The sequence below is a fragment of the Zea mays genome, chromosome 7 (assembly GCF_902167145.1).
Source record: "Zea mays cultivar B73 chromosome 7, Zm-B73-REFERENCE-NAM-5.0, whole genome shotgun sequence".
Lineage (NCBI taxonomy): Eukaryota > Viridiplantae > Streptophyta > Magnoliopsida > Poales > Poaceae > Zea > Zea mays.
The window spans coordinates 148983575-149054385 of record NC_050102.1 but is presented as its reverse complement, the minus strand read 5'-3'; the positions used below and the strand labels follow the sequence as shown (position 1 = coordinate 149054385).

The 70811-nt window shown below is 51.5% G+C and overlaps 2 protein-coding genes across 3 annotated transcripts; one reads left to right on the top strand and one right to left on the bottom strand.

Annotated features, from left to right (window-relative positions):
- The first annotated feature begins 36385 nt into the window (after positions 1-36385).
- Positions 36386-37104, top strand: LOC100856920 (uncharacterized). Its single transcript, NM_001254807.2, has one exon. The coding sequence runs from the start codon at positions 36497-36499 to the stop codon at positions 36863-36865; it is 369 nt and encodes a 122-aa protein (NP_001241736.1). The 5' UTR covers positions 36386-36496; the 3' UTR covers positions 36866-37104.
- Positions 37105-37126: 22 nt separating this feature from the next.
- LOC100304357 (uncharacterized) lies at positions 37127-41066 on the bottom strand. 2 transcript variants are annotated; one of them, XM_020540610.3, is made up of 11 exons: positions 40500-41066; positions 40306-40400; positions 40101-40198; positions 39815-39970; positions 39599-39710; positions 38918-39461; positions 38728-38825; positions 38414-38653; positions 38199-38313; positions 37889-38093; positions 37127-37815 (listed from the first exon to the last, which is right to left on the bottom strand). In XM_020540610.3, the coding sequence occupies exons 1-11, from the start codon at positions 40572-40574 to the stop codon at positions 37574-37576; spliced, it is 1980 nt and encodes a 659-aa protein (XP_020396199.1). In that variant the 5' UTR covers positions 40575-41066; the 3' UTR covers positions 37127-37573. The 2 variants fall into 2 exon arrangements, with proteins under 2 accessions (XP_020396199.1, NP_001159267.1); NM_001165795.1 differs by having other exon boundaries at positions 37142-37819; positions 40500-40792.
- Positions 41067-70811: the final 29745 nt, after the last annotated feature.

Here is a 70811-nt window from a genome sequence, read left to right as displayed (position 1 = left end):
ATTCTATTTCCAATGTTTTTCTTGTAGATTCTTTAGATTATAATTTGCTTTCCGTTTCACAATTATGTCAAATGGGCTACAACTGTCTATTCACTGATGTAGGTGTCACTGTCTTTAGAAGAAGTGATGATTCAATAGCATTTAAGGGAGTGTTAGAGGGTCAGCTATACTTGGTAGATTTTGATAGAGCTGAACTCGACACTTGCTTAATTGCTAAGACTAACATGGGTTGGCTCTGGCACCGCCGACTAGCCCATGTTGGAATGAAGAATCTTCATAAGCTTCTAAAGGGAGAACACATTTTAGGATTAACAAATGTTTATTTTGCGAAAGACAGGATTTGTAGCGCATGCCAGGCAGGGAAGCAAGTTGGAGCCTATCATCCACACAAGAACATCATGACGACCGACAGGCCGCTTGAGCTACTCCACATGGATCTATTCGGCCCAATTGCTTACATAAGCATCGGCGTGAGTAAGTATTGTCTTGTAATAGTGGATGATTATTCTCGCTTCACTTGGGTATTCTTTTTACAGGAAAAATCTCAAACCCAAGAGACCTTAAAAGGATTCTTGAAACGGGCTCAAAATGAGTTCGGCTTAAGGATCAAGAAAATAAGAAGCGACAACGGGACGGAGTTCAAGAACTCTCAAATCGAAGGCTTTCTTGAGGAGGAGGGAATCAAGCATGAGTTCTCTTCTCCCTACACCCCACAACAAAATGGTGTAGTGGAGAGGAAGAATCGAACTCTACTAGACATGGCAAGAACCATGCTTGATGAGTACAAGACTTCGGATCGGTTTTGGGCCGAGGCGGTCAACACCGCTTGCTACGCCATCAACCGGTTATATCTACACCGAATCCTCAAGAAGACATCATACGAACTCCTAACCGGTAAAAAGCCCAACATTTCATATTTTAGAGTCTTTGGTAGCAAATGCTTTATTCTTATTAAAAGAGGTAGAAAATCTAAATTTGCTCCTAAGACTGTAGAAGGCTTTTTACTTGGTTATGACTCAAACACAAGGGCATATAGGGTCTTTAACAAGTCCACTAGACTAGTTGAAGTCTCATGTGACGTTGTGTTTGATGAGACTAACGGCTCTCAGGTAGAGCAAGTTGATCTTGATGAGATAGGTGAAGAAGAGACTCCATGCATCGCGCTAAGGAACATGTCCATTGGGGATGTGTGTCCTAAGGAATCCGAAGAGCCTCCAAATGCACAAGATCAACCATCCTCCTCCATGCAAGCATCTCCACCAACTCAAAATGAGGATGAGGCTCAAGTTGATGAAGAAGGAGATCAATCAAATGAGCCACCTCAAGATGACGGCATTGATCAAGGGGGAGATGCAATTGAGGAAGACAAGGAGGATGAGGAACAAAGACCGCCACACCCAAGAGTCCACCAAGCAATCCAACGAGATCACCCCGTCGACACCATCCTCGGCGACATCCATAAGGGGGTAACTACTAGATCTCGTGTTGCACATTTTTGTGAACATTACTCGTTTGTTTCCTCTATTGAGCCTCATAGGGTAGAGGAAGCACTCCAAGATTCGGATTGGGTGGTGGCAATGCAAGAGGAGCTCAACAACTTCACTAGGAATGAGGTATGGCATTTAGTTCCACGTCCTAACCAAAATGTTGTAGGAACCAAATGGGTTTTTCGCAACAAGCAAGATGAGCATGGTGTGGTGACAAGGAACAAAGCCCGACTTGTGGCCAAGGGATACTCCCAAGTCGAAGGTTTGGATTTCGGTGAAACCTATGCACCCGTAGCTAGGCTTGAGTCAATTCGCATTTTATTGGCCTATGCTACTTACCATGGCTTTAAGCTTTTTCAAATGGACGTGAAAAGTGCCTTCCTCAATGGACCAATCAAGGAAGAGGTCTATGTTGAGCAACCTCCCGGCTTTGAAGACAGTAAGTATCCTAACCATGTCTATAAGCTCTCTAAGGCGCTTTATGGGCTCAAGCAAGCCCCAAGAGCATGGTATGAATGCCTTAGAGATTTTCTCATTGCAAATGGATTCAAAGTCGGAAAGGCCGATCCTACACTCTTTACTAAAACTCTTGAAAATGACTTGTTTGTATGCCAAATTTATGTTGATGATATTATATTTGGGTCTACTAACGAGTCTACATGTGAAGAGTTTAGTAGGATCATGACACAGAAATTCGAGATGTCTATGATGGGGGAGTTGAAGTATTTTCTAGGATTCCAAGTCAAGCAACTCCAAGAGGGCACCTTCATCAGCCAAACGAAGTATACTCAAGACAATCTAACCAAGTTTGGGATGAAGGATGCCAAACCCATCAAAACACCCATGGGAACCAATGGGCATCTCGACCTCGACACGGGAGGTAAGTCCGTGGATCAAAAGGTATACCGGTCGATGATAGGTTCCTTACTCTATTTATGTGCATCTCGACCGGATATCATGCTTTCCGTATGCATGTGTGCAAGATTCCAAGCCGACCCTAAGGAAGCTCATCTTACGGCCGTGAAACGAATCTTGAGATATTTGGCTTATACTCCTAAGTTTGGGCTTTGGTACCCTCGGGGATCCACATTTGATTTGATTGGTTATTCGGATGCCGATTGGGCGGGGTGCAAAATTAATAGGAAGAGCACATCGGGGACTTGCCAGTTCTTGGGAAGATCCTTGGTGTCTTGGGCTTCAAAGAAGCAAAATTCGGTCGCTCTTTCCACCGCCGAAGCCGAGTACATTGCCGCAGGCCATTGTTGCGCGCAATTGCTTTGGATGAGGCAAACCCTGCGGGACTACGGTTACAAATTAACCAAAGTCCCTTTGCTATGTGATAATGAGAGTGCAATCAAGATGGCCGACAATCCCGTCGAGCATAGCCGCACTAAGCACATAGCCATTCGGTATCACTTTCTTAGGGATCACCAACAAAAGGGAGATATCGAGATTTCTTATATTAACACTAAAGATCAATTAGCTGATATCTTTACCAAGCCTCTTGATGAACAAACTTTTACCAAACTTAGGCATGGGCTCAATATTCTTGATTCACGCAATTTCTTTTGCTAGACTGCACACATAGCTCATTTATATACCTTTGATCACATCTCTTTTATATGCTATGACTAATGTGTTTTCAAGTCTATCTCAAACCAAGTCATAGGTATATTGAAAGGGAATTGGAGTCTTCGGCGAAGACAAAGGCTTCCACTCCGTAACTCATCCTTCGCCGTCGCTCCAAGAGACTCTCCATTCTTGAAAAAAAAAGCATGAGCATCAAAGAAAAGGACTTTGTCTTTGGGAGAGAAAGTAAAAGCCCAAGGCAAAAGGACCGGACTTCGTCTTTGGTATAATCTTAACTCATTTATTTATGACCAAAGGGGAAGATAGCACTTCGATGGCTCTAATGATTCCGTTTTTGGCGATTCATGCCAAAGGGGGAGAGAGAAAGAGCCCAAAGCAAAAGGACCGCACCACCACCAATTTCAAAAACTTCGTGTTTCCAAGAAAATTATCAATTGGCTTTCCTATTTATGTTCAAAAAGGGGAGAAAGTAGTATTTCAAAAATGATATATCAAAACCCTCTTGAACACTAAGAGGAGGATCTCATTTAGGGGGAGTTTTTGTTTAGTCAAAGGAAAAGCATTTGAAACAGAGGGAGATCTCAAATCTTGAAATGCTTTGCTAAAATCTTATTCATTTGCCTTTGACTATTTGCAAAAGAACTTTGAAAAGGATTTACAAAATAGTTTGCAAAAACAAAACGTGTGGTGCAAGCGTGGTCCAAAATGTTAAATAAGAAAGAAACATTCCTTGCATATCTTGTAAGTAGTTAGATTGGCTCAATTCCAAGCAACCTTTACACTTACATTATGCAAACTAGTTCAATTATGCACTTCTCTATTTGCTTTGGTTTGTGTTGGCATCAATCACCAAAAAGGGGGAGATTGAAAGGGAATTAGGCTTACACCTATTCCCTAATTAATTTTGGTGGTTGAATTGCCCAACACAAATAATTGGACTAACTAGTTTGCCCAAGTGTATAGATTACACAGGTGTACAAGGTTCACACTCAGCCAATAAAAAGACCAAGTTTTGGATTCAACAAAGGAGCAAAAAGGGCCAACCGAAGGCACCTCTGGTCGGGCGCACCGGACTGTCCGGTGTGCCACCGGACAGTGTCCGGTGCACCACCGGACATGTCCGGTGCACCAGAGGACTTCAACGCAAACTCCCCACCTTCGGGAATTTCCAGAGGCGACTCCGCTATAATTCACCGGACTGTCTGGTGTACACCGGACAGTGTCCGGTGCGCCATGGAGAAGCGGCCTCAGGAACTCGCCAGCTTCGGAAAACTCCAACGGCTAGTCCGCTAAAATTCACCGGACTGTCTGGTGTGCACCGGACTGTCCGGTGCGACTCCGGAGCAACGGCTATCTCCACGCCAACGGCTCTCTGCCGCGCATTTAATGCGCGCTCTGCGCGCGCAGAAGTCAGGCGCACCCATACTGGCACACCGGACAAGGAACAGTGCATGTCCGGTGTGCACCGGACACCCAGGCGGGCCCACAAGTCAGGAGCTCCAACGGTCAGAATTCAACGGCAGTGATGACGTGGCAGGGGGCACCGGACTGTCCGGTGTGCACCGGACTGTCCGGTGCGCCATCGAGCAGACAGCCTCCCAACGGCCACTTTTGGTGGTTGGGGCTATAAATACCCCAACCACCCCACCATTCATTACATCCAAGTTTTCCACTTCCCAACTACTACAAGAGCTCTAGCATTCAATTCTAGACACTCCAAAGAGATCAAATCTTCTCCAATTCCACTCAAGCCTTTAGTGACTAGCGAGAGAGATTTGCCGTGTTCTTTTGAGCTCTTGCGCTTGGATCGCTTTCTTTCTTTCTCACTTGTTCTTGTGATCAAAACTCAATTGTAACCAAGGCAAGAGGCACCAATTGTGTGGTGGCCCTTGCGGGGAAGTTTTGTTCCCGTTTGATTGAGAAGAAGAAAAGCTCACTCGGTCCGAGGGACCGTTTGAGAGAGGGAAGGGTTGAAAGAGACCCGGCCTTTGTGGCCTCCTCAACGGGGAGTAGGTTTGCGAGAACCGAACCTCGGTAAAACAAATCCGCGTGTCACACTCTTTTTGCTTGCGATTTGTTTTGCCCCCTCTCTCGCGGACTCGTTTATATTTCTAACGCTAACCCGGCTTGTAGTTGTGTTTATATTTGTAAATTTCAGTTTCGCCCTATTCACCCCCCCTCTAGGCGACTATCACATATGCATGGCTGACGCATGCATGCTCGCGTACAGTGGGCCGACCGCGACCTGGTTGGCGTCCTGGCTGGGGCTTCCCCCACTAACGGAAGCCGAGGGCTTCCATTACCTCTTCCCTATATATATATATATAATGAATATATTAATTATTGTATGAAACAACTAAATAGGTAAAATAATTTTTTTAGAACATGGGGAATACAAATTAGGTAACCATTCCATTGGAAGGGTTCTTAACGCGCCCTCAATAATTATTTTCTTTTAATTACGCTAATCAGGATTCAAACTCTGTGACATCGGGCTCTAATATTATATTAAGGCCCTATTTGTTTTAGTTTTTTTTCATCTTCTAACCACCAATAGGAAACCATCACTTTCTACATTCTAAACCCTATAAACTCTTTTATTTTTGTCCATATGTAATTTACACGATACTTAAATTCTTTTCCTAGCTAGATTCTCAGAAAAGCTCGCCAGAAAGTTAAACCAAACCGGCCCTAAGTTGGATGCACCAATTCACTTAAAAGCTTGAACTCTTAGGAAGATGCGGCGACACCTACTTCCTCTGCCAGTCCATGTGCAAATCGTTTAAATTTAATCAAGTATATATAAAATAGAGAAAAAAATCATGACTGATTCTCGAATTTAATGTACTGTTTTCGATCTATTATGTATCCAGATAGATGTTAACCCACTATACACGTTGACTATTCTATGCATTCGACAAATTGGAACCCATTTGTCATATGCGCGCTTCTCTCCCTTCTGTTTCTTCTCCTTCGTCCTTCTCCCTCTCTGTTTCGCTCTCTTCGTCGCGGAAGACTGGCTCCGGGTGGGACCACGAGGCCGACAGCCGCCGTCCTCGGCCACGGCTCCCCAAGCCACACTTCTCATCTACGTACGTCCAACCGACAACCGTGGCGGGTGGGCCAAAATCCCGCTGCTGCGGCCTGCGGCGCCTCATGCTTGCGCACCCCAGGAGGTGGAGTGGCTGGAGGCCGCCAGCTTCTTGCTCCGCAGCTGCCAATAGTCGCTGGATGTGCTCGACGCCTTGGCCGTCATGGCGCCTAGGCGACGACGCTTGCGGGGCGGCCGGCGGTCGAGGCCGATGACTAGTCCACGCTCGTCCACGTGCTCATCACCGAGACGGAACGGTGGATGGACAGGATGTACTTCGAGAACCAGTACTGCCTCAGTGCCTCCGCGGCGTGTGGACGGGGCTCGTCGGCAAGAACGAGGACGCCATGGAGAAGCACCACACAGGGTCCAGGGACGACCGGTGATGAGCAGGTGGATTCGCAGACAGAGATGACCGTGGACCTAACCCGGGGGGACAGTCAAATGCATAGTCGCCATGTCACGTCTCACGTCGGCAAGTAGCTATAGTGGAATAGTGGTTTAATATCTGTTTGGACTCTATGAGAGTATGAGGCAAAGAAATATCGGCATGCAGAGTATATTAAGACCTGTTTAGACTCATATGAGACCAAGTGTAGGATCTAAACATATCATTTCAACAGTACATGGACCTGAATGACATTTTACGCCAAGTTCAAGAACCAACCATGTTTTTCTCTCTATAAATATTAAAGCACTCATATTTATATACACAATTCCGCTATGTAAAAAAAATATAAATATGAAACCGTGTCCGGCATGTCACTCGTATGGTTAACCAAAATATTGTTTGCACTGGGCGCAGGGTGAAGTTTGAATATGGTATAAGGATGGGTAAGCTATTAGAGATAGCCTTAGACCTGTGTTCAGCAGTTTACTCATATAGTCACCCAAAATATTGTTTTCCACTGCACACTATATTGTTTGTAGAGTGAAGTTTAAACATGGGTATGGAGATGGATAAGATGCTGGAGATAGCCTGAGTCGAGCACCGATTAAAGTGACTGATGACCAAGTTTTTTTGTGGACACTATTCACATTTATACATGTACATTTATGATGTGTCTAATGGATTGGTCCAAAGCACGAAATTGGAGATACAATCCAAACTTAGCATAGCCCAGATAAATCGCGAATCTGGACCGGCACGGCAGAATGTGTGGGCCATGTCTAGGCCTCAACTCAGGCACACGGGCCACCCTGACACATCCAATCCAACTACGGTCCGTGAAGCCCACTAAAACGCATGTAATATATATATATATATATATATATATATATATATATACCCTTTGCCAGTTTGTTGTGAACCCTAATTTCTAACCGCCTGTTGCATGAGTGCCTGTTGCATGAGTGTGGCTACTGATGTAACACCTCGTCCACTACCAGACCGACAATACTTACTCTTGGCAGCTCTCTAGGATCATATATTGTTCGCACAAACCAACACGAGTCTTTTGTGTGCACTTTGTCCTCACTCATGTGCACCCGAGAAAACTTCCCGGTTGGTCACCCATCACAAATTGCTCCAAGCCAAGCACACTTAACTTGGATGTTCTTTTGTGATAGGCTTCCGAAAAACAAATATATTGTTCGCACAAACCAACACGAGTATTTTGTGTGCACTTTGTCCTCACTCATGCGCACCTGAGAAAACTTGCCGGTTGGTCACCCATCACAAATTGCTCCAAACCAAGCACACTTAACTTGGATGTTGTTTTGTGATAGTCTTCCGAAAAAGAAAATGCACCTTTTTATATGAGTACACTATTAATTCTATTAAGCCTTAGACAAAATATCATCATCCACCGGGGTCAGGATATCACAACTGAACTGAACTATGTGAAGAGTGAACTGAATATTAAACATTTCTTAGCTAGACCATGTGTCCATGCTTTAGTGGGTTGTGTTTTAGTGTGCCCGGGCTATGCCATGCTGGACCGGTCCAAATGTATATTCACATTTATAGCTCTAAATCAATTTAATATTAAATAAATTCAATAATTTTATCTAAGGGTATGCATTTGATATGATAAACATTAACATTTGTATTATAATTGGTTAAAACTATAAGATAATAAAACATGATTTCGTGGTAAAATCTCTTTTTTATTATTAGATTTAGTGAATATATAATGAGAATATATCATGTACAATTAGTCAGGTTAGTGTAACTATGCAATCAAACGATCACCGTAGATCTCATCCTCAACCGGTATATACATGGAACCCATTTGGCGGCGGCCGGCGTGCGACAGCTACTAGTCTCTCTCTTAGGGTGTGTTTGGTTGCGGGACAGCCGGGATAGGGACGTCCCCTGGTGTCCTCTCTCATCCCTCCAATTTTGAGGGATAAATGGGGACAATACAGGATAGTCTTGTTCCAACCCTTGACTCTGAACCAAACAATCTTATTTGAGGGATCGTCCCATCCCGTCCCGTCCTGTCATTGCAACCAAACACACCCTTATATACACACACGTTGTGTTAAACTGGATGTGCATTGGTGCTTCTGTTGGACGGGACCAGGACTCCAGGAGTAGCGAAAGAGTTGTTATTGTTAATTCTATGTGTTAAAATTAGATTTTCCCCTATCAGATTCTATTCCTTCGAAACATACGAATAAAGCGGGTTTTATTTTGGGTTTGAGTGAAACCAACTGGAATCCAGATCTGACGAATTAGGCCTAAAGCTTCTTCTTAGAGGGTGTTTAGGGCTGCTCTGGTTCCAGTTCCATCATGGAGCTGTGTTTTATAATACAAATTTAAATCATTTAAAAAAATTCTAAATCTTAATAATAAATAAAATGATTTATCTAAATGATTTAAAGATTGACAACTTTAGCTTTATGATTTTCTGGATTACCTAATAACCTATATCACTAACTATGTCAAATTTTCTGGAGCTGGTGCCGCGCAATGAAGAATTGTGCTAGAATCCTATTGAACAACTCTAGTAGTTCTCTAAGAGACTTCCTAACCCAATAATTTAGATAGTTAATATAAAAACTCCTCTTCAACAGGTCTATGAATGAACTTCCTAAATTTACCAATTTTTCGTCTAACCTTATTTCCTCTCTAAATTTGGCAACCATTTATCAACTCCCTAAACAAAAATATTGACTACATTATATAGTTAATGGAGGTGATTGTTGACATTTGTGACATTTTTTTTGATGTGGATAGATACAAAAACAAAACCACAACATATATTTAGAGAAGTATTGGAGAACTTATATTTTTTTTTACTCTAAAGTTATTTAGCAACTTTATTATCTGTGATTTAGAGAGCTAAAATTTACATAACTATTGGAGTAGGGTATGAGCGTTCCCATGGCTGTTACTGGCTACCCATCTCGTAACTAATCAAAGCAATAGCTGGGACAAGCAAAAAAAATCCCGGACAGACAGCAGGTGCAGCGCTGGAAGTTGAAAATATATGAGACCGAGATCGTCGAATTCGCACGTCTACAATTATTGGCTCTGATTGCCACACCGCCATGTCACACACATGACACTGACAGAACAGAACAATTCGACGCCGATCCATCAGCACAGCCGCGCGCGGCTCCACCACGCGCGACGTACAGAATGCTGGAAGCTCCCTTAGCGCGCACGCAAGAGAGAGCCCAAATGATCAGGGAGATGATGAACTTGGATCATGACCCCGAACGGGCGGGCGGGCCCATGCGCGCGCCTGTCTATCCTGCTTGGGGCGCTGCAGGCAAGGCGTTGGACACGTCCCCCTCCATTACACCAGCACGCAGCTAGCATCGGCGAACACTGCATGCTGCAGTGACTCTGATGCAGTGTTGCTAGTTGCTACTCCGTACGAGCGGGGACTGGGACCAATGATCTTTACGCAGATGCATGCAGCGACACGGCGACACCCCATTGTGTGTGTGTGTGTGTGTGTGAGAGAGAGAGAGAGAGAGAGAGAGAGAGAGAGAGAGATGAGCTAGGGGCATCCGCTTTCCGACTACGCTTTCCTCTGCGACTGCCTGACTGGGAGAGCAAGCAAAAGTTACCTGGGTTAGGCGGGCCTTAGGTCGCCTTTAATTTGTTCTTTGCTTCCATGGTTTAGCCCCCTCGTCGCGCGCCCTGTGCAACTTTTCTTCCCATTTATATGCGACCCGGAGCTAGCTAGGGCACGATCGCCCGTATCTCTAGGCCTCAGGTGGGGCTCCACTCCATTGCTCCTCCATCTCCATGCACGCACGCACGCTCATGGATCGCTTCATTATATTTTTCAGGAGAAAAGCACCACCAGCCCCCCGAGTTCTCCTGCATGCGCTTTCTTTGCCGCGCGCGGTGACTTTGGTTTGACAGAAAGGAACAAAGACGACGCACCACCGTCTGACTCTTATGCTTCGTCGTTCCGAACCCGGCTTTGCCCATGCACCTGCAGGGCTGCTGCAGCGCTCTGCTCCTTGGGAATCCATGCATAGCCGGCGCTTTCGTTCCAGAGGACGTGTAGTACAGGCAGCTCTTTCAAGTCCACGTCACCTTTGCTTTGGTTTCTGCAGAGAGACCAGTTCACCTTGTCAGTTGTCATGGCCAAAGAAGAGGATAGAAAGGTGCGTGTCTGTCCGTTGCCACACAACTGCAGTCGGCTACTGTGCGCCTCCTCTGAAACCCTCTCAAGTCGACTGTACAGACAGCAGCAGGTGTTCAGCGATCAGCCAGCCTCTCTGAGCCCCAAATAAAGATACAAACATCGAAAGAACACGAATCTGCATGCAGTCCATCGATCTCTCTCGTAGCTAGGCAAGGAGTTGACCAGACACATTTGGGATAGATAGAGATGAGTATTGGGCTATGCCTATATATGTATGTATGCTGGTTGGCATGCTTTGGATCTCTCCCCCTAGCTTTCCCCGTGCCAAATCGTGTACGATAAGAATTTGTTCCAAACGCCCTTTGTTCTGCACATATTTAAGTAGCAGGATTCCTTCTGCGCCTTTTCCCATGCACATCTCTTCTGCTTAACACTTATATATTCCTCCCTAGGGCGCGCGCTCCTTCTTAATTAGGTTGACAACCTGTGTTTATGCACACGCTACAATCCTATATGAGATAAGCATATGAGTTAGAAGTTTGTGGATGAATTTAATGGTTGCAAGTAATATATGCCTCTTGTAGATTTACTAATTATTCGATATGTTTTTTTTTACATATTCATAGTTTTCTCCTCTAGCATATATATGTGTGTCTTCACCATGTGTTTAGCTAGGTGAAAGCTTAGCTTAAGTTATATAAACAATTGTTCAAGCACATGTGTCGTGAGTTCAACAGTCTAGATTTCAGCTTTCAAGTGTTGATGTCATTAGTTGTTGTAATTTTTTGTTTAATCCATATATTCAAGTAAAAACTCTAATATAATGCTTATTATATATTTTATTTAAAATGCTCCTTTTGTGCAATCTAGATGTCGAGAAATACTCTATCAAAATCTATTTTACCACTCATTCATGCATCCAGGTACTACATTTGGTTTTCATCGTGGCACACAAGTGTGTTTACCTTGACCTTTGCTTTTAATATTTTGTTAACAGCGATACGAGTGGATATTCAAAAGGGAAACACATATAGACATATTTATGGTTATTGATTTTTTACTATAACATTTTATGTTAGTAATTTAGAAGTAAATTCTATGGGACGCTTTTAGTTATTTGTAATAATAATAAATAAGATTAATAAATTAGATGCAAATTAATGTTGTGGTCACTTTAGATAATCTTTCACGATGGTATTGGCACGCAAATTTGGGTGACGTTTCTTTTATATCATATATCTTTATACATATATACCGCCCCACGGCCCACACACGTTTCCAATGAGCTTTCTTTCTGCAGGCCACTTGCGCCCTTTTAACTGATGGGGCGCTGCACCTGTTGCTGTAAAAAGAGGATCCGAAGCGAGGAAGGATTCATCGCCATCCATCTCCAAGGAATCATGGCGCCACGTTCTCTCGCCGATCGGCATGCATGCCGTCTCGTGACATCACGGATCATGACATGATATGGGCGCCGCGCGCCGCTGCTGGGTGCCGGCAAATATGCCTTCTCGCGAGTGAGTGCAAAAGCTTGGAGCTAAAGGAAAGGGAAACACGCTACTCATTGTGTCGGCCCCAGGATGCCAGCTTTTGCCCCTCCCGCTGCATCATTGCTGGCTTACTGGGCTAGGTGCAGAGCTGGGCTTTGCGGCCCATGCCTATCATATGGCGCGAGGCCATGTAGTGCGAAAAGATGAGTCTGGCGTGAACGGGCCCAACATGGTTATTTATTCCGTTTTGGGGGTCCGAGGCAAAACCAGATGTGTTGCTCCTGCTGTCCACCAGATTTTGTTTACTTCTTGTAAAAAAAAAAGTCAGATTTGTCGACGGTCGAACATACCAAAGTTAGACCTTGTTCGATCATTCTTGTTTTTGTTGAGTTTAGAAAAAATTAGAGAAGACTTTAACTTGCTATGAATTTAGATCATTAAATCTCTGCAATCCATATGGTTTAAATTTAAAACCACCAGACCCTTACAAATTGCCGACCAATGTGTTCTCCTCTTCCAAGCTCCTCTCCTCGTATATAAGGGCATGTTTGGATACAATGACGAACTGTGACGATTACTTAAATAAAGTTATTTAGTTTAAAATCAGAGGTTGAGATAAGACTAACTCAGTGCTATCCCTTAAAATTAGAGAGAGACGTGAGAGGACACCAAAAGACGCGGTTGTCCCAGATATCCACAACCAAACGCATCAATTACTAGCGAAACAACTTGCCCATAACATATATTACAATTCCCCTATTTTCTTAAGGATATGTTTGGTTGGAGAGTCAACTAGAATATAGCGCTCAATTTTAGTTTTTGAAAATGGAGTCATTCTATTCTGTGTTTGGCAAGAAGAACATGTCACTTTATTTTTTTTGTTTGGTTGAATAGTAGAATAGAGCGGAGTTACTACGTTTTTTGTTTAGGTGGAGAGTCATACAAGTGTAGAGGGGAGGAGAGTGCTCACATCCGACACAATACTCGCATTTGTTCGTTTTGGTGGAGAGAGGGCATTTAACTATTTATATTTGTCGGCGTTTCGAGATCGGGGGGTCCCTGTGCCGACGAGTGAATGTCGCCGCGTGCCCCAGCCCAGATGGGTCGGCGCGAGGCCGAGCGCGAAGGGGAGGAAGTGAGGTGGCCGGAGATGGGCGTGAGAGAGGTGGAAATCCTGCGGCCTTCGTGTTCGTCCCGCGCCCAGGTCGGGTGCGCTTGCAGTAGGGGGTTACAAGCGTCCACACGGGAGAGGGAGCGAGCGGCCTCACGTGAGCGCCTGTCTCGTCCTCGTCCCCGCGCGGCCAACCCTCTGTAAGAGGGCCATGGTCCTTCCTTTTATAGGCGTAAGGAGAGGATCCATGTGTACAATGGGGGGTGTAGCGGAGTGCTACGTGTCTAGCGAAGGAGAGCTAGCGCCCTAAGTACACGCCGTCGTGGCAGCCGGAGAGGTTTTGGCACCCGGTTCGTGTGATGTCGTGGCCGTCGGAGGAGCGCTGGAGCCTGGCGGAAGTACAGCTGTCGAGTCCTTGCTGACGTCCTCGTGCTTCCGTAAGGGGGCGGAGAGTTGTCGCCGTCAGGGAGCGTGCGGGGCGCCATCATCGCCTATCTGGCGGAGCGAGCCAGATGGGACGCCGGTCTTGTCCCCCATAGCCCGAGTCAGCTCGGGGTAGGGTAATGATGGCGCCTCCTGTTGACGTGGTCGGCCCGCGCCCTAGGTTGGGCGATGTGGAGGCTCCTCCGAGGTCGAGGTCGAGTCTGTCTTCCGTGGCCGGGGTCGAGTCCGAGCCCCTGGGTCGGGCGAGGCGGAGACCGTCAGCTGAGGCCAGGGCTGAGTCCGAGCCCTGAGGTCGGGCGAAGCGGAGTTCGTCGTCTTCTGGGGCTGAGCCCAAGTCCGAGCCCTGGGTCGGGCGGAGCGGAGTTCGTCGTCTTCCGGGGCTTAGCCCGAGTCCGAGCCCTGGGTCGGGCGGAGCGGAGTTCGCCGTCTTCCGGGGCTTAGCCCGAGTCCGAGTCCTGGGTCGGGCGGAGCGGAGTTCGCCGTCTTCCGGGGCTGAGCCCAAGTCCGAGCCCTGGGTCAGGCGGAGCGGGGTTCGCCGTCTTCCGGGGCTTAGCCCGAGTCCGAGCCCTAGGTCGGGCGAAGCGGAGTTCGCCGTCTTCCGGGGCTTAGCCCGAGTCCGAGCCCTGGGTCGGGCGGAGCGGAGTTCGCCGTCTTCAGGGGCTGAGCCCGAGTCCAAGCCCTGAGTCGGGCGAAGCGGAGCTTCCTATGGTGCCTGCGGCCGGGCCAGACTGCCCGTCAGCCTCACTCTGTCAAGTGGCACCGCAGTCGGAGCGGCGCAGGCGACGCTGTCTTTCTGTCAGGCCGGTCAGTGGAGCGGCGAAGTGACGGCGGTCACTTCGGCTCTGTCGACTGAAGGGCGCGCGTTAGGATAAAGGTGTCAGGCCACCTTTGCATTAAATGCTCCTGCGATTTGGTCGGTTGGCGCGGCGATTTGGTCAGGGTTGCTTCTTGGCGAAGACAGGGCCTCGGGCGAGCCGGAAGTATGTTCGCCGCTGGAGGGGGGCCTCAGGCGAAACGGAGATCCTCCAGGGTCGGCTACCCTTGCCCGAGGCTAGGCTCGGGCGAGGCGTGATCGAGTCCCTCGAACGGACCGATCCCTGACTTAATCGCACCCATCAGGCCTTTGCAGCTTTGTGCTGATGGGGGTTACCAGCTGAGAATTAGGAGCCTTGAGGGTACCCCTAATTATGGTCCCCGACAGTAGCCCCCGAGCCTCGAAGGGAGTGTTAGCACTCGCTTGGAGGCTTTTGTCGCACTTTTTTGCAAGGGGACCAGCCTTTCTCGGTTGCGTTTTGTTCCGGTGGGTGCGCGCGAGCGCACCCGCCGGGTGTAGCCCCCGAGGCCTCAGAGGAGTGGTTTGACTCCTCCGAGGTCTTAATGCCTCGTGTAATGCTTCTGCTGGTCTGGTCGTTCCCTCATGCGAGCTAGCCGTAGCCCGGGTGCACGGTCGGGTTCCAAGTTCTCGGGCTGGTATGTTGACGCTGTCAACGGATTGGCCGGAGCCGGGTTTGCGAGAGCAGCCCCCGAGCCTCTGCGCAGGGCGAGAGGACGATCAGGGACAGACTCGACTTTTTTACATACGCCCCTGCGTCGCCTTTCCGCAAGGATGAGGGGGGGAAAGCGCCATGTTGCCCTCGGTGGGCGCCGAACATGGTGTCTCCGGTGAGCTGCCGGCGGGTAATCCGAGCGGACGTCCGTGCCCCATTTGCTAGGGGTCGGCTAGAGGCCCAGAGGCACGCCCAAAAGTACCTGCGGGTGATCTACTGGACCCGGTCCCCTGTCGACGGGGTCCGAGGGCTCGATGCCTCCCTCTGATGGGATTCCGTTACAAGACCGTTCCCGCTGGTCTTGGAAATGTCCTAGGGTACATCGGGAGCGCAGCCCGAGCCTTGGTTATGTATCGAACGTACCCATGGTCATCCCTCGCTCTGTGTCTGAGGCGGTTGTGAACCCTTCGAGGGCCAGCCTTCGAACCCCTGATCAGTAGTGGGCGCGGAGCCCGAGTAGCCTGAGGCGGTCGTTGAACCCTTCCGAGGGGCCGGCCTTCGAACCTCTGACCAGTAGTGGGTGTGGAGCCCACGCGCTCTAAGGCGGCTGTTGAACCCTTCCGAGGGGCCAGCCTTCGAACCTCTGATCAGTAGGGAGGCTCGGAGCCTGGTTCCTTCACGGAGAAGGATCCTTTTCGGGTTATCCCCCTTTCCCAGTCCCTGTTGTAAGAGAGAGAAAGAGGGAAAAAAGGAAAAGGATTCGAAATCGAATGACGTGGCGTACCTTTTTTGACGCGGTCATTATGGCGAAGGCGAAGCGTCGCTCGCTTCCCCTACCAGAGGCGCCGCCTTTCCCGCCGCGGAGTTAATGCGACGGGGCGTGCGGCTCGCGGGGCGGCCGTTGCGCGTGCGCGAGCCGTTCGAGGAACGACTGTTTCGCTAAGAGTTTTTGAATCCCACGGCCGGTCCGGGCGGAACGTTGAACGGGTCTCGCCTTGGTCTTTATATACTCGGGGGAGGGTCTGGCGATGGTTCTTTGCTCCGCTTCTTGCCTCCCTCTTAGGTTTTCGCAACCTGAGAGACTTAGCCAGAGAAAAGGAAACCGCCCACCCTGTCCTTTACGCCGCCACCCCTTCTGCTCGGTGATGGCCGACCGGGTGACCATCATCTCGCCGCGCGACCCATGGCCTTTCTCCACAGTGACGGCGGGTGATCTGGAGGATCTTGTTGCTGAGGGTTTGCTTCGCCCTCTCTCTGATGAGAGGCGGTCGGAATGGATTCCCCTCGTGAGCGGAGCCGCTCCGTCCCCACCGCCGGGGTACATCATGAGCTTCGTCTCCTTCCACGAGCGGGGATTTGGTGTGCCGGCGAGCCGCTTTATGTGGGCGATCCTGCACCACTACGGGGTGGAGTTGCACAACCTCAGCCCCAACTCCATATCGCAGGCCGCCATCTTCGTAGCGGTGTGCGAGGGGTACTTGGGGATCGCCCCCCACTGGGACTTGTGGACTCATCTCTTTTCCGCGGAGCTTTTTGATAGTCGCCTAGAGGGGGGGTGAATAGGGCGAAACTGAAATTTACAAATATAAACACAACTACAAGCCGGGTTAGCGTTAGAAATATAAACGAGTCCGCGAGAGAGAGGGCGCAAAACAAATCCCAAGCGAATAAGCAAGTGAGACACGGAGATTTGTTTTACCGAGGTTCGGTTCTTGCAAACCTACTCCCCGTTGAGGAGGCCACAAAGGCCGGGTTTCTTTCAACCCTTCCCTCTCTCAAACGGTCCCACGGACCGAGTGAGCTTCTCTTCTCTAATCAAAGCCGGGAACAAAACTTCCCCGCAAGGGCCACCACACAATTGGTGCCTCTTGCCTTGATTACAATGGAGTTGTGATCTCAAGAACAAGTGAGAAAGAAAAGAAGCAATCCAAGCGCAAGAGCTCAAATGAACACGGCAAATCACTCTCTCTAGTCACTAGGGTTTTGTGTGGAATTGGAGAGGATTTGATCTCTTTGAATGTGTCTAGAATTGAATGCCTAGAGCTCTTGTAGTAGTTGAGAAGTGGAAAACTTGGATGCAATGAATGGTGGGGTGGTTGGGGTATTTATAGCCCCAACCACCAAACTTGACCGTTGGCTGGGGGCGTCTGCTCGATGGCGCACCGGACAGTCCGGTGCCCCTGCCACGTCATCACTGCCGTTGGATTCTAGCCGTTGGAGCTTCTGACTTGTGGGCCCTCCTGAGTGTCCGGTGCACACCGGACAGTCCGGTGCCCCGGCATGGGCGTGCCTGACGTCTGCGCGCGCTGCGCGCGCAATAAATGCACCGCAGGGAGCCGTTGGCGCCGCAGAGAGACGTTGCTCCGATGGCACACCGGACAGTCCGGTGCACACCGGACAGTCCGGTGATTTTTAGCGGAGCGGCTGCCGCGCGAACCCGAGGCTGGCGAGTTCCTGAGGCCGACTTCCCTTGGCGCACCGGACACTGTCCGGTGTACACCGGACAGTCCGGTGAATTATAGCCGAGTCGCCTTGGAATTTCCCGAAGGTAGCGAGTTGGAGTCTGAGTCCCCTGGTGCACCGGACAGGTACTGTTCACTGTCCGGTGGCACACCGGACAGTCCGGTGCGCCAGACCAGGGGTGCCTTCGGTTGCCCCTTTGCTCCTTTGTTGAATCCAAAACTTGGTCTTTTTATTGGCTAAGTGTGAACCTTTTACACCTGTATATACTATACACTTGGGCAAACAAGTTAGTCCAAAGATTTGTGTTGGGCAATTCAACCACCAAAATTATATAGGAACTAGGTGTAAGCCTAATTCCCTTTCAATCTCCCCCTTTTTGGTGATTGATGCCAATACAAACCAAAGCAAATAGAGAAGTGCATAATTGAACTAGTTTGCATAATGTAAGTGAAAAGGTTACTTGGAATTAAGCCAATATAACTACTTACAAGATATGCAAGGAATGTTTCTTTCTTATATAACATTTTGGACCACGTTTGCACCACATGTTTTGTTTTTGCAAATTCTTTTTGTAAATCCATTTCAAAGATCTTTTGCAAATAGTCAAAGGTAAATGAATAAGAGTTTGCAAAGCATTTTCAAGATTTGAAATTGACTCCCCCTATTTCAAATGCTTTTCCTTTGACTAAACAAAACTCCCCCTAAAAGAGATCCACCTCTTAGTGTTCAAGAGGGTTTTGATATACCATTTTTGAAATACTACTTTCTCCCCCTTTTGAACACAATAGGATACCAAATGATAAAGACTTTTGGAAAGCACTAAGTTTTTGAATTTGGTGGTGGTGGTGCGGTCCTTTTGCTTTGGGCTCATTTCTCCCCCTTTTTGGCATGAATCGCCAAAAACGGAATCATTAGAGCCCTTCTGAGTAATTTCTTCCCCTTTGGTCATAAGTAAATGAGTTAAGATTATACCAAAGACGAAATCCGGTCCTTTTGCTTTTGAGCTTTTACTCTCTCCCCCAAGGATGAAGTCCTTTTCCTTGATGCTCATTTCTCCCCCAAAGAAGAGAGAGTTGCTCGGAGTGGTGGCGAAGTATGAGTTACGGAGTGGAAGCCTTTTTCTTCGCCGAAGACTCCAATTCCCTTTCAATATACCTATGACTTGGTTTGAAATAGACTTGAAAACACATTAGTCATAGCTTATAGAAGAGATATGATCAAAGGTATTCAAATGAGCTATGTGTGCAAGCTTAGCAAAAGAAATTTCTAGAATCAAGAATATTGAGCTCATGCCTAAGTCTGGTAAAAGATTGTTCATCAAGTGGCTTGGTAAAGATATCGGCTAATTGATCTTTAGTATTAATGTAAGAAATCTCGATATCCCCCTTTTGTTGGTGATCCCTAAGAAAATGATACCGAATGGCTATGTGCTTAGTGCGGCTATGCTCGACGGGATTGTCGGCCATTTTAATTGCACTCTCATTATCACATAGCAAAGGGACTTTGGTTAATTTGTAACCGTAGTCCCGCAGGGTTTGCCTCATCCAAAGCAATTGCGCGCAACAATGTCCTGCGGCAATGTACTCGGCTTCGGCGGTGGAAAGAGCGACCGAATTTTGCTTCTTTGAAGCCCAAGACACCAAGGATCTTCCCAAGAACTGGCAAGTCCCCGATGTGCTCTTCCTATTGATTTTGCACCCCGCCCAATCGGCATCCGAATAACCAAGTAAGTCAAATGTGGATCCCCGAGGGTACCAAAGCCCAAACTTAGGGGTATAAGCCAAATATCTCAAGATTCGTTTTACGGCCGTAAGGTGGGATTCCTTAGGGTCGGATTGGAATCTTGCACACATGCAAACGGAAAGCATAATGTCCGGTCGAGATGCACATAAATAAAGCAATGAACCAATCATCGACCGGTATACCTTTTGATCCACGGACTTACCTCCCGTGTCGAGGTCGAGATGCCCATTAGTTCCCATGGGTGTCTTGATGGGTTTGGCATCCTTCATCCCAAACTTAGCAAGAATGTCTTGAGTGTACTTCGTTTGGCTAATGAAGGTGCCCTCTTGGAGTTGCTTGACTTGGAATCCTAGAAAATACTTCAACTCCCCCATCATCGACATCTCGAATTTCTGTGTCATGATCCTACTAAACTCTTCACATGTAGACTCGTTAGTAGACCCAAATATAACATCATCAACATAAATTTGGCATACAAACAAGTCATTTTCAAGAGTTTTAGTAAAGAGTGTAGGATCGGCCTTGCCGACTTTGAAGCCATTAGCAATAAGGAAATCTCTAAGGCATTCATACCATGCTCTTGGGGCTTGCTTGAGCCCATAAAGCGCCTTAGAGAGCCTATAAACATGGTTAGGATACTCACTGTCTTCAAAGCCGGGAGGTTGCTCAACATAGACCTCTTCCTTGATCGGTCCATTGAGGAAGGCACTTTTCACGTCCATTTGATAGAGCTTAAAGCCATGGTAAGTAGCATAGGCCAATAATATGCGAATTGACTCAAGCCTAGCTACTGGTGCATAGGTTTCACCGAAATCCAAACCTTCGACTTGTGAATACCCTTTGGCCACGAGTCGAGCTTTGTTCCTTGTCACCACACCATGCTCATCTTGCTTGTTGCGGAAGACCCATTTGGTTCCTACAACATTTTGGTTAGGACGTGGAACTAAATGCCATACCTCATTTCTAGTGAAGTTGTTGAGTTCCTCTTGCATCGCCACCACCCAATCCGAATCTTGAAGTGCTTCCTCTACCCTATGTGGCTCAATAGAGGAAACAAACGAGTAATGTTCACAAAAATGAGCAACACGAGATCTAGTGGTTACCCCCTTATGAATGTCGCCGAGGATGGTGTCGACGGGGTGATCTCGTTGGATTGCTTGGTGGACTCTTGGGTGTGGCGGTCTTGGTTCTTCCTCATCCTCCTTTTCTTGATCATTTGTATCTCCCCCTTGATCATTGCTATCATCTTGAGGTGGCTCGTCTTCTTGATTTTGCTCTTCATCATTTTGAGCCTCATCCTCATTTTGAGTTGGTGGAGATGCCTGCATGGAGGACGATGGTTGATCTTGTGCATTTGGAGGCTCTTCGGATTCCCTAGGACACACATCCCCAATGGACATGTTCCTAAGCGCTATGCATGGAGCCTGTTCTTCACCTACTTCATCAAGATCAACTTGCTCTACTTGAGAGCCGTTAGATTCATCAAACACAACGTCACATGAGACTTCAACTAGTCCAGTGGACTTGTTAAAGACCCTATATGCCCTTGTGTTTGGGTCATAACCAAGTAAAAAGCCTTCTACAGTTTTAGGAGCAAATTTAGATTTTCTACCTCTTTTAACAAGAATAAAGCATTTGCTACCAAAAACTCTAAAGTATGAAATGTTGGGCTTTTTACCGGTTAGGAGTTCATATGATGTCTTCTTGAGGATTCGGTGAAGATATAACCGGTTGATGGCGTAGCAGGCGGTGTTGACCGCTTCGGCCCAAAACCGGTCCGATGTCTTGTACTCATCAAGCATGGTTCTTGCCATGTCCAAAAGAGTTCGATTCTTCCTCTCCACTACACCGTTTTGTTGTGGCGTGTAGGGAGAAGAGAACTCATGCTTGATGCCCTCCTCCTCAAGGAAGCCTTCAATTTGAGAGTTCTTGAACTCCGTCCCGTTGTCGCTTCTTATTTTCTTGATCCTTAAGGCGAACTCATTTTGAGCCCGTCTCAAGAATCCCTTTAAGGTCTCTTGGGTTTGAGATTTTTCCTGTAAAAAGAATACCCAAGTGAAGCGAGAATAATCATCCACTATTACAAGACAATACTTACTCCCGCCGATGCTTATGTAAGCGATCGGGCCGAATAGATCCATGTGGAGTAGCTCAAGCGGCCTATCGGTCGTCATGATGTTCTTGTGTGGATGATGGACTCCAACTTGCTTCCCTGCCTGGCATGCGCTACAAATCCTGTCTTTCTCAAAATGAACATTTGTTAATCCTAAAATGTGCTCTCCCTTTAGAAGCTTATGAAGATTCTTCATCCCAACATGGGCTAGTCGGCGGTGCCAGAGCCAACCCATGTTAGTCTTAGCAATTAAGCATGTGTCGAGTTCAGCTCTATCAAAATCCACTAAGTATAGCTGACCCTCTAACACACCCTTAAATGCTATTGAATCATCACTTTTTCTAAAGACAGTGACACCTGTATCAGTAAAAAGACAGTTGTAGCCCATTTGACATAATTGAGAAACAGAAAGCAAGTTGTAGTCTAAGGAATCAACAAGAAAAACATTGGAAATAGAATGGTCAGGAGATATAGCAATTTTACCCAATCCTTTGACCAAACCTTGATTTCCATCCCCGAATGTGATAGCTCGTTGGGGATCTTGGTTTTTCTCATATGAGGAGAACATCCTTTTCTCCCCTGTCATGTGGTTTGTGCACCCGCTGTCGAGTATCCAACTTGAGCCTCCGGATGCATAAACCTACAAAACAAATTTAGTTCTTGACTTTAGGTACCCAAACTGTTTTGGGTCCTTTGGCATTAGATACAAGAACTTTGGGTACCCAAACACAAGTCTTGGAACCCTTGTGTTTGCCCCCAACAAATTTGGCAACTACCTTGCCGGATTTGCTAGTAAGCACATAAGATGCATCAAACGTTTTAAATGAAATGGCATCATCATTTGATGCAATAGGAGTTTTCTTTCTAGGCAACTTGGCACGGGTTGGTTGCCTAGAGCTAGATGTCTCACCCTTATACATAAAAGCATGATTAGGGCCAGAGTGAGACTTCCTAGAATGAATCTTTCTAATTTTGCTCTCAGGATAGCCGGCAGGGTACAAAATGTAACCCTCGTTATCCTGAGGCATGGGAGCCTTGCCCTTAACAAAGTTAGATAAGTTCTTTGGAGGAGCATTAAGTTTGACATTGTCTCCCCTTTGGAAGCCAATGCCATCCTTAATGCCAGGGCGTCTCCCATTATAAAGCATGCTACGAGCAAATTTAAATTTCTCATTCTCTAGGTTGTGCTCGGCAATTTTAGCATCTAATTTTGCTATATGATCATTTTGTTGTTTAATTAAAGCCATATGATCAAGAATAGCATTAACATCAATATCTCTACATCTAGTGCAAATAGAAACATGCTCAACATTAGATGTAGAGGATTTGCAAGATTTAAGTTCTACAACCTTAGCATGCAACATTTCATTCTTAGTTCTAAGGTCGGAAATAGTAGCATTGCAAACATCAAAATCTTTAGCCTTAGCAATTAAACTTTCATTCTCTAATCTAAGGCTAGCAAGAGATACATTCAATTCATCAATCTTAGCAAGCAAGTCAATATTATCATCTCTAAGATTGGGAATTGAGACATTACAAGCATGTGAATCAACCTTAGCATTTAAGATAGCATTTTCATTTCTAAGGTTGTCAATCATCTCACGACAAGTGCTTAGCTCACTAGATAGTTTTTCACATTTCTCAATTTCCAGAGCATAAGCCTTTTTAACCTTAACATGTTTTTTGTTTTCTTTAATTAGACAATCCTCTTGGGAATCCAAAAGGTCATCCTTTTCATGAATAGCACTAACCAATTCATTCAATTTTTCTTTTTGAGCTATGTTAAGGTTGGCAAAAAGGGAACGTAAATTATCCTCCTCATCACTAGCATTATCATCACTAGAAGATTCATATTTAGTGGAGGAGTTAGATTTAACCTTTTTCCGTTTGCCGTCCTTTGCCATGAGGCACTTGTGGCCGACGTTGGGGAAGAGGAGTCCCTTGGTGACGGCGATGTTGGCGGCGTCCTCGTCGTCGGAGGAGTCGCTAGAGCTTTCGTCGGAATCCCATTCCCGACAAACATGGGCATCGCCGCCCTTCTTCTTGTAGTACCTTTTCTTCTCCTTTCTTCTCCCCTTCTTGTCGTCGCCTCGGTCACTGTCACTAGACATAGGACATTTAGCAATGAAATGACCGGGCTTACCACATTTGTAGCAAACCTTCTTGGAGCGGGACTTGTAGTCTTTCCCCCTCCTTTGTTTGAGGATTTGGCGGAAGCTCTTGATGACGAGCGCCATCTCCTCATTGTCAAGCTTGGAGGCGTCTATTGGTTGTCGGCTTGGTGTAGACTCCTCCTTCTTTTCTTCCGTCGCCTTGAATGCAACGGGTTGAGCTTCGGATGGCTCGCCAAGCTCGTTGATTTTCCTCGAGCCTTCTATCATGCACTCAAAACTTACAAAATGCCCGATAACTTCCTCGGGGGTCATTTTAGTATATCTAGGATTACCACGAATCAATTGAACTTGAGTGGGATTTAGAAAAATGAGAGATCTTAAAATAACATTTACCACTTCGTGGTCATCCCACTTCTTGCTCCCGAGGTTGCGCACTTGGTTCACCAAAGTCTTGAGCCGGTTGTACATATGTTGTGGCTCCTCTCCTTTGTGAAGCCGGAACCGACCGAGCTCCCCCTCGATCGTTTCCCGCTTGGTGATCTTGGTGAGCTCGTCTCCCTCGTGCGCGGTTTTGAGTACATCCCAAATCTCCTTGGCGCTCTTTAACCCTTGTACTTTGTTATACTCCTCTCTACTTAGAGAGGCGAGGAGTATTGTTGTTGCTTGAGAGTTGAAGTGCTCGATTTGGGCCACTTCATCCTCATCATAGTCCTCATCCCCTACGGATGGTACCTGCGCGCCAAACTCAACAACATCCCATATGCTTTTGTGGAGCGAGGTTAGATGAAATCGCATTAAATCGCTCCACCTAGCGTAATCTTCACCATCAAATGTTGGTGGTTTGCCTAATGGGACGGAAAGTAAAGGTGTATGTTTGGAAATGCGAGGGTAACGTAGGGGGATCTTACTATACTTCTTGCGCTCTTGGCGCTTAGAAGTGACGGAGGGCGCATCGGAGTCGGAGGTCGATGTTGATGAAGTGTCGGTCTCGTAGTAGACCACCTTCCTCATCCTCTTGTGCTTGTCGCCTTTCCGATGCGGCTTGTGGGAAGAAGATTTTTCCTTCTTCTCTTTGTGATGAGAAGAAGATTTCTTCTCCTTCCCTTTGTTGGAGGAGCTCTTCTTCTTCTCCCTCCTTTTGGTGCGGGACTCTTCCGATGAAGTGCTCCCGTGGCTTGTAGTGGGCTTTTCGCCGGTCTCCATTTCCTTCTTGGCGTGATCTCCCGACATCACTTCGAGCGGTTAGGCTCTAATGAAGCACCGGGCTTTGATACCAATTGATAGTCGCCTAGAGGGGGGGTGAATAGGGCGAAACTGAAATTTACAAATATAAACACAACTACAAGCCGGGTTAGCGTTAGAAATATAAACGAGTCCGCGAGAGAGAGGGCGCAAAACAAATCCCAAGCGAATAAGCAAGTGAGACACGGAGATTTGTTTTACCGAGGTTCGGTTCTTGCAAACCTACTCCCCGTTGAGGAGGCCACAAAGGCCGGGTTTCTTTCAACCCTTCCCTCTCTCAAACGGTCCCACGGACCGAGTGAGCTTCTCTTCTCTAATCAAAGCCGGGAACAAAACTTCCCCGCAAGGGCCACCACACAATTGGTGCCTCTTGCCTTGATTACAATGGAGTTGTGATCTCAAGAACAAGTGAGAAAGAAAAGAAGCAATCCAAGCGCAAGAGCTCAAATGAACACGGCAAATCACTCTCTCTAGTCACTAGGGTTTTGTGTGGAATTGGAGAGGATTTGATCTCTTTGAATGTGTCTAGAATTGAATGCCTAGAGCTCTTGTAGTAGTTGAGAAGTGGAAAACTTGGATGCAATGAATGGTGGGGTGGTTGGGGTATTTATAGCCCCAACCACCAAACTTGACCGTTGGCTGGGGGCGTCTGCTCGATGGCGCACCGGACAGTCCGGTGCCCCTGCCACGTCATCACTGCCGTTGGATTCTAGCCGTTGGAGCTTCTGACTTGTGGGCCCTCCTGAGTGTCCGGTGCACACCGGACAGTCCGGTGCCCCGGCATGGGCGTGCCTGACGTCTGCGCGCGCTGCGCGCGCAATAAATGCACCGCAGGGAGCCGTTGGCGCCGCAGAGAGACGTTGCTCCGATGGCACACCGGACAGTCCGGTGCACACCGGACAGTCCGGTGATTTTTAGCGGAGCGGCTGCCGCGCGAACCCGAGGCTGGCGAGTTCCTGAGGCCGACTTCCCTTGGCGCACCGGACACTGTCCGGTGTACACCGGACAGTCCGGTGAATTATAGCCGAGTCGCCTTGGAATTTCCCGAAGGTAGCGAGTTGGAGTCTGAGTCCCCTGGTGCACCGGACAGGTACTGTTCACTGTCCGGTGGCACACCGGACAGTCCGGTGCGCCAGACCAGGGGTGCCTTCGGTTGCCCCTTTGCTCCTTTGTTGAATCCAAAACTTGGTCTTTTTATTGGCTAAGTGTGAACCTTTTACACCTGTATATACTATACACTTGGGCAAACAAGTTAGTCCAAAGATTTGTGTTGGGCAATTCAACCACCAAAATTATATAGGAACTAGGTGTAAGCCTAATTCCCTTTCACTTTTTGCTTCGCCGACGGGGGAGAGAAAGGTCCGCGCGGCAGTGCGGGCCGGCGGCTGCATCCTCTAGCTGAGGCAGTCGCGGGCGTCGCTGTATATTCCCGCCATCCTTGCGTCTTCGAATAAAGGGTGGCAGCGCCGGTGGTTCTACCTCCGGAATGACGGTGAGTTGCTCCCTCCGTTTTCCCAGCGAGTGGTCACCGTCGCCGCCGATGCCTGGCGCCACGGGACCCCACACGAAAGACAGAAGAACCTCGAACCCCTTCTCAAGGCCTTGGAGGCGTTGCGGAAAGGGGGACTCACCGCCGCGGGAGTGATTGCCGCCATCCACCGCCGGAGGGTGCTTCCCTTGGCGGAGCGACGGTTGCCGTTTTGGGAGATGACGACGGAGGCTGACTTGGAGGGCTCGCGGATGTCCTCGGATCCTCTTCCCTTCGACGTTCTCCACGGGCGGGTGGCCGTCGCGTTGGGAAAACCGGACACCAGCGCCTTCTCCCAGCCCTTGATGCGCCCTGACCAAGGGTGCGTGACTCTGGTGAGTGTCCGCTCCTTCCTTTTTCTTGCGTCGGGTTGCCCCTGGTTCTTACGGTCGGGATTTCCATCCGTCTCCAGGAGGTAGGGTGGCACAAGCCTTCCCTGCCACGGGTCCCGCAGGATGCGGTGGACCGAGCAGCGCGGCGGGTTGCCACGGAGGAGAAGAAGAAAAAGAAGGACGCGGAGAAGGCCCGGGCCCGCGAGCGGAGGCGGGCTCGAGACGCCTTGGAAAAGCTCCGTCGTCGACAGGAGAGGGAGGGGCTCCCGAGGGAGCCGTCGCCGGAAACGCCTAATGACGACGACGATGATGAAGATGATGACGAGGAAGACAACATGGCTGCCCGCCTCGGCTTCAGCCCTGGCTTGAGGTTAGGCCAGGAGCCGTCAAGCCAGCCCCCGAGTGGGTTGATGTCGTCAGTCCCCGGAGTCGGGACGCCGAGGTCCCGGCCCGAAGAGCGGGGGCAGACCGAGAGGGTACTTGACCCCTCGGCCGGGGGAGTTGAGGTGACCCCGGGGAGCCAGGCCGAGGCGTCTGTTCCCCGAGAGCCATCGCCCACGCCGGCAGCGCAGAAGAGCGACCCTCAGGTCGCCATGGCAGTGCCTGGGCAGTCCGTCTCCCGGGCGTCCAAGGCGCCCAAAGCAAGGGTGGTGCCGAAGCTGCCGGCGAGGTGGACCTCGGCGGCGCCTTCGAGGGTCGAGATCCGAGAGACCTCCCCTCAGGCACGGTTGATCATGGCCCGGGGCGGGTAAGTATCTTGGAACGTCTTCGTCCTGGCTTTTCATTCATATGTCCCGACCGCGATTTTTCTTTCCTCCTCAGCAAGCGAAGCCATGGCCTGACCGATCTGGCTCCCCGAAAGGCCCTTAAGACGGTGTCGGCTTCCACAGCCGGCGCCGCTCTGGGCCTTGCCGTTCAGCTGACCTTCTCGCAAGGCGCTCCACAGCAGGGGGCTCAGGCGGCACCAGTCGCCGTGGAGCGAGTTCCCGAGGCCGGCTCTTCTGCCGAGGCAGCCATCGTGCTAGAGGAGGCAGCTGACGCGGACGTGGCCCCGGCCTCACCGGACGTGCCTGTGGTGCTGGCACCTGTTGCTACTGAAGCCGCTGCCGTCCCAGTCGGGGAGCGACCTGTTGCTGCCGACGCTGAGATGGCCGAGGCGTCGGCGCTCGGTGCCTCAGAGGAGGGGGGTGTGGAGACGCGATCCGTCCCGCCGAGCGGCGGCCTTGTCGCTGTGCGGCGGAGCTCCGAGGGTCGGCGCCAGTTGCTCCGGTTCCGGACCCGTGAGGCCTCGGATCCCTTCTTCGTTCTCGACGATGAGCGGGAGGAGCAGTCCTGGGACGAGCTCCGCGAGTGTGCCGAAGCAACGGTGGGGTCGCTCCGGTCGTCGCTGGAGGTTTTCTGTAGGGACGTCCCCAAAATCCTCCAGGTAACGGTTTCAGGCATACCTTTTTTTGTGACCAAGGCGTCTTTTGTGACGCCCCGCTTCCTTCCCTCAGGATCTGACGGATCTGAGCGCCGCCAAGTCGTCGTTCATCCGCCACGAGGTCGACGTCTGGGGCTCGCTGCGATCCCTGAGGACCTCGCTCGCCGGGGCTACTGCGCGCCTCTCTCAGCAGGGCGCCGAGGTGGCAGACCTTCGGTTGCTCTGCACCGATCTGAGGGCCGAGGCGACAGCGGCACGCGCAGAAGTGCGACGACAGCAGTCGGAGTTTGACCAGATCGTCAATGAGCGGGACCAATCTCGGGGTCGGGCTGCCGAGGCCGAAAGCCGGGCTGGAGCCCTTGCAGCCGACCTAGCCGTAGCCCAGGTCGCAGCCTCGGAGCAGCGTGCCCGAGCCGGAGGTACGCCCTGGCCATTTTCGGTTTTCATTTCAGCTTGTTTCCTCCGCTTGTGTTTGAGATCTTTCGTTCTGGTTGTTCGCAGAGCTCGAGTCCACCCTTGATGAGTCCGCCAAGGCGCTTGCCGGGGCGGCCGAGCAGAGGGAGGCCGACCATGCGGCCATGTCTGAGGCCGTCTCGGACTTCTGCCAGGTCCTTGGCTTCGGCGACGTCCCCTCAGGAAGCTCCCCTCAAAGTCGCCTGCAGGCCTTGGGCAATCATGTGCGCGGCAGACTCCACGAGGCGCTACACCACGGTGTCAGGCGGGCCTTCGCTGTGCTCGCTTCCCACTACGTCGTGGACCTGGAGCGGGTCAGCGAGGGGTATTGCCTTCCTGACGAAGATGAAGCCGCCCTGGCAGAAGTCCAGAGGCTCGATGCGGCCGCCGCGGGTCCGAGCGCAGTGCTGGCGACCACCTTCGAGGCAGAGATCCTCCCGCCTGCGCCGTCGTCCGAAGCCGCGATGGACTTTGCCGAGGGCGGGGACGAAGCCGAAGGCGTGGCTCCTTCCCCGGGCGACGCCTAACTCTGTCGGAGCGGTTTCTGTTGGATGCACGTGTGTCTTTCTGTGGCTGTTGAGGCCTGAACACTTTATTACCGTTGCATAAAGTCGTGCTCCTTTCCCTTTCATTTTGCGTGTCCGGCCCCGCCTGTCAGTAGCAGGGTGGCTTCCCCAAGTAGGAGTCACTTTTCGTGGTGGGTGACGAGTGAGGTGTCCGTAACCCAGAGGCGTAGGAGTCCCTCGGCCCAGTCAGCCCTGCCACTTACATGCACCTGCGTTCGCTCCTTGGGGTCCTGCTTCCGACATAGCCGGGGGAACGCAAAAGCCTTTTCGATTGAAAATTTTGACGCAGAGGGGTTTCCCCCTTTTTAGGACGCAAAAGCCTTTTCGATTGAAAATTTTGACGCAGAGGGGTTCCCCCCTTTTTAGTCCCCGAGGGAGGGTCGGGCTCTGCCGAGGCAAGGCTGACCCTTCCTTGATGACTAAAACTTGTGTGGGGGCGAAGTAAGCGAACAACTTGAAAGCATCTTAAGGGTAGAGGCGACGTAGCTGTTAGACGTTCGAAGTGTTGGTGCAGACCTCGCCTTGACTGTCGGCCAGTTCGTTTGTTCCGGGCTTCAGAACTTTGGCGATGACAAGCGGCCCTTCCTAGGGGTGCGTGTAGCCCCCGGGTGTCTCCAACAAGGGCTCGGGGTGCTGCGCGATGGTCGCAAGCCCCCGAGTGTACCTCTCGTAGGGGCTCCTGGCCTTTGGCGATGGAAATGCATCACTGGAGGAAGCCTGAGGGGCTGCGGTGGTGGAGCTCCTTCCTATTTCCCAGCAAGACGAACGACTTGGCGCGCCGCGCCAACCGCCGAGCTTTGGCTCGGTCAAGGGGTAGCTCTCCTCGGTGGAGATATTGCAGGTACAGGGTCTGCCAGTTTCGATTAGGCGTGACCCTGCTTCACTCCTCGACGCGCAATGCCTCACCCTCGGGGGCCGAGGGTACCTCGGGCCGAACCGTGGGTACCTCGGACCGAGCCAAGGGTACCTCAGGCTGGGCCGAGGGTGCCTCGGGCTCGGGCGTGTCGTCGATCTTGACGGAGGGTTGATGCAGGTCTCGAGAGAAGGCTTCCAAGGGAACCATTATTCGCCCCGAGGCGGTACAGAGGCAGGCCTCTTTCACCGAGGTGCGGGATGAAACGGCTCAGGGCCGCAAAACATCCCATGACTCTCTGTACGCCTTTCAAGTCCTTGATGGCCCCATGCTGGTGACGGATGCGATCTTCTCCGGGTTGGCTTCGATGCCCCGCTCGGAGACGATGAACCCCAAGAGCATGCCTCGGGGTACCCCGAAGACACACTTTTCGGAATTGAGCTTCACGCCTTTCGCCTTGAGACATCGGAATGTCACTTCAAAGTCGGAAAAGAGGTCAGAGGCTTTCCTCGTCTTGACTACGATGTCATCGACGTAGGCCTCGACCGTCCAGCCAATGTGTTCGCCGAACACATGGTTCATGCACCGCTGGTATGTCGCACCCGCATTCCTCAAGCCGAACGGCATGGTGACATAGCAGTACATGCCAAAGGGTGTGATGAAAGAAGTCGCGAGCTGGTCGGACTCTTTCATCCTGGTTTGGTGATACCCGGAGTAGACATCGAGGAAAGACAGGGTTTCGCACCCAGCAGTGGAATCCACGATTTGATCGATGCGAGGCAGAGGGTAGGGAACCTTCGGACATGCTTTGTTTAGACCAGTGTAGTCTACACGCATCCGCCATTTCCCTCCTTTCTTTCTCACAAGCATAGGGTTGGCTAGCCATTCGGGATGGAATACCTCTTTGATGAACCCTGCCGCCATTAGCTTGTGGATCTCCTCGCCTATGGCTCTGCGCTTCTCTTCATCGAATCGGTGTAGAGGTTGCTTGACGGGTCGGGCTCCGGCTCGGATATCCAGCGAGTGCTCGGCGACATCCCTCGGTATGCCGGGCATGTCCGAGGGACTCCACGCGAAGACGTCGGCGTTCGCGCGGAGAAAGTCGACGAGCACTGCTTCCTATTTGGGATCGAGCTCGGAGCCGATCCGGATCTGCTTGGAGGCGTCGCTGCCGGGGTCGAGGGGGACGGACTTAACCGTCTCCGCTGGCTCGAAGTTGCCGGCATGACGCTTCACGTCTGGCACCTCCTTAGAGAGGCTCTCCAGGTCGGCAATGAGGGCCTCGGACTCGGCGAGGGCCTCGGCGTACTCCACGCACTCCACGTCGCATTCGAACGCATGTTTGTACGTGGGGCCGACGGTGATGACCCCGTTGGGGCCCGGCATCTTGAGCTTGAGGTAGGTGTAGTTGGGGACGGCCATGAACTTCGCGTAGCATGGCCTTCCCAGTACCGCGTGGTAGGTTCCTCGGAACCCGACCACCTCGAACGTCAGGGTCTCCCTTCGGAAGTTGGAGGGTGTTCCGAAGCAGACGGGAAGGTCGAGTTGTCCGAGGGGCTGGACGCGCTTCCCGGGGATGATCCCATGGAAAGGCGCAGTGCCTGCCCGGACCGAGGACAGATCGACACGCAGGAGCCCGAGGGTCTCGGCGTAGATGATGTTGAGGCTGCTGCCTCCGTCCATGAGGACCTTGGTGAGCCTGACGTCACCGATGACGGGGTCGACAACGAGCGGGTATTTTCCCGGGCTCGGCACGTGGTCGGGGTGGTCGGCTTGGTCGAAGGTGATGGGTTTGTCGGACCAGTCTAGGTAGACTGGCGCCGCCACCTTCACCGAACAGACCTCCCGACGCTCTTGCTTGCGGTGCCGAGCCGAGGCGTTCGCCACTTGCCCACCGTAGATCATGAAGCAGTCACGGACCTCGGGGAACTCTCCTGCCTGGTGATCTTCCTTCTTGTCGTCGTCGTGAGCCTTGCCACCCTCCGCGGGTGGCCCGACCCTGTGGAAGTGGCGCCGAAGCATGGCACACTCCTCAAGGGTGTGCTTGACGGGCCCCTGGTGATAGGGGCACAACTACTTAAGCATCTTGTCGAAGAGGTTAGCACCTCCGGGGGGTTTCCGAGGGTTCTTGTACTCGGCGGTGGCGACAAGGTCCGTGTCGGCGGCGTCGCGTTTCGCTTGCGACTTATTCTTGCCCTTTTTCTTGGCGCCGCGCTGAGTTGACGCCTCAGGGGCATCTTCCGGTGGGTGGCCCTGGGGCTGCTTGTCCTTCCGGAAGATAGCCTCGACCGCCTCCTGGCCAGAGGCGAACTTGGTGGCGATGTCCATCAGCTCGCTCGCCCTGGTGGGGGTCTTGCGACCCAGCTTGCTCACCAGGTCGCGGCAGGTGGTGCCGGTGAGGAACGCGCCGATGACATCCGAGTCGGTGATGTTGGGCAGCTCGGTGTGTTGCTTCGAGAATCGCCGGATGTGGTCCCGGAGAGACTCTCCTGGCTGCTGTCGGCAGCTTCGGAGGTCCCAGGAATTCCCAGGGCGCACGTACGTGCCCTGGAAATTGCCGGCGAAGGCTTGGACCAGGTCGTCCCAGTTGGAGATCTGCCCCGGAGGCAGGTGCTCCAACCAGGCGCGAGCGGTGTCGGAGAGGAACAGGGGGAGGTTGCAGATGATGAGGTTGTCATCGTCCGTTCCACCCAGTTGGCAGGCCAGCCGGTAGTCCGCGAGCCACAGCTCCGGTCTCGTCTCCCCCGAGTACTTTGTGATGGTAGTCGGGGGTCGGAACCGGATCGGGAACGGCGCCCGTCGTATGGCCCGGCTGAAAGCCTGCGGACCGGGTGGTTCAGGCGAGGGACTTCGATCCTCCCCGCTGTCGTAGCGTCCCCCACGCCTGGGGTGGTAGCCTCGGCGCACCCTCTCGTCGAGGTGGGCCCGACGGTCGCGGTGATGGTGCTCGTTGCTGAGGCGACCCGGGGCCGCAGGCGCTGTGTTGCGCGTGCGCTCGGTGTGGACCGAGGCTTCCCGCATGAATCGGGAAGTCGTGGCATGATGTTCCGAGGGGTGCCCCTGCCTTCGGGAGGCGGAGCTCTCGGCCCGTCGGACCATGGTGCCTTCCAGGAGATTCTTGAGCTCTCCCTGGATTCGCTGCCCCTCGGTGGTTGATGGCTCTAGCATCGCACGGAGGAGCATTGCTGCTGCAGCCAGGTTCTGGCCGACCCCACTGGAAGCGGGTGGCGGCCTCATCCTGACATCGTCGGCGATGCGGTGCTGGAAGCCTTGGGGTAGATGACGCATTTCTTCGACCGGAGGTTGGCCCGCCCATTCCTGCCCGACGTCCCGGCGGATCGGCTCAAGCGCTCCTGCTCCCTCGTCGAGCCTGGTCTGCACCTCGTGGATTTGCTCGAGCTGTGGGTCATGGCCCCCCGTCTGAACGGGGACCACAGCTAGCTCCCGTGGGATGTCAACGCGAGGCACCGGCCTAGGGAGATCACCGTCCTCCGGCATGCCGAGATGGTTGCCTTCGGAGGGACCCCCTAGATCGACGTAGAAACATTCGCGCCTTGGGCCACAGTCCTCGTCGCCGAGGCTGCGGCTACCGTCCGAACAGTCGGAAAAGCAGTAGTCGCATGCGGTCATGAAGTCCCATATGGCACTGGGGTTGCCAAGTCCAGAGAAATCCCAACAGAAGTTGGGCACGTCGTCTTCCTCGGACCCAGAGGGCCCGTAGGTCGAGACGTCCGTCAGCCGGTCCCAAGGTGACCGCATATGAAACCCTAGAGGGTTTGGACTCGCCTCTATGAGAGCGCCCGCCAAAGCGAAGTCGCTTGGCGGGTCGAGGCTGAATCCAGGGGGCGTGAGATGGGAATCGGTCGGTACCTCTTGGTCGATGGGCGGTGATGAAGTCACGTCGGGGACTGACCGTACCGTCGTCTCAGGTACGAGGGTGACGTCCAGCAAGCCTTTCGCGAGCGTGCTGGCGTCGTCCGTTTGCTCGGAATCGGCGCGTTGCGGGGAGACGGCGCTCGTCCTTGTCTCAAACGCGAGGTCGATGCCCGACGCGCCCCCCGTTGGGGCGCTGGCGCCGTCGACTCGCTCGACAGTCGACGAGGTGCTGCCTCCTGCTTGGCCTTGGTTGCCCCGCCTCCCCCTCCGTCGGCGGGGGAGAGGACGGGGTGAGCTCGAATGTTGTTCTTCCACCACGCGGGGAAGACGTCGTCGATTCCGCCGCCGGCGGGCGGGCTGTCGGCCGCCATTGTCGCTGTCGCACGGCGGTGGAAGGAGTATCATGTCGTAGCTGCCGTCGAGGGACATGAACTCAAGGCTCCCGAAACGGAGCACCGTCCCGGGCTGGAGAGGTTGCTGGAGAATGCCCATCTGGAGCTTGACGGGAAGCTGTTCGTCAACACGCAGCAGGCCCCTACCTGGCGCGCCAACTGTCCGCGTTTCGAGACCGGGGGGTCCCTGGGCCGACGAGTGAATGTCGCCGCGTGCCCCAGCCCAGATGGGTCGGCGCGAGGCCGAGCGCGAAGGGGGGGAAGTGAGGTGGTCGGAGATGGGCGTGAGAGAGGTGGAAATCCCGCGGCCTTCGTGTTCGTCCCGCGCCCAGGTCGGGTGCGCTTGCAGTAGGGGGTTGCAAGCGTCCACACGGGAGAGGGAGCGAGCGGCCTCACGTGAGCGCCTGTCTCGTCCTCGTCCCCGCGCGACCAACCCTCTGTAAGAGGGCCCTGGTCCTTCCTTTTATAGGCGTAAGGAGAGGATCCAGGTGTACAATGGGGGGTGTAGCGGAGTGCTACGTGTCTAGCGGAGGAGAGCTAGCGCCCTAAGTACACGCCGTCGTGGCAGCCGGAGAGGTTTTGGCACCCGGTTCGTGTGATGTCGTGGCCGTCGGAGGAGCGCCGGAGCCTGGCGAAAGTACAGCTGTCGAAGCTGTCGAGTCCTTGCTGATGTCCTCGTGCTTCCGTAAGGGGGCGGAGAGCTGCCGCCGTCAGGGAGCGTGCGGGGCGCCATCATCGCCTATCTGGCGGAGCGAGCCAGATGGGACGCCGGTCTTGTCCCCCGTAGCCCGAGTCAGCTCAAGGTAGGGTAATGATGGCGCCTCCTGTTGACGTGGTCGGCCCGCGCCCTAGGTTGGGCGATGTGGAGGCTCCTCCGAGGTCGAGGTCGAGTCTGTCTTCCGTGGCCGGGGTCGAGTCCGAGCCCCTGGGTCGGGCGAGGCGGAGACCGTCGGCTGAGGCCAGGGCTGAGTCCGAGCCCTGGGGTCGGGCGAAGCGGAGTTCGTCGTCTTCTGGGGCTGAGCCCAAGTCCGAGCCCTGGGTCGGGCGGAGTGGAGTTCGCTGTCTTCCGGGGCTTAGCCCGAGTCCGAGCCCTGGGTCGGGCGGAGCGGAGTTCGCCGTCTTCCGGGGCTTAGCCCGAGTCCGAGTCCTGGGTCGGGCGGAGCGGAGTTCGCCGTCTTCCGGGGCTGAGCCCAAGTCCGAGCCCTGGGTCGGGCGGAGCGGAGTTCGCCGTCTTCCGGGGCTTAGCCCGAGTCCGAGCCCTGGGTCGGGCGGAGCGGAGTTCGCCGTCTTCCTGGGCTTAGCCTGAGTCCGAGCCCTGGGTCGGGCGGAGCGAAGTTCGCCGTCTTCAGGGGCTGAGCCCGAGTCCGAGCCCTGGGTCGGGCGAAGCGGAGCTTCCTATGGTGCCTGCGGCCGGGCCTGACTGCCTGTCAGCCTCACTCTGTCAAGTGGCACCGCAGTCGGAACGGCGCAGGCGGCGCTGTCTTTCTGTTAGGCCGGTCAGTGGAGCGGCGAAGTGACAGCGGTCACTTCGGCTCTGTCGACTGAAGGGCGCGCGTCAGGATAAAGGTGTCAGGCCACCTTTGCATTAAATGCTCCTGCGATTTGGTCGGTTGGCGCGGCGATTTGGTCAGGGTTGCTTCTTGGCGAAGACAGGGCCTCGGGCGAGCCGGAAGTATGTTCGCCGCTGGAGGGGGGCCTCGGGCGAAACGGAGATCCTCCAGGGTCGGCTGCCCTTGCCCGAGGCTAGGCTCAGGCGAGGCGTGATCGAGTCCCTCGAACGGACCGATCCCTGACTTAATCGCACCCATCAGGCCTTTGCAGCTATGTGCTGATAAGGGTTACCAGCTGAGAATTAGGAGCCTTGAGGGTACCCCTAATTATGGTCCCCGACAATATTAAATTTTTATATAAAGATTAGTCGCTCCGCTTATCTTTTGTTGAAACTAAACACACAATAAATTACTCAAAGATACTCTCAACATGACTACATAACCAACCAATCAACCGAGCACGATGTGTCGTTTGCCAATTGGTTCGTCCGAGTTGCCTTGTGGCAGTTGGATTCTCCTGCGTCCCAATCACGCAGCCTCTTGGCCTCCGCGACCGTCCCCTCCCCTCCCCTTTCGACGAGCGAGGGGCTGTATGCTGGGCGCCGTCGTCCGTGTCCCGGGCCCGATCCTACCTTTCCTGCCCGGGCCGACGCGCCCTCTCCTCCGCCGCCGCCACTACCTCCCGCCCGAAACGCCCATGGCCTCGGCCACCCCTTGCGATGGCGGCACCGGGAAGCCCGACGCCGCGCCGGCTCCCACGCCCGCGCCAACGCCGCTGCCGCCCGAGAAGCCTCTCCCGGGCGACTGCTGCGGCAGCGGCTGCGTTCGCTGCGTCTGGGACATATATTTCGACGAGCTCGACGCGTACGACAAGGCCCTCGCCGCGCGCGCGGCCTCCTCAGGCTCCGGCGGCAAGGACGACTCTGCTGATACCAAGCCCAAAGAAGGTGCCAAATCCTGAAGTGCGCCTCTCATGTGTAATGACCTCTTCTGCTCTGAACTGAATTAGATTGCTGGCGTCTCACCAGATTCACATACGCCGGTACCAATTCTTAGCACTCGAGACATTACAGTTCTCTTGTTTTCCTGCTGTGTTATATGCTAGATTAAGATGCTTTGTCAATTCAGCCTCCTTGTTGTGTAACAGGAGGAAGTTATGAGTTATTACAAACAAAAGAAAGATTCAATTTCTCTTAATAATCAGTAACCGAATTCTAGTCAAGGAACCCCAACCAATCACCAATGCCATTAGAATTGGGACAAATTAGCAGGTTACATCTTATCTGTCCCACCGTCACCGGTGGTGAGCGAAAGTTAGTACACAGTACACACAAACACCCACCAGCTCATGAATTGGCATAGAACTTACTGATCATCGTCCGAACCACAAGAGGGATCCTCACGGCGTGCACGCCATCTTCCCATGTCAAGCTGCCGAAGTAGTATCTCCCTTGCACCTTCAGTTTGGCCTGGAATGTCACCTTGAACGTCAACTTTCTCACCGTCGAGTTGAAGGTCAGGAGTGAGGGGCTCACGGTGACATCCACTCCTGGAGGAGCTTCCACACGAGCTCTGTACTTCGTCAAGGCTGAGCCAACGTTGGTGACCGTTCTTGACACAGTGAGCCTGCCCCTCAGTTCGGGAATACTGATGGATGGCAGGTTCAGGTTCAGCTGCGTCTTTGGTGTGTGCTGACAGGTCTCATGCTGTTGAGCCAGGGAGCTGATGGCTGAGACGTTGTAGCCCATGGAGCAAAGGAAGCGCACATAGTCAGATGTCCCCATGTCATACACAAGACCGGGGTGTGCAGCGCTGTTTGGATCCACATGCCCGCCTCCGTAATCAAATGGGTTCGCCTGATTGTAGGGCGCCGCCTCGGATACAATCTCAAACCCATATGTGTCATGGACACTGGCTGCAGATGTGTTGACTTGTTAGGCTCAAAACATCTTTGCATCGCTTAGAGAAGCGGATGGCGCATTACCTGTTGTAACAAGTGCTGATTTTACTGCAGCAGGACTCCAATTGGGATGCATTGATTTGAGGAGAGCAACAACTCCTGAGATGTGGGGACAGGACATCGAGGTTCCCGAATCGATCTTGAACTTCACAGATCCAATGGCTGATGATATGGCAGCAGCAGGAGTCCATGCTGCCAAAATGTTGACACCTGGAGCAGCAATGTCTGGCTGCAGAAGAAGGTGCAGGGTTTTTTCAGCCTCCCAACTAGAACTGGAGGTTTGATCAACACTGTAGAGGTTTGATCAACTGTCGAACTGGAGGTTTTTTTTTACCTTCAGAACAGCGGGGGACAGAGAACTTGGACCCCGAGATGAGAAATATGCAACTTCTGGGCCCATCAGTTCTCCAAGAATCGTTTTTGCTGAGCCAAACTGGACTGTTGGATTTCTGTGTATGGAAAACAGAAATTATTGGAAAGTTGCTGACAGCTACAGCATATTGCTAGATTGTTACGACTGTTGGAACATGTGCGGCACTGTTTGCATACCTCGTGCTAGTGGTGTATGCGAGTATAGCTGTTCCAACCTGGTAGTCTACTTGAAAACAGGGAATATCGAATGAAGACGCGATGTCCTTAGTTAAGAACTGGGCGAAGATGACTCCGACGCCACGAGCTTTCTTGACAGTCTCCACTGCCACTGCAGCTGATCTCTGTGCCCTTGTTTGGAAGCAAAGTACCACAGTTCCCTTCACTAGAGTCGAGTTCAGAGATCCTGCAGTGCAGCTTCTGCAAAGACATCAGCCAATATGGAAGGGGAACGAAAGGTTTGATCAGAACAGATTGAGGACGACAAAGTTTACCTTGCATCTGTATCGTCTGCGTTATTAGATGCAACGTCTTCAGCATAGAATATGCGCATGCTATTCCCAGGATGCTTTCCAGAGTACAGTGTTTGACCCTGCACCAACAGACCATCAGAATGTGAGCACAAATATGAACCTACATTACAAACCACAAGTGCCCAACCCAAAGATTCAGATGGACTCTTACCACATAGGTGCTATTGTTGCCAAGGATGATCTTTGCGAGGAAAGTCCTATCAATGGTGCCAGCAGCGACGGTCACGAGCCACGGCGCCGAGTTGATCACCGTCTCTGAATAAGGCCCAGAATTTCCTGCGGAGCAGACCACGACAATCCCTCTCGCGACAGCATGAAAGGACCCAATGGACAGGACGTCGTCAACGTACGCGGGGAGCGGTGGCGCTTGGCCTAGGGACACCGAAAGCACGTCAACGCCATCATGTATCGCGTCGTCGAAGGCAGCGAGGATATCTGCCGAAGTGCAGTCTCCGGTGGCCCAGCACACTTTGTAGACCGCGAGCCTCGCCCTGGGTGCCCCTCCCCTTGCGACGCCACCGGCGAGTCCCCTGAAGCTTGCACCGGCTACCAGAGCACCAGCGGCGGTGGAGGCTGTGTGCGTGCCATGCCCGACGGCGTCTCTCGCGGACATGAACTCGTAGATGTCGGTGGTGTTCATCTTCCCGTACTCGGCTTCGTACCCTTTGATGTACCACTTCGCGCCTATTATTTTCCTATCCTATCATGAATTTGAAGTCACTAACAGGACAGGGAACCACCAGTAGAATTCTCCCTTGTTACTTTTAAGCAAGTGATAAAATCTTTTGCAGGCAAGACAACAAGGTGAAAGAAACCAAAGCGTGAGGCCAACCTGTTGCAGTTGGAAACATTGAACCTGTCCCCGGCGACGCATTGCCCTTTCCACCGCCGCGGAGCCTCGCTCATGCCGTCGTCTCTAAAACTGGCCGACTCTGGCCAGATTCCTGCAAAGCGCGGACCACCAGGACACCTCAGTCTTCGAACTGAAATGTCAGTCCTAATCCCAGTTGCTACTGAAAGAAAAGAAAGTGAAGGGAAATCTCCTCACCAGTGTCTAGCACACCGATAATGGAATCCTCACCGAACCTACTCTCTGGGAGGATTCCAGCCGAATGCGATGGATCCACTCGCATGAAGTCCCAGCTCCTGGTGGTGTGCAGGTCAAGAACACGGTTCCGCACCACTCGCACAACCCCAGGCGAACCTTTTGATGCCACAGTTCAGATTGAGCCAGAACGCACAGGAGAGCGGCAGGGGTTTCGTCAGCATCACACACACATGGAAGCGGAAGGTCTGAGCATGCAGAAAAGGAGAAGAGTGAAGCGTGAGCTCACCGGCGAGCCGCGCCGCCTGGCTGTCCGTCAGCACGGCGGCGAACCCGGAGAAGCCGTGCCTGTAGCTGTAAAGGATGGCGTCCTTGGCCGCCTGCTCGCTGCAGAGTTCGACACCGCGACTCGTTAGGGGCACGGCACGGGCATCGTAGATACTATACTAGTCAACAGGCAGGCTCTGAAAGAAGCCGACGAGTGGTGGCCTCACCTGCCGAGAAGGCCGGCGAGCATGCCGTGGTGCGCGTCCCGGACCAGCGCCGGGTGCAGCTCGGGATTCCTCGCCCCCATGTACACAATGTACACCTGCAGGAAACGGAACCGCGTCATTCAAGGGTCGAGGCAAGAACCACTCGTGGTGGATCGGGAAGCTGAACCACCAGGACTCCGTTCAGGCTCACTCACATTGTTACAAGAAGAGTGGCCCAGCTGAAGAAGAAGAAGCAGCAGCATGCAGAAAAAGCCCAGCGGGGCAGCCATGGCCACCGCCACCAGGCAGTCAGGCACCACGTGCGAGCGAGATAGCTAGCAGATCGCCGGCGGGCGAAAGCTCAAAGCAAGACGAAGCTGGCGCAGGTGGGATGGGGACCGGAGTGGAGTGGTTTGGAAGGGGAGGATGCGGCGGCCTCCTCCTCGCACTGCAGTCTACAGGAACAAGGAGGCTTTCACCCTTCCTCAGCTGTCTGGCTAGATTTTGCATTCACAAACACCGCACTGTTGCAGCGCGGATGGGTTTGTTTACTCTTTATTCTCCCGTCCTGAGTCCTGACGCAGCGACGTGCTCCTCGGCTCCGCCACACGGCCGCCCAAATCCCCTACCCCTGCAATAAATTTTATAGTTAATATGATACTGAGTTAAGAGTTAGTTTTAAAGTCAAATTTGTCAGAACCATCTATACCTCCTAATGTATCTATAGTTTATCGAATTTTATTTATTATATCTATTACGATGGCAGCTGAAAAAGCCTTTTGAAGTTGAAATTATTGAAAAACTATTTAATGTCTATTTTATCTAAGAACAGTTGAATGGTTTGGTCATCTTATATATTAAGAAAAAAATTATTCGATAAGGTTGATATAAACAAGATTATTGATTACTTCGCCTAAGAAATATTAGAAACTTTTAAGGTATTAATTAAATTATTTAATATAATATATTGATATCACATTAATTATTATCGATATAATAATATAAGATTATATATGTATACTAAAAAGTTATTATTATACTTATAACACCTAAATTTCAACTCCGGTCCCGCTCTGCCAGTCATCGGTTGGCCTCCGTTTCTTTAGTGGAGATGCTCGCTCAGGACCGCGACCGGTGTCGTCCTCGTCCATCCCTCTCCTCGTGTGGTGTTCGGCCAAACGTGTTGTGCTCGTTGCAAAAACGTCGAGTGCACCCACGATTCCTCGGTGCGTCACGGCGGTGTCATGGCTCGTTCTCGGCTCCTCGTGTTGCTTTCTTCGCATTTTCTTGATGGGTGGAAGATATTTTTTTAATACTAGAAGAGGTTGTGGCGAACTTTGACGTGCTAGCACCCTGTGCCATGCGTAATAAGCCTTAGGCATTGTTCGTTTGCGTCGGATTGCACCTGGAATCATGTTAGCTAATCAAAGTTTATATAAATTAGAGAAGCAATCCGGTTAGGAATCGTTCCGACCCACCAATCCGGCACAAACGAAAAAAGCCTTACGAGGTCTAGTCATTTCCCCCGCTCAGACATGATATGGGTCGATTTAAATTGTCTAGACCGACTCTCAGACACATTGTGTTGGTTCAGCATAATTAATTTTTAAAATTTGTGTTTATATATATATATATATATATATATATATATATATATATATATATATATATATATATCACTGAATATTATTCGATCAAATTTATAAAAGCTTTGAAGTCTTAGCGGCTAGAGTAGATCAATCTTTTACGTCAGCTAACAATTGGAATTGGCTGTTGTCGACCGTTGCTGGCTGAGGCACGCAGTCTGACTATCTCGCCTCCTTGTAGTTGTAGTATCCAGTGTGATATTAGGCCCTGTTTGGAATTGTAGTATTTTTGCAGTTTTGAAACAATACTATGGTATTTGATGATACTATAGTATTGGAGCTTAAAAGGTGTTTGGTTTGTATAGGCAAAACTTAGTTTTAAATACCACGGTTTACCCAAAACTGTGGTATTTTTGGAGTTTTCGAAACTCCACTCAGGACCTCAGTTTTCTTCTCTTCTCTCTACATATATTTTGTTTTTCCAATAGAACCAAACAGATCTCGGTTTTGAGCAATACTGTAGTTTTACTGTGGTAAAACAATACCGTAGTATTTATGTCATGTACAATTGTAAACTATGGTATCTCAAAACTATAGTATTTCAAAACTGCATTCACAAACAGGCCCTTAGAGTCGTCGGTGCATTGTAGCATGCAGAAACACTTCGATAGGCTTACTGGGTGTCATGTCCGGTATTACATCGGTTTCCATCCGGTGTGTCACTGAAAACATCTAGTGTCCTTATTTTTCTGTTTTTCTTCGGTTCTTCGTGTCTCTTCGCTTGGCTTTTCTTGTCTTGTGTCCTTGGGCTGTTGTATGATTTTGATAGGTCTTCAATTAGTCTTCTAATGTCTTGCTTTAAGGTGTTAATCTCCTTGATCACCTCGTGCCTTGGTCCAAGTCTACACTGCATCCTTTGAACTATAAACATTAGAGAAACATATTAGTCCAAATGGTTATGTTGATCATCAAATACCAAAACCTTTACTCAAATGGATTGAGGTCCATTTTCCTTATAGCAAGAAATTTCGATGTAGGAAGTGTGTGCATGCAGTTTAACCGCTTGACTGATCGTTGGGTTGTTGTCCCAAAAAATTTTAGACGAGTAGGCTAGAAATTCTGATGCAGGAGTGTGCTTGCACTTGCAGGTCGTGATTACCAATTGTTGGGATTGGTTTGAGCCACTCCAGTTTTTTTAAGCCTTATTGTCGGCGTTTCGAGACCGGGGGGTCCCTGGGCCGACGAGTGAATGTCGCCGCGTGCCCCAGCCCAAATGGGTCGACGCGAGTCCGAGCGCGAAGGGGGGAGAAAGGTGGCCGGAGACAGGCGTGAGAGAGGTGGAAATCCCGCGGCCTTCGTGTTCATCCCGCGCCCAGGTCGGGTGCGCTTGCAGTAGGGGATTACAAGCGTCCACGCGGGAGACGGAGCGAGCGGCTTCAAGCGAGCGCCTGTCTCGTCCTCGTCCCCGCGCGGCCAACCTTCTCTAAGAGGGCCCTGGTCCTTCCTTTTATAGGCGTAAGGAGAGGATCCAGATGTACATTGGGGGTGTAGCAGAGTGCTACGTGTCTAGCGGAGGAGAGCTAACGCCCTAAGTACACGCCATCGTGGCGGCCAGAGAGGTTATGGCGCCCGGTTCGTGTGATGTCGTGGCCATCGGAGGAGCGCTGGAGCCTGGCGGAGGGACAGCTACCGGGGCTGTCAAGTCCTTGCTGACGTCCTTTTGCTTTCGTAAGGGGGCGGAGAGCTGCCGCCGTCAGGGAGCGTGCGGGGCGCCATCATTTCCTATCTGGCGGAGCGAGCCAGATGGGACGCCGGTCTTGTTCCCCGTAGCCTGAGTCAGCTTGGGGCAGGGTAATGATGGCGCCTCCCGTTGACGTGGCCGGCCCGCGCCCTAGGTTGGGCGATGTGGAGGCTCCTCCGAGGTCGAGGTCGAGTCTGTCTTCCGTGGCCGTGGTCGAGTCCGAGCCCCTGGGTCGGGCGAGGCGGAGACCGTCGGCTGAGGCCAGGGCTGAGTCCGAGCCCTGGGGTCAGACGAAGCGGAGTTCGCCGTCTTCTGGGGCTGAGCCCAAGTCCGAGCCCTGGGTCGGGCGGAGCGGAGTTCGCCGTCTTCCGGGGCTTAGCCCGAGTCCGAGCCCTGGGTCGGGCGGAGCGGAGTTCGCCGTCTTCCGGGGCTTAGCCCGAGTCCGAGCCCTGGGTCGGGCGGAGCGAAGTTCGCCGTCTTCCGGGCTTCCTATGGTGCCTGCGGCCGGGCCTGACTGCCTGTCAGCCTCACTCTGTCAAGTGGCACCGCAGTCGGAGCGGCGCAGGCGGCGCTGTCTTTCTGTCAGGCCGGTCAGTGGAGCGGCGAAGTGACGGCGGTCACTTCGGCTCTGTCGACTGAAGGGCGCGCGTCAGGATAAAGGTGTCAGGCCACCTTTGCATTAAATGCTCCTGCGATTTGGTCGGTTGGCGCGGCGATTTGGTTAGGGTTGCTTCTTGGTGAAGACAGGGCCTCGGGCGAGCCAGAAGTATGTTCGCCGCTGGAGGGGGGCCTCGGGCGAAACAGAGATCCTCCAGGGTCGGCTGCCCTTGCCCGAGGCTAGGCTCGGGCGAGGCGTGATCGAGTCCCTCGAACGGACCGATCCCTGACTTAATCGCACCCATCAGGCCTTTGCAGCTTTGTGCTGATGGGGGTTACCAGCTGAGAATTAGGAGCCTTGAGGGTACCCCTAATTATGGTCCCTGACAGTAGCCCCCGAGCCTCGAAGGGAGTGTTAGCACTCGCTTGGAGGCTTTTGTTGCACTTTTTTGCAAGGGGACCAGCCTTTCTCGGTTGCGTTTTGTTCCTGTGGGTGCGCGCGAGCGCACCCGCCGGGTGTAGCCCCCGAGGCCTCGGAGGAGTGGTTTGACTCCTCCGAGGTCTTAATGCCTCGCACAACGCTTTGGCTGGTCTGGTCGTTCCCTCATGCGAGCTGGCCGTAGCCTGGGTGCACGGTCGGGTCCCAAGTTCTCGGGCTGGTATGTTGACGCTGTCAACGGTTTGGCCGGAGCCGGATTTGCGAGAGCAGCCCCCGAGCCTCTGCACAGGGCGAGAGGACGATCAGGGACAGACTCGACTTTTTTACATACGCCCCTGCGTCGCCTTTCCGCAAGGAGGGGGGGGGGAAAGCGCCATGTTGCCCTCGGTGGGCGCCGAACATGGTGTCTCCGGTGAGCTGCTGGCGGGTAATCCGAGCGGACGTCCGTGCCCCATTTGCTAGGGGTCAGCTAGAGGCCCAGAGGCGCGCCCAAAAGTACCTGCGGGTGATCTGCCGGACCCGGTCCCCTGTCGACGGGGTCCAAGGGCTCGATGCCTCCCTCTGATGGGATTCCGTTACAAGATCGTTCCCGCTGGTCTCGGAAATGCCCTAGGGTACCTCGGGAGCGCAGCCCGAGCATTGGTTATGTATCGAACGTACCCATGGTCATCCCTCGCTCTGTGTCTGAGGCGGTTGTGAACCCTTCGAGGGCCAGCCTTCGAACCCCTGATCAGTAGTGGGCGCGGAGCCCGAGTAGCCTGAGGCGGTCGTTGAACCCTTCCGAGGGGCCGGCCTTCGAACCTCTGACCAGTAGTGGGTGTGGAGCCCACGCGCTCTGAGGCGGCTGTTGAACCCTTCCGAGGGGCCGGCCTTCGAACCTCTGATCAGTAGGGAGGCTCGGAGCCTGGTTCCTTCACGGAGAAGGATCCTTTTCGGGGTATCCCCCTTTCCCGGTCCCTGTTGTAAGAGAGAGAAAGAGGAAAAAAGGAAAAGGATTCGAAATCGAATGACGTGGCGTACCTTTTTCGACGCGGTCATTATGGCGAAGGCGAAGCATCGCTCGCTTCCCCTGCCAGAGGCGCCGCCTGTCCCGTCGCGGAGTTAATGCGACGGGGCGAGTGGTTCGCGGGGCGGCCGTTGCGCGTGCGCGGGCCGTTCGAGGAACGGAACACGGGCGCGTCGTCTTCACGCCATGAGAGAGGGTTCTCTCGCTGCCCCCGGATGGGACGTAAGCTTGGCTGACGACGTGACCGCTGCTCCTGTCCGCCTGCCACCGCCATTACTGCCGGCCCATTTTTGGCCGTATTGACCGTCGCGCCAGGCTGGCGCTGCCGGGTCGTGTGCTGGGTCGCCTCGAGCCGCGGCATTGGTTCCGCAGTCGAGGAGGCGCGGTAGTGGCGCGGGTGGCGGTGCAGTCGCTCGCACGCAGCATCCGGCGCGCCGGTTGCATGACGTGTGGGCCTGGGCCTCCATGCTGGGCGCGTTGGAAGTCGGAGAAGTGCGCCCACTTGGCGCGGTTGCATGCCGCCTGCATGGCTACCCGCCCTTTCGCCCGCTGGTCTGGGCAAAAGTGGAGGGCCACTTGTAACCGCTGAGCGGTTGCATGCACCGCGCGCGGCGGTTTGGCTTCTTCTAATCTGGGCCGGCTTGCATGACGTGTGGGACCCAGCCCCCGCGCTGTAGGGGGAGGACCTTGGAGCGTGTTGGAGAAGACTCATTCCACGACGGCTGGGGACGCAAGTAGGGAGAGTCGCCTTTAAAAGGAGGGTGACCCCCTTGAAAGGCGACCATGTCTTCGCGCTCCCTTATGCATCGTGTCTTTCCACCTTCCGAGCCCCCGGATGGGGGATGCCCACAATTCCTCCGCCTTGTCGTTGGGGGAACGCAACTCCGCGGGAGTTGGTACTTTTCAGCCATCGTTTGGCTTCAAGGATTTTCATCATGCAGCCCGGCTGCTCCCCTCCGCCGGCGGTCACCCAAGACGGTGACCTCCAGCCCCTAGATGGGGAGAGGCAAGCCGGGCTGTGATCTTGGTCCCGCCCTCAGCTTCAAGGATGTTCATCATCCTTGCTGGGGCGGAGAGCGAGGCGAGCCGGGGCTCTACCTCCCGCGCGGGTCGGCTGGCCACCTCTTCTTCCAGCTTCTGGTGGTGGCAACCATCCTCCAGCTCTGCGGAGGAGGCGTCCTCCAGCCATGCTGGGGAAGGCGAACTATTGCTGCCCAGCTAGGATGCAACATTCCACCCTCTTCCTCGCTTTCGTGGCGAGGACAGGAACGAGGACCTACCGGTGCGCTTCGGAGCGTCCCGCTCTTTGGCTTTGATGGCTGGTTCGCGTCCCTTGAGCGGGAACGCGAACGAGAGCCTTCCGGCGGCCGCGTCCGTCCTGGGACCATGGCTGCTGCTGCAGAGGTCGCTGGCGAGTCACCCGGAACTCGTCGCCCTGCAGGCTCCCCGGTGTGGAGGTTGTTCATACCCGCGGGGATGGAACCGGAGTTCCGTTTGTAATGGCACTTTGAATGCCGGTGTTTTTGTTCATTGTGGCTGTCGAGGCCTGAACATGTATGTAATTTTGGGCACGGAGCCGTGTTTTTCCTCATTTTCGAGCACTAAGACTCGCCTGTTGGTTGTCTGAACCGCTTCACCAAGCGTGAGTTGCCCCGTGTAAAGGTGACGAGTGAGGTATCCGTATCCCAGAGGCGTAGGAGTCCCTCGGCTCGGTCAGCCTTGTCGTCTGAGGCTTCTCTTGCTTAGTTAAAGGGACCCCTCGGCCGCTCTTCGATGAGCCGAGGCCAGGGGTAGCGGTGTCAGCACGAACAGAGGCAGAGTTGGCTCGAAAAGAAGACCTGGTCGGCCAGAGCCTGGCCGGGTCGTCCGTTAGCGGGACCGACGCCGGAGTTGATCTTCCGAGGCCTCGGGTCGGGCTGATGTCTTCGGGGGACAGCTGGCCGAGGCCTCGGGGTGACCAGCCGAGCCGCCTGCTCGGGCCGGATTCTCGGAGAAGACCCTGGCGGCGATGGCCCGGGCGTGGTGATGATGTCGCCGTCCGAGGCCAGGTCGGACCTCGCCGAAGGTGTAGTTGACGCCGAGGGTGCTGCTGCTCCCTCCAACCGTCAAGATCCGAGCCTGCGGGATCAGATTATCTTGTAGTGTGTGTTCTCTGCGGCCGCCGAGGCCCAAACACACCCTCGCCGTGTTGTAAAGCTGCGTTTCTTTTCCTCTTGTTTCGAGTATCTGGACTTTTTCGTCGGTAACAGAATTGTCTGTGTGAGCGAGAGTTGCTTCTCGCGGAAGGTGATGAGTGAGGTATCCGTATCCCGGAGGCGTAGGAGTCCCTCGGCTCGGTCGGCCTTGCCGCTTACGCGCACTCTTACCCGTCCATAGGGTTCTGTCACCGACGCAGTCGAGAAGGCTCGAAGAATCGCTTCGGCAGAGGAGCTTTCAAACGTGAAGACTTGTTCGGTCCGCGGAATCACTTATCCGAACGTGAGTTACTTATCGCAGAAGGTGATGAGTGAGGTATCCGTATCCCAGAGGCGTAGGAGTCCCTCGGCTCGGTCAGCCTTGGCTGCTTACGTGTACTCCGTCGTTTTCAGGATCCACTTTCGAAGTAGTCGAAAAGCACGAAAGACATTCTGGCAGAAAGGATCTTTTTTCGAGGAAAAAATTCGACGCAGAGAGGGTTCCCCCCTTTTAGCCCCCGAGGGAGGGTCGGGCTTTGCCGAGGCAAGCCGACCCTTCCTTGATGACTAAACTTTGCGTGGGAGCGAGGTATATGAACAACTTGAAAACATCTTAAGGGTAGAAGCGACGTAGTTGTTGGATGTTCCAAGCGTTGTTGTAGACCTCGCCTTGACTGTTGGCCAGCTTGTACGTTCCGGGCTTCAGAACTTTGGCGATGACGAACGACCCCTCCCAGGGGGGCGTGAGCTTGTGCCGCCCTCGGGCGTCTTGTCGCAGCCGAAGCACCAGGTCGCCCACCTGGAGGTCTCGGGACCGGACCCCTCGGGCGTGGTAGCGTCGCAGGGACTGCTGGTACCGCGCCGAGTGCAGCAAGGCCTTGTCCCGAGCCTCTTCCAGCTGGTCCAGCGAGTCTTCTCGATTAACTTGGTTGCTTTGGTCAGCATAGGCCCTCGTCCTCAGGAAACCGTATTCTAAGTCTGTGGGCAAGATGGCCTCAGCCCCATAGACTAGAAAGAACGGCGTGAAGCCCGTGGCTCGGCTCGGCGTTGTCCTCAGGCTCCAAACCACCGAGGGGAGTTCCTTCATCCATCGCTTGCCGAACTTGTTGAGGTCGTTGTAGATCCGAGGCTTGAGTCCTTGTAGAATCATGCCGTTGGCACGCTCTACTTGCCCATTCGACATGGGGTGAGCCACGGCGGCCCAGTCCACCCGGATGTGGTGATCCTCGCAGAAGTCCAGGAACTTTCTGCCGGTGAACTGGGTGCCATTGTCGGTGATGATGGAGTTCGGGACCCCGAAGCGATGGATGATGTTGGTGAAGAACGCCACCGCCTGCTCGGACCTGATGCTGTTTAGGGGTCGAACCTCGATCCACTTGGAGAATTTGTCGATGGCGACCAACAGGTGCGTGTAGCCCCCGGGTGCCTTCTGCAAGGGGCCGACGAGGTCTAGACCCCACACAGCAAAAGGCCAGGTGATGGGTATCGTTTGCAGAGCCTGGGCAGGCAGGTGGGTCTGCCTCGAGTAGAACTGACACCCTTCGCAGGTGCGGACAATTCTAGTGGCGTCGGTGAAAGGGAATTAGGCTTACACCTAAGTCCTAAATAATTTTGGTGATTGAATTGCCCAACACAAATCCTTGGACTAACTAGTTTGCCCAAGTGTATAGATTATACAGGTGTAAAAGGTTCACCCTCAGCCAATAAAAAGACCAAGTTTTGGATTCAATAAAGGAGCAAAGGGGCAACCGAAGGCACCCCTGGTCTGGCGCACCGGACTGTCCGGTGTGCCACCGGACAGTGAACAGTACCTGTCCGGTGCACCAGGGGACTCAGACTCAAACTCTTCGCCCTCGGGAATTCTCGGAAGCCGGCGCGCTATAATTCACCGGACTGTCCGGTGTGCACCGGACATGTCCGGTGCTCCAAGGAAGCGCGGTCTCCAGAACTCGCCAGCCTCGGGTTCGCGTGGCAGCCGCTCCGCTAAAATTCACCGGACTGTCCGGTGTGCACCGGACTGTCCGGTGTACCAGCGGAGCAACGACTCTTTTCGGCGCCAACGGCTCCCTGCGGAGCATTTAATGCGCGCGCAGCGCGCGCAGACGTCAGACCTGCCCATACCTGTGCACCGGACATCAAACAGTACATGTCCGGTGTGCACCGGACACCCAGGCGGGCCCACAAGTCAGAAGCTCCAACGGTCAGAATCCAACGACAGTGATGACGTGGCAGGGGCACCGGACTGTCCGGTGTGCACCGGACTGTCCGGTGCGCCATCGAGCAGACGCCTCCAGCCAACGGTCAAGTTTGGTGGTTGGGGCTATAAATACCCCAACCACCCCACCATTCATTGCATCCAAGTTTTCCACTTCTCAACTACTACAAGAGCTCTAGCATTCAATTCTAGACACACTAAAGAGATCAAATCCTCTCCAATTCCACACAAAGCCCTAGTGACTAGTGAGAGTGATTTGCCGTGTTCATTTGAGCTCTTGCGCTTGGATTGCTTCTTTTCTTTCTCACTTGTTCTTGAGATCACAACTCCATTGTAATCAAGGCAAGAGGCACCAATTGTGTGGTGGCCCTTGCGGGGAAGTTTTGTTCCCGGCTTTGATTTGAGAAGAGAAGCTCACTCGGTCCGAGGGACCGTTTGAGAGAGGGAAGGGTTGAAAGAGACCCGGCCTTTGTGGCCTCCTCAACGGGGAGTAGGTTTGAGAGAACCGAACCTCGGTAAAACAAATCCGTGTGTCACACTTCATCATTTGCTCGCGATTTGTTTTGCGCCCTCTCTCGCGGACTCGTTTATACTTCTAACGCTAACCCGGCTTGTAGTTGTGTTTATATTTGTAAATTTCAGTTTCGCCCTATTCACCCCCCCCTCTAGGCGACTATCAATTGGTATCGGAGCCCGGTGCTTCATTAGAGCCTAACCGCTCGAAGTGATGTCGGGAGATCACGCCAAAAAGGAGATGGAGACCGGCGAAAAGCCCACTACAAGCCACGGGAGCACTTCATCGGAAGAGTCCCGCTCCAAGAAGGTTTGCTACAAATGTGGTAAGCCCGGTCATTTTATTGCTAAATGTCCTATATCTAGTGACAGTGACCGAGGCAACGACAAGAAGGGGAGAAGAAAGGAGAAGAAGAGATACTACAAGAAGAAGGGCGGCGATGCCCATGTTTGTCGGGAATGGGATTCCGACGAAAGCTCTAGCGACTCCTCCGACGACGAGGACGCCGCCAACATCGCCGTCACCAAGGGACTCCTCTTCCCCAACGTCGGCCACAAGTGCCTCATGGCAAAGGACGGCAAAAAGAAGGTTAAATCAAAATCCTCCACTAAATATGAATCCTCTAGTGATGACAATGCTAGTAATGAGGAAGATAATTTGCGTTCCCTTTTTGCCAACCTTAACATAGCTCAAAAGGAAAAATTGAATGAATTGGTTAGTGCTATTCATGAAAAGGATGACCTTTTGGATTCCCAAGAGGATTGTCTAATTAAAGAAAACAAAAAACATGTTAAGGTTAAAAAGGCTTATGCTCTTGAAATAGAAAAATGTGAAAAATTATCTAGTGAGCTAAGCACTTGTCGTGAGATGATTGACAACCTTAGAAATGAAAATGCTATCTTAAATGCTAAGGTTGATTCACATGTTTGTAATGTTTCAATTCCCAATCTTAGAGATGATAATGTTGACTTGCTTGCTAAGATTGATGAATTGAATGTATCTCTTGCTAGCCTTAGATTAGAGAATGAAAATTTAATTGCTAAGGCTAAAGATCTTGATGTTTGCAATGTTACTATTTCCGACCTTAGAACTAAAAATGACATATTACAAGCTAAGGTTGTAGAATTAAAATCTTACAAACCCTCTACATCTATTGTTGAGCATGTATCTATTTGTACTAGATGTAGAAATATTGATATTGATGCTATTAATGATCATATGGCTTTAATTAAACAACAAAATGATCATATAGCAAAATTAGATGCTAAAATTGCCGAGCACAACCTAGAGAATGAGAAATTTAAATTTGCTCGTAGCATGCTTTATAATGGGAGACGCCCTGGCATTAAGGATGGCATTGGCTTCCAAAGGGGAGACAATGTCAAACTTAATGCCCCTCCTAAAAATTTGTCTAACTTTGTTAAGGGCAAGGCTCCCATGCCTCAGGATAACGAGGGTTACATTTTGTACCCTGCCGGTTATCCCGAGAGCAAAATTAGGAGAATTCACTCTAGGAAGTCTCACTCTGGCCCTAACCATGCTTTTATGTATAGGGGTGAGACATCTAGCTCTAGGCAACCAACCCGTGCCAAGTTGCCTAGAAAGAAAACTCCTAATGCATCAAATGATCATGCCATTTCATTTAAAACTTTTGATGCATCTTATGTGCTTACTAGCAAATCCGGCAAGGTAGTTGCCAAATTTGTTGGGGGCAAACACAAGGGCTCCAAGACTTGTGTTTGGGTACCCAAAGTTCTTGTTTCTAATGCCAAAGGACCCAAAACAGTTTGGGTACCTAAAGTCAAGAACTAAATTTGTTTTGTAGGTTTATGCATCCGGGGGCTCAAGTTGGATACTCGACAGCGGGTGCACAAACCATATGACTGGGGAGAAAAGAATGTTCTCCTCATATGAGAAAAACCAAGATCCCCAACGAGCTATCACATTCGGGGATGGAAATCAAGGTTTGGTCAAAGGACTTGGTAAAATTGCTATATCTCCTGACCATTCCATTTCTAATGTTTTTCTTGTTGATTCATTAGATTACAACTTGCTTTCTGTTTCCCAATTATGTCAAATGGGCTACAACTGTCTATTCACTGATGTAGGTGTCACTGTCTTTAGAAGAAGTGATGATTCAATAGCATTTAAGGGTGTGTTAAAGGGTCAGCTATACTTAGTAGATTTTGATAGAGCTGAGCTCGACACATGCTTAATTGCTAAGACTAACATGGGTTGGCTCTGGCACCGCCGACTAGCCCATGTTGGGATGAAGAATCTTCATAAGCTTCTAAAGGGAGAGCACATTTTAGGATTAACAAATGTTCATTTTGAGAAAGACAGGATTTGTAGCGCATGCCAGGCGGGAAAGCAAGTTGGAGTCCATCATCCACACAAGAACATCATGACGACCGACAGGCCGCTTGAGCTACTCCACATGGATCTATTCGGCCCGATTGCTTACATAAGCATAGGCAGGAGTAAGTATTGTCTTGTAATAGTGGATGATTATTCTCGCTTCACTTGGGTATTCTTTTTACAGGAAAAATCTCAAACCCAAGAGACTTTAAAGGGATTCTTGAGACGCGCTCAAAATGAGTTCGGCTTAAGGATCAAGAAAATAAGAAGCGACAACGGGACGGAGTTCAAGAACTCTCAAATTGAAGGCTTCCTTGAGGAGGAGGGCATCAAGCATGAGTTCTCCTCTCCCTACACGCCACAACAAAATGGTGTAGTGGAGAGGAAGAATCGAACTCTATTGGACATGGCAAGAACCATGCTTGATGAGTACAAGACACCGGACCGGTTTTGGGCCGAAGCGGTCAACACCGCCTGCTACGCCATCAACCGGTTATATCTTCACCGAATCCTCAAGAAGACATCATATGAACTCCTAACCGGTAAAAAGCCCAACATTTCATATTTTAGAGTTTTTGGTAGCAAATGCTTTATTCTTGTTAAAAGGGGTAGAAAATCTAAATTTGCTCCTAAAACTGTAGAAGGCTTTTTACTTGGTTATGACTCAAGCACAAGGGCATATAGGGTCTTTAACAAGTCCACTGGACTAGTTGAAGTCTCATGTGACGTTGTGTTTGATGAAACTAACGGCTCTCAAGTAGAGCAAGTTGATCTTGATGAGATAGGTAATGAAGAGGCTCCATGCATCGCGCTAAGGAACATGTCCATTGGGGATGTGTGTCCTAAAGAATCCGAAGAGCCTCCAAATGCACAAGATCAACCATCCTCCTCCATGCAAGCATCTCCACCAACTCAAAATGAGGATGAGGCTCAAGTTGATGAAGGGCAAAATCAAGAAGATGAGCCACCTCAAGATAATGGCAATGATCAAGGGGGAGATGCAACTGATCAAGAAAAGGAGGATGAGGAAGAGCCAAGGCCGCCACACCCAAGAGTCCACCAAGCAATCCAACGAGATCACCCCGTCGACACCATCCTCGGCGACATTCATAAGGGGGTAACCACTCGATCTCGTGTTGCACATTTTTGTGAACATTACTCTTTTGTTTCCTCTATTGAGCCACACAGGATAGAGGAAGCACTTCAAGATTCGGATTGGGTGGTGGCAATGCAAGAGGAGCTCAACAATTTCACAAGAAACGAGGTATGGCATTTAGTTCCACGTCCTAACCAAAATGTTGTAGGAACCAAATGGGTCTTCCGCAACAAGCAAGATGAGCATGGTGTGGTGACAAGGAACAAAGCTCGACTCGTGGCCAAAGGGTATTCACAAGTCGAAGGTTTGGATTTCGGTGAAACCTATGCACCCGTAGCTAGGCTTGAGTCAATTCGCATATTATTGGCCTATGCTACTTACCATGGCTTTAAGCTTTATCAAATGGACGTGAAAAGTGCCTTCCTCAACGGACCAATCAAGGAAGAGGTCTATGTTGAGCAACCTCCCGGCTTTGAAGACAGTGAGTATCCTAACCATGTCTATAGGCTCTCTAAGGCGCTTTATGGGCTCAAGCAAGCCCCAAGAGCATGGTATGAATGCCTAAGAGATTTCCTTATTTCTAATGGCTTCAAAGTCGGCAAGGCCGATCCTACACTCTTTACTAAAACTCTTGAAAATGACTTGTTTGTATGCCAAATTTATGTTGATGATATTATATTTGGGTCTACTAACGAGTCTACATGTGAAGAGTTTAGTAGGATCATGACACAGAAATTCGAGATGTCGATGATGGGGGAGTTGAAGTATTTTCTAGGATTCCAAGTCAAGCAACTCCAAGAGGGCACCTTCATTTGCCAAACGAAGTACACTCAAGACATTCTAACCAAGTTTGGAATGAAGGATGCCAAGCCCATCAAGACTCCCATGGGAACCAATGGGCATCTCGACCTCGACACGGGAGGTAAGTCCGTGGATCAAAAGGTATACCGGTCGATGATTGGTTCATTGCTTTATTTATGTGCATCTCGACCGGACATTATGCTTTCCGTTTGCATGTGTGCAAGATTCCAATCCGACCCTAAGGAATCCCACCTTACGGCCGTAAAACGAATCTTGAGATATTTGGCTTACACACCTAAGTTTGGGCTTTGGTACCCTCGGGGATCCACATTTGATTTGATTGGTTATTCGGATGCCGATTGGGCGGGGTGCAAAATTAATAGGAAGAGCACATCGGGGACTTGTCAGTTCTTGGGAAGATCCTTGGTGTCTTGGGCTTCAAAGAAGCAAAATTCGGTCGCTCTTTCCACCACCGAAGCCGAGTACATTGCCGCAGGTCATTGTTGCGCGCAATTGCTTTGGATGAGGCAAACCCTGCGGGACTACGGTTACAAATTAACCAAAGTCCCTTTGCTATGTGATAATGAGAGTGCAATCAAAATGGCCGACAACCCCGTCGAGCACAGCCGCACTAAGCACATAGCCATTCGGTATCATTTTCTTAGGGATCACCAACAAAAGGGAGATATCGAGATTTCTTACATTAACACTAAAGATCAATTAGCCGATATCTTTACCAAGCCTCTTGATGAACAATCTTTTACCAGACTTAGGCATGAGCTCAATATTCTTGATTCTAGAAATTTCTTTTGCTAGCTTGCACACATAGCTCATTTGAATACCTTTGATCATATCTCTTCTATATGCTATGACTAATGTGTTTTCAAGTCTATTTCAAACCAAGTCACAGGTATATTGAAAGGGAATTGGAGTCTTCGGCGAAGACAAAGGCTTCCACTCCGAAATTCATACTTCGCCATCACTCCAAGCAACTCTCTATTCTTTGGGGAGAAATGAGCATCAAAGAAAAGGACCTTGTCTTTGGGGGAGAAAGTAAAAGCCCAAAGCAAAAGGACCGGTTTTCGTCTTTGGTATAATCTTCACTCATTTACTTATGACCAAAGGAGAAGAAATTACTTCGAGGGCTCTAATGATTCCGTTTTTGGCGATTCATGCCAAAAAGGGGGAGAAATGAGCCCAAAGCAAAAGGACCGCACCACCACCACCAAATTCAAAAAAACTTAGTGCTTTCCAAAAGTATTTATCATTTGGTATCCTATTGTGTTCAAAAGGGGGAGAAAGTAGTATTTCAAAAATGGTATATCAAAACCCTCTTGAACACTAAGAGGTGGATCTCTTTTAGGGGAAGTTTTTGTTAAGTCAAAAGAAAAGCATTTGAAACAGGGGGAGAAAATTTCAAATCTTGAAAATGCTTTACAAACTCTTATTCATTTACCTTTGACTATTTGCAAAAGATCTTTGAAATGGATTTACAAAAAGAATTTGCAAAAACAAAACGTGTGGTGCAAACGTGGTCCAAAATGTTACATAAGAAAGGAACATTCCATGCATATCTTGTAAAGTAGTTATATTGGCTAAATTCCAAGCAACCTTTACACTTACATTATGCAAACTAGTTCAATTATGCACTTCTATATTTGCTTTGGTTTGTGTTGGCATCAATCACCAAAAAGGGGGAGATTGAAAGGGAATTAGGCTTACACCTAAGTCCTAAATAATTTTGGTGATTGAATTGCCCAACACAAATCCTTGGACTAACTAGTTTGCCCAAGTGTATAGATTATACAGGTGTAAAAGGTTCACCCTCAGCCAATAAAAAGACCAAGTTTTGGATTCAATAAAGGAGCAAAGGGGCAACCGAAGGCACCCCTGGTCTGGCGCACCGGACTGTCCGGTGTGCCACCGGACAGTGAACAGTACCTGTCCGGTGCACCAGGGGACTCAGACTCAAACTCTTCGCCCTCGGGAATTCTTGGAAGCCGGCGCGCTATAATTCACCGGACTGTCCGGTGTGCACCGGACATGTCCGGTGCTCCAAGGAAGCGCGGTCTCCAGAACTCGCCAGCCTCGGGTTCGCGTGGCAGCCGCTCCGCTAAAATTCACCGGACTGTCCGGTGTGCACCGGACTGTCCGGTGTACCAGCGGAGCAACGGCTCTTTTCGGCGCCAACGGCTCCCTGCGGAGCATTTAATGCGCGCGCAGCGCGCGCAGACGTCAGACCTGCCCATACCTGTGCACCGGACACCCAGGCGGGCCCACAAGTCAGAAGCTCCAACGGTCAGAATCCAACGACAGTGATGACGTGGCAGGGGCACCGGACTGTCCGGTGTGCACCGGACTGTCCGGTGCGCCATCGAGCAGACGCCTCCAGCCAACGGTCAAGTTTGGTGGTTGGGGCTATAAATACCCCAACCACCCCACCATTCATTGCATCCAAGTTTTCCACTTCTCAACTACTACAAGAGCTCTAGCATTCAATTCTAGACACACTAAAGAGATCAAATCCTCTCCAATTCCACACAAAGCCCTAGTGACTAGTGAGAGTGATTTGCCGTGTTCATTTGAGCTCTTGCGCTTGGATTGCTTCTTTTCTTTCTCACTTGTTCTTGAGATCACAACTCCATTGTAATCAAGGCAAGAGGCACCAATTGTGTGGTGGCCCTTGCGGGGAAGTTTTGTTCCCGGCTTTGATTTGAGAAGAGAAGCTCACTCGGTCCGAGGGACCGTTTGAGAGAGGGAAGGGTTGAAAGAGACCCGGCCTTTGTGGCCTCCTCAACGGGGAGTAGGTTTGAGAGAACCGAACCTCGGTAAAACAAATCCGTGTGTCACACTTCATCATTTGCTTGCGATTTGTTTTGCGCCCTCTCTCGCGGACTCGTTTATACTTCTAACGCTAACCCGGCTTGTAGTTGTGTTTATATTTGTAAATTTCAGTTTCGCCCTATTCACCCCCCCCCCCTCTAGGCGACTATCAGTCGGCCACCGCCATCGGCCAGTAGAATCCTTGCCGGAAAGCGTTTCCGACAAGGGCTCGAGGCGCTGCGTGATGGCCGCAAGCCCCCGAGTGTATCTCTCGTAGGAGTTCCTGACCTTCGGTGACGGAGATGCATCGCTGGAGGATGCCCGAGGGGCTGCGGTGGTAGAGCTCCTTCCCATCTCCCAGCAAGACGAACGACTTGGCGCGTCGCGCCAACCGCCGAGCCTCGGCTCGGTCGAGGGGCAGCTCTCCTCGGTGGAGATATTGCAGGTACGGGGTCTGCCAGTTTTGATTAGGCGTGACCCCGCTTCGCTCCTCCTCGACGCGCAGTGCCTCACCCTCGGGGGCCATGGGTGCCTCGGGCTGAACCGAGGGTGCCTCGGGCCGAGCTGAGGGTGCCTCGGGCTCGGGCGTGTCGTCGATCTTGATGGAGGGTTGATGCAGGTCTCGGGAGAAGACGTCCAGGGGAACCGTTGTTCGCCCCGAGGCTATTTTAGCCAGCTCATCCGCAGTCTCGTTGTAGCGCCGGGCGATGTGGTTGAGCTCGAGCCCGTAGAACTTGTCTTCCAGGCGCCGAACCTCATCGCAGTAGGCCTCCATCTTCGGGTCGCGGCAGTGGGAGTTCTTCATGACTTGGTCGATGACGAGCTGCGAGTCACCGCGAGCGTCGAGGCATCGGACCCCTAGCTCGATGGCGATCCGCAACCTGTTGACCAGAGCCTCGTACTCAGCCACATTGTTGGACGCCGGGAAATGTAGGCGTAGCACGTAGTGTAGGTGCTTCCCGAGGGGCGAGATGAAGAGTAGGCCTGCGCCGGCTCCTGTCTTCATCAACGACCCGTCGAAGAACATGGTCCAGAGCTCCGGTTGGATCAGAGCTGTTGGGAGCTGGGTATCGACCCATTCAGCCACGAAGTCCACCAAGACCTGGGACTTGATGGCCTTCCGAGGGGCGAACGAGATTGCTTCGCCCATAATTTCCACCGCCCACTTTGCAATCCTGCCCGAGGCCTCTCGGCACTGGATGATCTCCCCCAGGGGGAAGGATGCCACCACAGTTACCGGATGAGACTCGAAGTAGTGTCGCAGCTTCCGCCGTGTCAGGATCACCGCGTACAGCAGCTTCTGAACTTGTGGGTAGCGGATCTTGGTTTCGGACAGTACCTCGCTGACGAAGTAGACTGGCCTCTGAACGGGCAATGCATGCCCCTCTTCTTGCCTCTCGACCACAATCACGGCGCTAACCACCTGAGTGGTTGCGGCGACGTAGATCAGGAGGGCTTCTCCGGCAGCTGGGGGCACCAAGATAGGCGCATTCGTGAGGAGCGCCTTTAGGTTCCCGAGGGCTTCCTCGGCCTCAGGGGTCCAAGTGAAGCACTCAGCCTTCCTTAAGAGGCGGTACAGAGGCAGACCTCTTTTGCCGAGGCGTGAGATGAAGCGGCTTAGAGCCGCGAGACATCCCATGACCCTCTGTATGCCTTTTAAGTCTTTGATGGGCCCCATGCTGGTGATGGCTGCGATCTTCTCCGGGTTGGCTTCGATGCCCCGCTCGGAGACGATGAACCGCAAGAGCATGCCTCGGGGCACCCCGAAGACACACTTTTCGGGATTGAGCTTCACGCCTTTCGCCTTGAGACATCGGAATGTCACTTCAAGGTCGGAAAGGAGGTCGGAGGCTTTCCTCGTCTTGACTACGATGTCATCGACGTAGGCCTCGACCGTCCGGCCAATGTGTTCGCCGAACACATGGTTCATGCACCGTTGGTACGTCGCGCCCGCATTCCTCAAGCCGAACGGCATGGTGACATAGCAGTACATGCCGAAGGGTGTGATGAAAGAAGTCGCGAGCTGGTCGGACTCTTTCATCCTGATTTGGTGATACCCGGAGTAGGCATCGAGGAAAGACAGGGTTTCACACCCAGCAGTGGAATCCACGATTTGATCGATGCGAGGCAGAGGGTAGGGAACCTTCAGACATGCTTTGTTTAGACCAGTGTAGTCTACACACATCCGCCATTTCCCTCATTTCTTTCTCACAAGCACAGGGTTGGCAAGCCATTCGGGATGGAATACCTCTTTGATGAACCCTGCCGCCATTAGCTTGTGGATCTCCTCGCCTATGGCTCTGCGCTTCTCTTCGTCGAATCGGCGCAGAGACTGCTTGACGGGTCGGGCTCCGGCTCGGATGTCCAGCGAGTGCTCGGCGACATCCCTCGGTATGCCGGGCATGTCCGAGGGACTCCACGCGAAGACGTCGGCGTTCGCGCGGAGAAAGTCGACGAGCACTGCTTCCTATTTGGGATCGAGCTCGGAGCCGATCCGGACTTGCTTGGAGGCGTCGCTGCCGGGGTCGAGGGGGACGGACTTAACCGTCTTCGCTGGCTCGAAGTTGCCGGCATGACGCTTCACGTCTGGAACCTCCTTAGAGAGGCTCTCCAGGTCGGCGATGAGGGCCTCGGACTCGGCGAGGGCCTCGGCGTACTCCACGCACTCCACGTCGCATTCGAACGCGTGTTTGTACATGGGGCCGACGGTGATGACCCCGTTGGGGCCCGACATCTTGAGCTTGAGGTAGGTGTAGTTGGGGACGGCCATGAACTTCGCGTAGCATGGCCTTCCCAGTACCGCGTGGTAGGTTCCTCGGAACCCGACCACCTCGAATGTCAAGGTCTCCCTTCGGAAGTTGGAGGGTGTTCCGAAGAAGACGAGAAGGTCGAGTTGTCCGAGGGGCTGGACGCGCTTCCCGGGGTTGATCCCATGGAAAGGCGCAGCGCCTGCCCGGACCGAGGACAGAGCGACACGCAGGAGCCCGAGGGTCTCGGCGTAGATGATGTTGAGGCTGCTGCCTCCGTCCATGAGGACCTTGGTGAGCCTGACGTCGCCGATGACGGGGTCGACAACGAGCGGGTATTTTCTCGAGCTCGGCACGTGGTCGGGGTGGTCGGCTTGGTCGAAGGTGATAGGCTTGTCGGACCAGTCTAGGTAGACTGGTGCCGCCACCTTCACCGAACAGACCTCCCGACGCTCTTGCTTGCGGTACCGAGCCAAGGCGTTCGCCGCTTGCCCACGTAGATCATGAAGCAGTCGCGGACCTCGGGGAACTCTCCTGCCTGGTGATCTTCCTTCTTGTCGTCGTCGCGAGCCCTGTCACCCTCCGCGGGTGGCTCGGCCCTGTGGAAGTGGCGCCGAAGCATGGCGCACTCCTCAAGGGTGTGCTTGACGGGCCCCTGGTGATAGGGGCACGGCTTCTTGAGCATCTTGTCGAAGAGGTTGGCACCTCGGGGGGGTTTCCGAGGGTTCTTGTACTCGGCGGCGGTGACAAGATCCGCGTCGGCAGCGTCGCGTTTCGCTTGCGACTTCTTCTTGCCCTTCTTCTTGGCGCCGCGCTGAGTTGACGCCTCGGGGGCATCTTCCGATGGGCGGCCCTGGGGCTGCTTGTCCTTCCGAAAGATAGCCTCGACCGCCTCCTGGCCAGAGGCGAACTTGGTGGCGATGTCCATCAGCTCGCTCGCCCTGGTGGGGGTCTTGCGACCCAGCTTGCTCACCAGGTCGCGGCAGGTGGTGCCGGCGAGGAACGCGCCGATGACATCCGAGTCGGTGATGTTGGGCCAAACAGCGGCAGCGATGACCTCAGGGCGGATGCTGCTGCCAGGAGGCCCCCGCCCATGCCCAAACTCGTGAGGCAAGGATGAGCAGAAGGCCGTAGAGTTGGAAGTCGGTCCGTAGGCGGCGCCGGCTATCTCGTTGGCGGAAGAACCTCTTCCAGCTGCCGTGGCGGAAGCCGGCGCCGAGAACGGCTCCGAAGCCACTCGGGTCCGAGAGCCAGGCACGCGGCAGCTGCCAGCGCCACGGACAGCAACCGCCCTTCCCCCCGATCACTGAGGGAAGGAGCGGGCCACCGCCCACGCAGGGGCCGACCCCAACTCGGCACACTCCCCTCCCCAGCCCTGGTGATGAAAATCCTTGAGGCTGAGGGAGGGGCAGAGGCCGCAACCCGGCTTGCTTTCCCCCGCCATCGAACTGGAGGTCACCGTCTTGGGTGACCGCCGGCGGAGGGGTGCAGCCGAGCTGCATGATGAAAATCCTTGAAGCCGAACGATGGCTGAAAGGTACCAACTCCCACGGAGTTGCGTCCCCCCAACGACAAGGCGGAAGGACTGCAGGCATCCCCCATCCGGGGGCATGGAAGGTGGAAAGACACGATGCATAAGGGAGCGCGAAGACATGGTCGCCTTTCAAGGGGTCACCCTCCTTTTAAAGGCGAGTCTCCCTACTTGCGTCCCCAGCCGTCGGGGGCTGAGTCCTCTCCAACACGCTCCAAGGTCCTCCCCCTACGGCGCGGGGGCTAGGTCCCACACGTCATGCAAGCCGGCCCAGAGCTGAAGAAGCCAAACCGCCGCGTGCGGTGCATGCAACCGCCCAGCGGTTACAAGTGGCCCTCCACTTTTGCCCAGACCAGCAGGCGAAAGGGCGGGTAGCCATGCAGGCGGCATGCAACCGCGCCAAGTGGGCGCACTTCTCCGACTTCCAACACGCCCAGCATGGAGGCCCAGGGCCACGCGTCATGCAACCGGCGCGCCGGATGCTGCGTGCGAGCAACCGCACCGCCGCCCGCGCCACTACCGCGCCTCCTCGACTGCGGAACCAATACCGCGACTCGAGGCGACCCAGCGCACGACCCAGCAGCGCCAGCCTGGCGCGACGGTCAATGCGGCCAAAAATGGGCCAGCAGTAATGGCGGTGGCAGGCGGACAGGAGCAGCGGTCACGTCGTCAGCCAAGCTTACTGAAAGGGAATTAGGCTTACACCTAGTCCCTAATTAATTTTGGTGGTTGAATTGCCCAACACAAATAATTGGACTAACTAGTTTGCCCAAGTGTATAGACTATACAGGTGTAAATGGTTCACACTCAGCCAATAAAAAGATCAAGTTTTGGATTCAACAAAGGAGCAAAGGGGCAACCGAAGGCACCTCTGGTCTGGCGCACCGGACTGTCCGGTGTGCCACCGGACAGTGTCCGGTGCACCAGAGGAATCCAACTCCAACTCGCCACCTTCGGGAATTTCAAGAGGCACTCGCGCTATAATTCACCGGACTGTCCGGTGTACACCGGACAGTGTCCGGTGCGCCAAGGAAGAGCAGCCTCCGGAACTCGCCAGCTTCGGGAAAGTCCAACGGCTAGTCCGCTATAATTCACCGGACATGTCCGGTGTGCACCGGACTGTCCGGTGCAACTCCGGAGCAACGGCTACCTGCGACGCATTTAATGCGCCGTCTACGCGCGCAGAAGTCAGGCGCGCCCATACTGGCGCACCGGACAAGGAACAGTGCATGTCCGGTGTGCACCGGACATCTAGACGGGCCCACAAGTCAGAAGCTCCAACGGTCAGAATCCAACGGTAGTGATGACGTGGTGGGGGCACCGGACATGTCCGGTGTGCACCGGACTGTCCGGTGCGCCATCGAACAGACAGCCTCCCAACGGCCACTTTTGGTGGTTGGGGCTATAAATACCCCAACCACCCCACCATTCATTGCATCCAAGTTTTCCACTTCCCAACCACTTACAAGAGCTAGGCATTCAATTCTAGACACACCAAAGAGATCAAATCCTCTCCAATTCCACAAAAGACTTTAGTGATTAGCGAGAGAGATTTGCCGTGTTCTTTTGAGCTCTTGCGCTTGGATTGCTTCTTTTCTTTCTCACTTGCTTTTGTGATCAACACTCAATTGTAATCAAGGCAAGAGGCACCAATTGTGTGGTGGCCCTTGCGGGGAAGTTTTGTTCCCGGCTTTGATTTGAGAAGAGAAGCTCACTCGGTCCGAGGGACCGTTTTGAGAGAGGGAAGGGTTGAAAGAGACCCGGCCTTTGTGGCCTCCTCAACGGGGAGTAGGTTTGCGAGAACCGAACATCGGTAAAACAAATCCGTGTGTCACACTCTTCATTTGCTTGTGATTTGTTATTCACCCTCTCTCGCGGACTCGTTTATATTTCTAACGCTAACCCGGCTTGTAGTTGTGTTTATATTTGTAAATTTCAGTTTCGCCCTATTCACCCCCCTCTAGGCGACTATCAATTGGTATCGGAGCCCGGTGCTTCATTAGAGACTAACCGCTCGAAGTGATGTCGGGAGATCACGCCAAGAAGGAGATGGAGACCGGCGAAAAGCCCACTACAAGCCACGGGAGCACTTCATCGGAAGAGTCCCACACCAAGAGGAGGGAGAAGAAGAAGAGCTCCTCTAACAAAGGGAAGGAGAAGAAATCTTCTTCTCACCACAAAGAGAAGAAGGAAAAATCTTCTTCCCACAAGCCGCATCGAAGTGAGGACAAGCCAAAGAGGATGAGGAAAGTGGTCTACTATGAGACCGACACTTCATCAACATCAACCTCCGGCTCCGATGCGCCCTCCGTAACTTCTAAATGCCAAGAGCGTAAGAAGTTTAGTAAGATCCCCTTACACTACCCTCGCATTTCTAAACATGCACCTGTACTTTCCGTCCCATTAGGCAAACCACCAACTTTTGATGGTGAAGATTATGCTAGGTGGAGTGATTTAATGCGATTTCATCTAACCTCACTCCACAAAAGTATATGGGATGTTGTTGAGTTTGGTGCACAGGTACCGTCCGTAGGGGATAAGGATTATGATGAGGATGAGGTGGCCCAAATCGAGCACTTCAACTCTCAAGCGACAACTATACTCCTCGCCTCTCTAAGTAGAGAGGAGTATAACAAAGTGCAAGGGTTGAAGAGCGCCAAGGAGGTTTGGGATGTACTCAAAACCGCGCACGAGGGAGATGAGCTCACAAAGATCACCAAGCGGGAAACGATCGAGGGGGAGCTCGGTCGGTTCCGGCTTCGCAAAGGGGAAGAGCCACAACACATGTACAACCGGCTCAAGACCTTGGTAAACCAAGTGCGCAACCTCGGGAGCAAGAAGTGGGACGACCACGAAATGGTTAAAGTTATTCTAAGATCTCTCATTTTCCTTAACCCCACTCAAGTTCAATTAATTCGTGGTAATCCTAGATATACTAAAATGACCCCCGAGGAAGTTATCGGGAATTTTGTAAGTTTTGAGTGCATGATCGAAGGCTCGAGGAAGATCAACGAGCTTGATGATCCATCCACATCCGAAGCTCAACCCGTCGCATTCAAGGCGACGGAGGAAAAGAAGGAGGAGTCTACACCAAGTCGACAACCAATAGACGCCTCCAAGCTCGACAATGAGGAAATGGCGCTCGTCATCAAGAGCTTCCGCCAAATCCTCAAACAAAGGAGAGGGAAAGACTACAAGTCCCGCTCCAAGAAGGTCTGCTACAAATGTGGTAAGCCCGGTCATTTTATTGCTAAATGTCCTATATCTAGTGACAGTGACCGAGGCGACGACAAGAAGGGGAGAAGAAAAGAGAAGAAGAGGTACTACAGGAAGAAGGGCGGCGATGCCCATGTTTGTCAGGAGTGGGATTCCGACGAAAGCTCTAGCGACTCCTCCGACGACGAGGACGCCGCTAACATCGCCGTCACCAAGGGACTTCTCTTCCCCAACGTCGGCCACAAGTGTCTCATGGCCAAGGACGGCAAAAAGAAGGTTAAATCTAAATCCTCCACTAAATATGAATCCTCTAGTGATGATAATGCTAGTGATGAGGAAGATAATTTGCGTACCCTTTTTGCCAACCTCAACATGCAACAAAAGGAGAAACTTAATGAATTGATTAGTGCTATTCATGAAAAGGATGACCTTTTGGACACTCAAGAGGACTTCCTTATTAAAGAAAATAAGAAGCATGTTAAGGTTAAAAATGCTTATGCTCTAGAAATTGAGAAATGTGAAAAATTATCTAGTGAGCTAAGCACTTGCCATGAGACAATAGACAACCTTAGAAATGACAATGCTAATTTGTTAGCTAAGGTTGATTCACATGTTTGTAATGTTTCGATCTCCAATCCTAGAGATAATAATGATGATTTGCTTACTAGGATTGAAGAATTGAACATTTCTCTTGCTAGCCTTAGAATAGAAAATGAAAATTTAATTGCTAAGGCTAAAGAACTAGATGTTTGCAATGTTACAATTTCCAATCTTAGAGATAAAAATGATATTCTACATGCTAAGATTGTTGAACTTAATTCTTGCAAACCATCTACATCTACCATTGAGCATGTTACTATTTGTACTAGATGTAGAGATGTTGATATCAATGCTATTCATGATCATATGGCTTTAATCAAACAACAAAATGATCATATAGCAATATTAGATGCTAAAATTGCCGAGCATAACTTAGAAAATGAAAAGTTTAAATTTGCTAGAAGTATGCTCTATAATGGGAGACACCCGGGCATTAAGGATGGCATTGGCTTCCAAAGGGGAGACAATGTCAAACTTAGTGCCCCTCCTAAAAGATTGTCCAATTTTGTAAAGGGCAAGGCTCCCATGCCTCAGGATAACGAGGGTTACATTTTATACCCTGTCGGTTATCCCGAGGACAAAATTAAGAAAATTCATTCTAGGAAGTCTCACTCTGGTTCTAACCATGCTTTTATGTATAAGAGTGAGACATCTAGCTCTAGGCAACCAACCCGTGCTAAGTTGCCTAAGAAGAAAATTCCTAATGCATCAAATGAACATAGCATTTCATTTAAGACTTTTGATGCATCTTATGTGTTGACAAACAAATCCGGCAAAATAGTTGCCAAGTATGTTGGGGGCAAGCACAAGGGGTCAAAGACTTGTGTTTGGGTACCCAAAGTTCTTGTGTCTAATGCCAAAGGACCCAAAACCATTTGGGTACCTAAAGTCAAGAACTAAACTTGTTTTGTAGGTTTATGCATCCGGGGGCTCAAGTTGGATACTCGACAGCGGATGCACAAACCATATGACAGGGGAGAAAAGGATGTTCTCCTCCTATGAGAAAAACCAAGATCCCCAACGAGCTATCACATTCGGGGATGGAAATCAAGGTTTGGTCAAAGGATTGGGTAAAATTGCTATATCCCCTGACCATTCTATTTCCAATGTTTTTCTTGTAGACTCTTTAGATTACAATTTGCTTTCTGTATCTCAATTATGCAAAATGGGTTACAACTGTCTTTTCACTGATGTAGGTGTCACTGTCTTTAGAAGAAGTGATGATTCAATAGCATTTAAGGGTGTGTTAGAGGGTCAGCTATACTTAGTAGATTTTGAAAGAGCTGAACTCGACACATGCTTAATTGCTAAGACTAACATGGGTTGGCTCTGGCACCGCCGATTAGCCCATGTTGGGATGAAGAATCTTCACAAGCTTCTAAAGGGAGAACACATTTTAGGATTAACAAATGTTCATTTTGAGAAAGACAGGATTTGTAGCGCATGCCAGGCAGGAAAGCAAGTTGGAACCCATCATCCACACAAGAACATCATGACGACCGACAGGCCGCTTGAGCTCCTACACATGGATCTATTCGGCCCGATTGCTTACATAAGCATCGGCGGGAGTAAGTACTGTCTAGTTATTGTGGATGATTATTCTCGCTTCACTTGGGTATTTTTTCTACAGGAAAAATCTCAAACCCAAGAGACCTTAAAGGGATTCTTGAGACGGGCTCAAAATGAGTTCGGCTTAAGGATCAAGAAAATTAGAAGCGACAACGGGACGGAGTTCAAAAACTCTCAAATTGAAGGCTTTCTTGAGGATGAGGGCATCAAGCATGAGTTCTCTTCTCCCTACACGCCACAACAAAATGGTGTAGTGGAGAGGAAGAATCGAACTCTACTGGACATGGCAAGAACCATGCTTGATGAGTACAAGACTTCGGATCGATTTTGGGCCGAGGAGGTCAACACCGCCTGCTACGCCATCAACCGGTTGTATCTACACCGAATCCTCAAGAAGACATCATACGAACTCCTAACCGGTAAAAAGCCCAACATTTCATACTTTAGAGTCTTTGGTAGCAAATGTTTTCTTCTTGTTAAAAGAGGTAGAAAATCTAAATTTGCTCCTAAGACTGTAGAAGGCTTTTACTTGGTTATGACTCAAACACAAGGGCATATAGGGTCTTTAACAAGTCCACTGGACTAGTTGAAGTCTCATGTGACGTTGTGTTTGATGAAACTAACGGCTCTCAAGTAGAGCAAGTTGATCTTGATGAGACAGGTATTGAAGAGGCTCCGTGCATCGCGCTAAGGAACATGTCCATTGGGGATGTGTGTCCTAAGGAATCCGAAGAGCCTCCAAATGCACAAGATCAACCGTCCTCCTCCACGCATGCATCTCCACCAACTCAAAATGAGGATGAAGCTCAAGTTGATGAAGAAGAAGATCAATCAAATGAGCCACCTCAAGATAACGGCATAGATCAAGGGGGAGATGCAAATGATCAAGACAAGGAGGATGAAGAACCAAGGCCGCCACACCCAAGAGTCCACCAAGCAATCCAACGAGATCACCCCGTCGACACCATCCTCGGCGACATTCATAAGGGGGTAACTACTAGATCTCGTGTTGCACATTTTTGCGAACATTACTCTTTTGTTTCCTCTATTGAGCCACACAGGATAGAGGAAGCACTTCAAGATTCGGATTGGGTGGTGGCGATGCAAGAGGAGCTCAACAACTTCATTAGAAATGAGGTATGGCATTTAGTTCCACGTCCTAACCAAAATGTTGTAGGAACCAAATGGGTCTTCCGCAACAAGCAAGACGAGCATGGTGTGGTGACAAGGAACAAAGCTCGACTTGTGGCCAAGGGATACTCCCAAGTCGAAGGTTTGGATTTCGGTGAAACCTATGCACCCGTACCTAGGCTTGAGTCAATTCGCATATTATTGGCCTATGCTACTTACCATGGCTTTAAGCTTTATCAAATGGACGTGAAAAGTGCCTTCCTCAATGGACCAATCAAGGAAGAGGTCTATGTTGAGCAACCTCCCGGCTTTGAAGACAGTGAGTATCCTAACCATGTCTATAAGCTCTCTAAGGCGCTTTATGGGCTCAAGCAAGCCCCAAGAGCATGATATGAATGCCTTAGAGATTTCCTTATTGCAAATGGTTTCAAAGTCGGAAAGGCCGATCCTACACTCTTTACTAAAACTCTTGAAAATGACTTGTTTGTGTGCCAAATTTATGTTGATGATATTATATTTGGGTCTACTAACGAGTCTACATGTGAAGAGTTTAGTAGGATCATGACACAAAAGTTCGAGATGTCTATGATGGGGGAGTTGAAGTACTTCTTGGGATTTCAAGTGAAGCAACTTCAAGAGGGCACCTTCATTAGCCAAACAAAGTACACTCAAGACATTCTAAACAAGTTTGGGATGAAGGATGCCAAGCCCATCAAGACACCCATGGGAACTAATGGGCATCTCGACCTCGACACGGGAGGTAAGTCCGTGGATCAAAAGGTATACCGGTCGATGATAGGTTCTTTACTCTATTTATGTGCATCTCGACCGGATATTATGCTTTCCGTATGCATGTGTGCAAGATTCCAAGCCGACCCTAAGGAAGCTCACCTTACGGCCGTGAAACGAATCTTGAGATATTTGGCTTACACTCCTAAGTTTGGGCTTTGGTATCCTAGGGGATCCACATTTGATTTGATTGGATATTCGGATGCCGATTGGGCGGGGTGCAAAATCAATAGGAAGAGCACATCGGGGACTTGCCAGTTCTTGGGAAGATCCTTGGTGTCTTGGGCTTCAAAGAAGCAAAATTCGGTCGCTCTTTCCACCGCCGAAGCCGAGTACATTGCCGCAGGCCATTGTTGCGCGCAATTGCTTTGGATGAGGCAAACCCTGCGGGACTACGGTTACAAATTAACCAAAGTCCCTTTGCTATGTGATAATGAGAGTGCAATCAAAATGGCCGACAATCCCGTCGAGCATAGCCGCACTAAGCACATAGCCATTCGGTATCATTTTCTTAGGGATCACCAACAAAAGGGAGATATCGAGATTTCTTACATTAACACTAAAGATCAATTAGCCGATATCTTTACCAAGCCTCTTGATGAACAATCTTTTAACAAACTTAGGCATGAGCTCAATATTCTTGATTCTAGGAACTTCTTTTGTTAATTGCACACATAGCTCATTTATATACCTTTGATCATGTCTCTCTCATATGCTATGACTAATATGTCTTTCAAGTCTATTTCAAACCAAGTCATAGGTGTATTGAAAGGGAATTGGAGTCTTCGGCGAAGACAAAGGCTTCGACTCCGTAACTCATCCTTCGCCGTCGCTCCAAGTGACTCTCCATCCTTGGGGGAGAGAGCAAAAGGACTTCATCTTTGGTATAATCTTAACTCATTTATTTATGACCAAAGGGGAAGATAGCACTTCAAGGGCTCTAATGATTCCGTTTTTGGCGATTCATGCCAAAGGGGGAGAAAGTAAGAGCCCAAAGCAAAAGGACCGCACCACCACCAATTTCAAAAACTTCATGTTTTCAAAGAATTTTATCAATTGGTATCCTATTATGTTCAAAAGGGGAAGAAAGTAGTATTTCAAAAATATCAAAACCCTCTTGAACACTAAGAGGAGGATCTCATTTAGGGGGAGTTTTGTTTAGTCAAAGGAAAAGCATTTGAAACAGGGGAGATCTCAAATCTTGAAATGCTTTGCAAAGGTCTTATTCATTTACCTCTGACTATTTGCAAAAGAACTTTGAAAAAAAATTTACAAAGAGAATTTGCAAAAACAAAACATATGGTGCAAACGTGGTCCAAAATGTTATAATGAAGAAACAATCCATGCATATCTTGTAAATATTTATATTGGCTCAATTCCAAGCAACCTTATACTTTCAATATGCAAACTAGTTCAATTATGCACTTCCATATTTGCTTTGGTTTGTGTTGGCATCAATCACCAAAAAGGGGGAGATTGAAAGGGAATTAGGCTTACACCTAGTCCCTAATTAATTTTGGTGGTTGAATTGCCCAACACAAATAATTGGACTAACTAGTTTGCCCAAGTGTATAGACTATACAGGTGTAAATGG

Excerpts from the sequence above, each read along its gene's own strand:
- LOC100856920 (NM_001254807.2), top strand. The coding sequence starts at position 36,497 with ATGCTGGGCGCCGTCGTCCGTGTCCCGGGCCCGATCCTACCTTTCCTG.
- LOC100304357 (NM_001165795.1), bottom strand. The coding sequence starts at position 40,574 with ATGGCTGCCCCGCTGGGCTTTTTCTGCATGCTGCTGCTTCTTCTTCTT. Across the intron at positions 39,971-40,100 it reads CCAGGCGGCGCGGCTCGCCG|GTTCGCCTGGGGTTGTGCGA; the intron begins GTGAGCTCACGC and ends TGGCATCAAAAG. Across the intron at positions 38,314-38,413 it reads GCATACACCACTAGCACGAG|AAATCCAACAGTCCAGTTTG; the intron begins GTATGCAAACAG and ends TTCCATACACAG.